We start from the raw sequence: 70948 nt of genomic DNA, 5'->3' as shown, positions 1-70948 counted from the left end.
TGAATACCTTAAAAGTCGTAACCGAAGATTCTCGGAAAAAGTACGGATGATATGCACGAATAGCCGAACATCCAAATACTGGATCGGACGTTCTAACCACAGAACCACCAGGGCTCTAGCGTTGGTGGAGTCGGAATTCTGCTATACCAGCAGAGTGTACTACACTTCTTTACTGGGAGCTGAAAGAAAGAGAAAGGCTCGAGAAAGGCTGCGTCCATTTCATAGTAATGGGGGTGCAGAAAATATATCAGGGGGGTACAGTTTCATGCATAATGACTGAGATGTTAGTAAGATGTTGGAAACGAGCAAAGCGGCGAGAACGAATCGCGAAGCTCGCTGGTATATAAGTGCTCGTTCTTTCTCACGCGGAGAAAAATCAAGAACAACCTCTGGAACTAGAGTAGCTAGGTGTAAATTACAGCGAGCTTTATATTCCCTCCCCCTCCCCCCCCCCCCCCCAACCCCACTGCAAGAAGAGGATTCTTTCCGGCATAGATTTTATCGACTATATTGACTTCCAAAATTATTTATGATTGACTTCCAGAATTCTAAATTTGTAAGACTTCTGAAGCCGCCTTCACAATTGCGTTTTTCGCTGCCGTCAATCATAATTATGATCACAGGCAACAAACCTTGAAACACAGAAACACACAAAACGGATCGAAATCCACCAATCACAAATCACAAACCTTGACCTTTTGAACCCGATGAAGTAAAGTTTTGTTTCCTAAGAGGTCCGTTAAGATGATTGACGGCAGCGAAAAACGCAATCGTCAGTTGGCTTTTGAACTTCAGAATTCGCATGTTTGTGAAAAGCGCAATAAGAGCATGGTTTCTCCTCAGTTCTTCCAAGTGAAAATGTTCACTGGAAGTGTAAGTGTGCTGCTCACAAGTGCACATTAAAAATAATAATAATAATAATAATAATAATAATAATTTTTTTTCTATTTTTTTATTTAAAAAAAATTCTTCTTGTGTACGAAAGAGAATTGTCGTAAAATGACTATCTAAAAACTACTAATAACAATTATAAAAAGCATCAAAAAGTTAATAAAAAAATAAAACTATCTAAAAAATAATAATAATAATAATAATAATGATAATAAAAGTAAAAAAACAAAATATTTTGTATGTGTAAACAATAACAACTTATATAAAAACCATGATTAAAATTTTCATTGTGTCAATAATTATTATGCTTTATGAGTATGGTCTTAAAAAGTCCGTCAGTACTTTGCAGAAGCGTAACTATGCGCCTAAAAAAATAAAAACCCTTGCCTCTTTGGAGATTTAACAATGGTTATAGGTAAGGGCTCAAATCTGCGGTCTGGACAGGTCGAGTGGTTTTGGTGGATGTAGACTTCAACATCCACCAAAACCACCAACAGTGTTCGGGGCTAGATGTGTGTCACGTAGCCCCATGAAATATCTGAAACATGTTTTAAAACTTCATGTACAATATTTGCCAAAATACAGTTATATTCGTTATATTCATTCTTTGTTGGCGAGAACGCGATCTCCCAAATATAATAAAGCTCAAAGCAAAAGAAAGGCGAATCCCGAGAGGCGAATACATCAAAGCATCGTAGGCAACTTTCGTTGGTTTAACATGTCACAAGGTGTTCAAAATTCAATCTCAGTCCCTCTCGATCGATGTGGTTTTGGTGGGTAGAATATAATGCCAACCCTGAGGCACGATGGATTCAAGATTCCTGGTCAGCGGAGTCACCCATAGTGACGCAATGACGTTGTGTAAAACACCAGGGAGGCACACAATCACAACTTTTTTGCTCCAAGGGGGCTTCTAAGCAACGACGTTTTTTGAGCGACGCACGTCAACCGGAAGTGAACTTATTCTCTTTTAATATGCCTTGTCGCTTCCAAATTTGTATTGCTAAGAGTCTTTCCTCTTATAGAGACGATTTGCCCAAAAATTTGTTAAAAATCATTGCTCAAGAGTGCAAAAAGTCCACTTCCGGTTGACGCGCGTCCCTCAAAATGGTCGCTGCTTTTTAGACATCATCAATCAACAATCGTTGTTCCAAAAAAATGGGAAATACTGTGCAATGCACCATCCACGGAGAACCCTTGGAAGCTGTTTATCACCACATATTCCTTGGAGTTGTGCTATTCAGTGATCTAAATTGCTAGGATTATGGCAAAAATCCAACAGATCCCTTGGCGTTATAAGAGGAAACTTAAGTAAATGTCCAGAAAACATAAAAGAGCAAGCCTATCTTACTTTAGTTAGACCACAACTTGAATACGTGGATGTTGCGCATGGGATCCGTACATTCAAAAACAGATAAAGGACATTGAGAGTGCGCAGAGACGATCGGCACGTTTTTTAAAAAATGAATATAGCACAACTCCTGGAACTATTACGAAAATTTTGAATGAATTGAAATGGCCAATACTCGGGAAGTTTCTTAAGGTTTATAGTAGTAAGGGATGCCACTACAGTTCTGATCGCAATCCGTTACGCTAAAAAAAGGAACAAATATGTAAATCATTATACTTCACAGGTGTTTTCAATACATTAGATTCTCATCATTTTTTTACGAGAACCAAAATAGAATAATGAGTCATCTATATTCACCCATGCGCAAATAACCCCAAAATGATTTTTAAAATTTCCTAACGGTATCGTAGTTTCGAGCTAGTCTCTCCTGAACGATCATGGATCGCTTGTGTTTAACGATATCTGATGAAAGTTACTGCCGTGCCGAAATGCAAGGTGCATGGTATAACATTAGAACTGTATTAACAACACAGTGAAGACATTCAACTCGCGAATCAAAATGGAAATGATTTGAAAGTGTAAGTGCTACAGCTATTACTATATCTCTTGCCTTTCTCTTGTCTGAACGAATTGTCAAAGAGCTGCCAAGTACACGCACTATTTAGACTGTGAACTTCTTTCTCAACTGAAACCTTTCAGAGTGTTTTATTTTAATTGACAGTTGTATGTTCTTCCTTTTTATTTTCCCTCAGTTTTGAGAAGTAACATTCAGTGCATGGTTGACTGATGAGGAACGTAACGAAGAGAGTTATCAGTTTATGGTAGAAAAACAGCAAGAGATTGTAGAGGTAACTATCCAAGTAAAAAGTCACCTTAACCATGACAATCGTAAACTGACAGAAGCAAAAAAATGGTTTTAATATGGTAATAGAAAACTTGCCAGTTTTTTTGTAGGATACCTGAGGTCACTATAACTTAGTTATGTTAGACCCGGTAACGAGTTGAAGTATGATTGATTTTCTCCGGACAATCATTGCTCCTGAGCGATTTTACATTTGGCAATATACTAATTAGTTTTACTCAGGGCATTATCCCTATGAGCAAATAGAGTGCTTTATAAAGTTGTTATTACCTATATATTTACTTCAATGTTTTTTGAAAGTTAAACACATAAGAGCAAAATGGGGCATGGGCGTTAGAGAATAAAGAGCAGAAATTATATTGTGACAAGTTCTCTTCGTAGTCTGCAACCATTTGCTGAAATGAAAATCATTTCCTTTTCGTTGGAGAGTCGTCCAAATTTGTATTTACCTTTGTACTGTTTGGTTCAGTATCATCCCTTCAAATCAATTCTTTCGGCCAATTCAAAGTGCATGTCTAGGACAAATGAAGCATTTAGAGGGCACTCAGGCCCGAGGACAGAATTTTTAAGATACTTGGATTCTCTCCCGGGGAATCAAGATTCCCTTAAATACACTGTAAGCCACACAGGTATGTGCCACCCCAAAGGATGTGGTTTTTGGACTTTTTCGGTCTAAAAACGGGGATACACTTTGCTCATTTTGGTTTGGAATTGGGTATGGTTTTCGAGCGAAAAAACACCGTATAAGAACGTATTTGTCGTTTCAATTCCAAATTAATGAATAAGAAAGAAAAAGAAATATTTGCTTATTCTTTAACGTAATTTCTGCCTACAGGCCAGGACTAAAAAAGGGCGTGGAAAATGTCATTTTTTGGTCTGAAATAAGGCCTGCTGTAACAACACCTCCGGCTCCGGCCCTTAGCTTACCACCATCTAAAGTTCTCTTTCCTTGCAATTCTTACAACTTACTTCAATGAATTTACTACTTTATATCTTTCTCAGTCCAACACATAAGACAAAAACAAATTTCCTCGCTTTGAGTTAGATAATCAATAAAGGGTTAGGAATTATGTGCTAGCTAAGGAAACACGGCTGGTGTTAGGCAATCATTGATTTCAAAAACCTATTACGATAAAATTTTCACTGCCAGATAAACATGATAAAGAGTATTTCTAACAAATCGTACCCAACTTCTTCTTTAAAGAGTTCTTTGTTATGCTTTAGCTATTGTTTTTGTCTTGTTAACTCATATAGGCGAACAATTTAACAGAAGTACACAGTCATTAATTGTTAAGTGCGGACCAAACTAAATCAGACGATTTTTAAAACGGTAAGTAACAACTCCGATCCCGATCTTTTGTTAGTGACTTTGTGAACTGACGACTCAAAAGGTCAGACTACAGACTTTGCAAAATGGCTCATTTGGTAACTCTTTTCGTCTTTACTTTTTACGCAGTCATCCAGGCGAACTCAAAGTCAGTCAAAATTGCTGAAAATACCTTTTTGAAGGCAAAAAGACAACAATATACATTAAAGGTAGTACACTGTTTATTTAACATTAATCTATACACGTAGTTGGCGATATATTGCTACTGTAGCTTACAGTAAAGATGAATTCGAAGCAAACTCATTTACCAAAAAGCAGATTGTGTGGGTAGCCTGTGGTATAAACCACGAAGGACTCCTCGTCCCAGGATCTACTGGTGTCCCGGCCAATATGGCGGCGTGGATCTTGACCATCGCCAGGTTGTTACGTGCTATTGTTTTCGTGCGCCAATAAAAACTTTCCTTTTTTGACGCCTGTCAAAATCGCGCGTCCTTCTCTTGTTTCCGGTCCCCCAAAAAGGAAGAAACCATATAATAAACATCTTATTAGCCTTGTTTTTTTGGTCCGTACTTTGCAGTACGGACCGAAAACTCGGCTAATAAGAGGTATGGTTTTCGCCCATTTTCCCAAACTAGAATTTAAGCGTTAAATTCATCCGTGTTAATGTAAACTACTGGAAACCTGAAGACTTTTTAGCTAAAATTTCACAACTGCCTTAATCAGTCCGCCGTAAACATTTGATTACATGCACTAAGTGTGTAGAACTGTGAATCCACGTTACTACATAACCCTACCATTCAATCAGATCAAAATCAATAACTAATAACATCGATAATAGTCAATAGAAATCAATAGCAATTAATTTATTGATATTGAAAATCAGTAAAAATCAAAGCCGCATTCTTGAGTGATTTTCAATTTATGCTGTCGCTGTGACTATATGGCCGGTAACCGGTCATGATCAAGAGTTGGCCAAGCTGGCCTCTTCCAATGAAAACTTTGAATTTGAATACGTTACCGCGTTCTGCCGTCTTCTTGGAAACGGAAAATACTTCCCCCTCCTTTACTTTAATAAACTAGAAAAACGTTATTCGCAAAAACCTCCCGAAGCTGTAGAGGGTCAACAGTAAAAATAAAGGGTAACTTGGGCAAAAGGAAAAAAGCCAAAGCAGAAAAAATGTATAAGAAAGAAAAACAATTGTTTCAACGCGACCCACACCCCGAGATTCGATTTCCGGGGATGGGGGGGTGGGAACTCCCTATGATGGCCTATGCGCTGCGGGGGGCTCCACCCGAAAGGGGTACGTATCTTTTTGGAGCCTGCCCTCAGGTATATGAAAGGGTAGGGATTTCACTAGTTGAAGTATTATAAAAGGGTACGGAAATCTGTCATTTGGGTCTGTGAAAGGGCTAACAGATGAATTTTCTGGCTTTATGAAGTCTGTTGATTCCTGTTTAGAATACAGTGCATTTAAACAAGGTATGTGAAAGAGGTACCATTTGTCAATATAACATACTCTAAAGGGGTACCTTTCTTGGAAAAATGGTATTTAAAGGGGTAAGGGGTTGGACTTCAGGGCCCGGGGAGGGGGGTACTCTCCTGTAAAATTATCGGGGTGCTCGTCGTACCTTTTAGGGGTTTAAATTTTTAGATTGGTAGCGCTTAGGGTGCTAAAACCTAAACTGACTGCTGACAGAGCTGTCTCTGTACATTTTAGGGCCCTGCAGTAACGTTACGCCCAGCCTTTTTTCTTAGGGCACCCAACCAAAACCGCCATGCTACGCAGGCTATATCGATCTGAAAAATGTTTTTGTGCCAGTTATATAATTTGTTGATGTTGAATTGGTACCTCTTAGGGGCGGAAATGAATTTGGGACACACCCATAAAACAAGATTCTGGTACCTTCTAGGGGTGTTCTCAAAATTTTGCGATGAGCATACCCCCATCACTTTTATAAAGGAATACCTCCCAGGCCTCGGGGCAGAGCCTCCCCTTTTAAACATTTGTTGAGTTCCCCCCTCTCCATAGGATTTAGCCTGCATGGCAGGCGTGAGAAAGGGAAGGGGAAGGGAATTGAGTGCGCGAGACCACGCGAGGGAGGAGGGGAGGAAGGGAACCTTCCTTTCCTTTCCTTTCTCCTTCATGCACTCTCGCACGCCCAAATTCCCCCTTCCCTTTCTCCTTTTAACGCCTGCCATGCAGGCAACATAGGACTCAAATCTTCATTATGACCACCAACTGCTCCTGATGTCTGAGGCAATTGACAATTTCTTTCTTTGGCTGGAAAATTCCAACTGAGTATTACAACAACAACAACAACAACTTTATTAATTTCTAAACCCTAGCTACAAATTAGACAAATATGCACATGACCCACAAGTAGCTTAGAAGGCTAATCAAGGTGGGTTGAATAAAAATAATTAATTACATTATTATATCACTCTTTGCTTTAGCTTTTCCATCATCTAATAACTATTACTTTAATATCATTTATTACTGCCAAACTCTACAGTTACCAGTCCAAGTATAATGAGTTCTTTCACAAAGTGACTTAACAATGGCAAGCAATGAGAAAAACTTGTGTGAAACTTTTAGCACTGGTCTAATCTCAGTAAGAATTATTTCACTATTTGTTTGACCTATCTTTTTGTCCTTTGCATGTTGCTAGTGCTGGTGTTAGTAAATCGCGCTTTGCTGGTTGTTAATGGTTTCTTTTTCTTTAGCTATAGCACTTTCTTTTTTATTTGCATTATTTTTAGCATTTACCACACGTGTTCTTTTTTTTCTTTTAATAAATTATTGCATAAAAATATTTATTTCTGTGTGTTGGATATTCTTGTAGTAAATCTGAAATATTTTAATATTTAATATTTCACATTTCTTTGTGGGAGGAAAACAAAATAAATATGGAAAAATTATCTGATTTTCACCCAATTAATATCAAGACAAAAATCTGGTGACTGTTTCAAAAACAGGACTTGCCCTTTGATCCTCTATTTTTGTTTTGTTTTTGTTTTTGTTTCTTTTTTTTCCATAATTAAAAAATGCCACCAAGCACTTCTGGTGAATTTTTTTTTAGTTTTTTTCTTTTAATCCGACCGACCGACCCAATATCAGGAAACGCATTCGACTCTAAACGAAAAAAAAAGGGGGATGGCCTAATAGACTTTGGTATACTTGGAGTACATAAATACACAACAACCCTCCTGGGGGCTTGCTGGGTCTTTATTGCCTAGACCACCGAGCGATACCCCCAGGGAGGGACGGATGGGACAAGAAAAAGCTTACAATCGTTTTAGCGCGTCAGCTGGCTTGAATCGCATAGTGACACACACCTGCCTGTAGCTTCCATATATACATGCATGGGCTTAGCACTGAACTTCCGTCAATTGTATTTAATCCTGATAAACAGCTTTATCACGCACAACAAAATTCATCTTGCAAATCATTAAATGATTCGTGCAACCCATACCCTGTTGACAGAGTCAAGCAAATATACACCCTGTTTAGGACAGAGACTGTACCCTGTAAAGCAGCACGTCCCGTACCCCCCCCCCCAACCCCCCCTCCCCTGGGCACCCAGTTCTCTAGCCAGTTTAATTTTTCCTGGTTAATTCACGCTTTTCTGATGAAAATGATTGAAAGTAACCAGCAGAGAGAGGCAAATAAAGTTTTTCCCTGAACGCGCTAACGCTCTCGAGAAGGTTGTGCCCGGGGGAGATGGAGATACTCTCTTATATGACCCATATAGGTATGTGCCGCCCCAAAGGGTATGTTTTTTCCGCCGTTTTGGTCTGACAACGGGTATAGACTTTTCCCATTTTGGTCCGGAATCGGGTATGGTTTTCGAGGAAGAGTATGAACGTATTTGACGTTTCAGAATGAATAAGAAAGAGAGAGTAATGGGCAAATTCGAAAAGTATTTAAAGAAATCTTTTTGTTGGCGTCCTAATCTAAGTAATAATGACTTAAACGTGGGAATTTGGAGAACTGGGCAGTACACCCCCACCAAGAAATCTCGGGGTGGGGGGGGGGGGGGGAGGGGGTACTTGGGTTAATTTTTGCTGGGTGTGTGCCGCTGGCCTCTTGGAGCCCCTACTTCATTATAGTCTGTACTTCCGTGGCCAATATTATATAGACTCCATATTAGTCACTTCCAGGCAAATATGTAATTTTCGCGATCCCAACTACTAAAGTCACTTTCTATTTATGTATCAACGTTATCAATCCTTTTAATAGATCATCCTAAAATGAAGTGACCCATTTTTTTAAATTGAATAAAGAACACTTTACTTTCCACCTACAGTACAAACATTCTGGTATGTTTGCTAACCGTAAATATAAAGAACTGTCTTACCCAAAAAATCAGAAAATGTGCGACCCCATTCTAGTAACTCTATTGGAAATCCAACCCCCATTATAGTCAATGCGACTCCATCCAGCAGCACATCCCCATTAGCTTCTTATAAGGAAGTACCCCGCCGGGCAAGAAATCCTAGGAGTATCCCCCTGGAGGCAGTGATGATGCCTTTTTCAAGTGAGGGCAGCCATGGGAGGACTTCCTTATTTGGTTCTGACGGGTATGTGCCACCTAATAGGGTATAGTTTTCAGTCACAATGTAGTGTCTTGAACAGGTGGCTGTCAATAGAACCAGGAATCTAGAATATAACTGAACAATTCTTGAAAGGACCACTTGGGCAAACTGCAGCAAGAGACAGCTGGACTTTGGTAACAGGATCAGCAATATAGTATAATACTCTAAATTGAAGGCAAGCTATGGATGTGTAATTATTTATGCACCTATCAATGTAAACCCCGTAGGGGGGGGGGGGGGGTTTGCGGGCAAGGGGTGGGGATTTGACAAATTTTAAAATTTTTTGATCAAATTCCCCAGGGTGGAAAACGAAAGGTCAATCAAAAGTGTCAAAAAAGCCCCCACCCCAAGGGAAGAAATCTAAAAAAATAATGCTATAATACTTTAAAAACGAATAAAAGAACATTTCAAAAGTACGTTCTTACTACTTTTATTTATAAGCTCCGTTAAATTACTCGCTGTAATTAAGTATTTTCTCTCTCCACTAGCATCTCTTATTTTGAACAACAAAATCCCTCCAGGAAGACTGACCATGCTATTATAATGTTAATGAAACGTACAATGCTATATAACATCTGCTCCATGTCGGAACAGGTCGGATCAGTTACCCGTAAAAAATCCTCTGAATTTTATGGTGGCCGGGAATTCAATTTCAATCGAGTTTTACAATCAGATGGGCACTTAAAGATAAAAACTTTCTCAAAACAGACATTATCTGTTTAGATGACAGTCGGATCATGGTGATTAAAATAAATGAAAACTTCACACCTTTCTCCAACAGCGTAACTTTCAGAAAGCCTCGAGGGACAGACTTGGTAACCACTTCTGAATTGGTACCAGGTTTCTGTCGGTCAAAATCAAATGTCCCGACCCCGGGGTCGCTTCACACGATCAAACGCCCGACAGGGGGGATAGTCTCAGGCATCAAATCCCCGCCCCTTGCCCGCACTCCCCCCTCACAGGATTTACATTGATAGGTGCATTATTTGCCCAATACTTTAGTTAGACAAAACTAGCTTTCATCAGGGCTAGCTACTGATGAGGTCTAGTTGGGCTATCTAGTTTTTTTCTCATGTAACCGTAACAATTAAAAGACAACAATGAAAAAGTGAGCATGGTCACCATTTTGGTTTCATTACAAATAGACTACAAAGGGACAATTTGGGTGTGAAATGATAATTTTGTGGCAAGGAATGGGGCAAGGTTCAACAGCAACACCTTGAAGAGTTATCACAATCACTATGAACTCACTTGGACTACAAAAAGGGCCTTTTATAACAAGGTGAACAGTGAAAATCACTGCCACTTTTCTCATCACAGTGTTATGTGCAGTAGGTGATACACAATGCAAAACAAGGGAATTGCATTGTGTAAGGATACTGGAATATCAGTAGGCTGCCAAGCACCAAACACCAGGTCCCAGTGGTTCACAGGGTGGATAACATTACAATAATAATTTCTATCCAATACATGCACATAACAGAATTACCAGTTTCCCTAATACATATAAACTGGGATGTGCTGGATGGCACAAGCAATCTTTTGAAAAACTGGGTCTATGCTTATAAATGCCATCTTAAGCACTTAGAAATAGTCATGGCATTTTACAATAAAGTTTCCATGCTTATCACCCCAGCTACATGACTGTACACATGTACACTGTTCCTGGAGACTACATTTCTTACATCAACACTTAATTTAAGTCAGTGACTTGAATGTTCCTGTCAAGATGGATCTACATTCACTACCTGCTTCAGATCAAAACATCAACAAGTAGCAAACCAACAAAAATTAAAGTAGAAGCTGAAGATTAAACCAAGACGTAGGAGAGTCTGGTTATCACTTAGTCCAGTGGCTTATGTCTGTTTATCACTTTTTTGCTGAGACTTGCACAACAAGCTTTAAATCTCTTCCCTTTCTTCATCTCTTCTTGACTTTCAAATCTTTCGACTGGTATTTGTGATATCTCTTTCCACTCATTCCTCTCTGAATCAAACAATTCAACTGTTAAGGCTCTTGTGTAAGAACCACCATCAGTGACTGAGGTTCCACCCAGCACATACAGTCTCCCTTGAAAATGCACCATGCTTGCACTGCATCGAGGTACCTTGAGACTTGGCATCAGCTGCCACTCGTTGGTAGCTGTGTAGTATAACTCACAGGAACATTCTATGCTGCTCAACAAAGTATTGTTATGTCCTCCTGCAATGTAAATGTTGCCATTCATAGCAGCACCAAAAGCATTAAATCTTCCCTTATTGACACAGGCAAGTTCTTCCCACTTCTTGTCCTGTGAATCATATCTTGATGTTCTACTGGTTTCCCTCCCACTTATTATGTACATGAACTGTTCATCAGTAACAATGCAAGCTTCTCGCTGTCCAAAAGCCAAAGATTCCATTCTATCCCAATCATTAGTTTCTGCATCATATCTGTAGATGTCTGTCTTGTGGTATTGTAAATATAATGCATATAAGTCACCATTTAAAACAGTGTAATGAGTAATGCCAAAAGTAGCTGCAGCCCCTTGAGCTGCTGCCCAGGTGTTGTTGTCTTCTAAGTATTCCATCACCTTTGCTGTAGATTCATCCACCTTATGCGATCCTGCATCAAAAATGTAAATTTTGTGCATGAACTCTGCAGGAGTGAAAGTGGAATGGTCATGTTCAAACAGTGTGTCTGCCATCCTGTACCATATATTTTTCTGTGGAAAGTAGCACAGTGTCTTTCTTCCTCCACAGAGAAAAATGCCCTGGATGTGTATCAAAAGGCATTTTCGGGGTTTTTGAATAGCCTTTTCATCAGTTTCCGACAGCTTTCTTCTCATGGCATCCAACACAAAATTCAAGCCAATTTTAGAATTACTAATGACAAGCTCTTCTTTTGGTAATTGATTAAGTAGAAAGTCCTGTGAAACAGATATCATGCGAACCTGAGACAATAATTCTAGAAAATAATCTTCTCTCTCACTCTTGTTGCGAGACACCCACGTGACAATTCCTCGGAAAATGTCTTCCTCAGCATTTACAATAACATCATCATTAGACACCCACTCCGTAACTTGCTTCAAATCGAGATTCACAAAATCCTCTGTTTCCATAACAACACTGAAATTCGAGTTGATTACTTCACGGCATTTTTCCCTCAGCTCCACACACTCATACTTTTCAGCAAAGTAATAATTAAAAAGACAGTTCTCAGTTGACACAGACTCTTTCAGGACATTCCCCGCCATTGTCTTGAGGCTTGGCAAAAGAAGAAAATTTGCCGTTGCAATCAAATTGTGAGCTTTCTCCTCAACGACCGTGACATTTCCAGTGTAAAGGTACTTTAGCGCGTCTTCCATGACAGTTTCAGTGGCTTCTTCTAGCTCTACTTTGATCATTTGTTCGTTGCTTTCTTTCATGTTGCTTGTCAGAAGAGTTAGAAAGAACGGACTGGCCGCCGCTAAAACAGCTCTGTGAGCTTTGAACTCTTTGTCCTTTACTGCGATCGTCACGTCACAAAAGCTATCGTTGTTTCTCAAGATATCCAGACGCTCGAGAAGTTCTTGACGATGCTTGGAAGGATCTGCAGACAACGATTCAGCCAGACACTCCATTTTGCAGGATGATGCGGAAGTGAACTCCCCTACCCATCACACATTGCGAGGAAAACCCTAACCGAGAAAGCACTGGGGAAATGTTTGTTACCAGATCTCACTCTGACACTCTTCACAATATGGCGGATAACTGCGAGTATGTCGCCCATTTTCCTAAACTTGAGGATTTATGCGTTCAGTTCATCCGTGTTAATGTGAAATACTGGAAACCTGAAGAATTTTTAGGTAAAATTCCATGATTGCTTTAACCAATCCGCGGTAAAATAGCAATTTTTATGATGTGCCGAACAGTGAAACCACTATTCTTTTTCCAGATCATGTGTTTATATCCAAATTTCAAATTTTCCAATATGATTTCTCGTAGTTCTTGTCGCAATATTATATAGAAGCTTTCAATTTTCAAAATGGCTTCCGCACAGCTTGTTTATTAGTTTAAGATTGAACTTGTCTCAAGCTTCTTTTGAACTGCGTTAATGCTATTCCTTTTTTTTTCAAGGAATTCCAGGACATCTTCTCCTACCAATTTTGGAAAACCTTGATCCTCTAGAGATTGAGAAACTTGAAGACTCCAGTATTTTCAAAGCAATGAGTATGTTGGAAAAAAGTATCTTGTTAATAGAACTTAATACATTTAAAGCTTTATGTGGTATGTTTTTGAATACAATAAATTTTCTTGTCACAGACCAACATCATGAGTCTGTACTCTGGTGCATCAATCTTTTTAACATTTTTTTATGTATTTCTTTCCAAAAAATAATTGAAAGGAATTGACACTAATCCACTCTGGAGAAACATTTACACTGCAAAGTGGCCAAGAAAGAGTAAGTGGCCTGAGGTGTACTTTAAAACAAAGGGAATCACACAAGAACAAGAACTTTGGAAGATTTATTACCTTCAAAGACTACTACAAGAGGCTCTTAATGGATGTAACGTCAGTGGTTTAAAAATTTGTTCGTCATCTGCAGGTATGAAATATGATAACTAAACTATTGTTAGTAATACCCAAAGGTTACGGAGCGCAAGCAACAATGATCGAAGGTCAAAACGCTTTTCCTCCAATGATGTGCTTTGGGTAAGTTTCACGTGACAGATAGTCACAACATGCATGATCAGGTTACGAGTGATATAAGCTCTGAATGCATGTGATCAAATTGCATTTTAGGTTCATTCCATTCATTCTTAGTGGAAGTCCAAACGAATGCTGGCTACATATGTGCGACGCATGCGTAAATACAACCTGGAGATTAGGATTGGGGGCTCCTTTTGTCCCCCACAATAATAAATCAGTGATTGAAAGATAATGCCATTTAAATAACATGTTCACTTCTTTTTCATTCCAGAAAGTGATGACTACAGATTGCAAAACATAATTTCAGCTTGTGCAAGATATGCAGCATATCTTAGGATTTATAATCCATCAATTATTTATCTGGCAAAGAACTGGGATATTGTTGAGCAACTTGCTGAGTGTGTTGAATTTCTAGAAATTTTCATGCTTAGAAACAATGGAGTTGAGCCACTGTGTCATCTCCTTCAAGTATTTATATCAAAGAGACTGAAATCTATTGGATTCTGTTTTTGCAAAGTAAACAGTGTTGAATTGTGGAGTAAAATATTTTGTTCCTTGTTACCATTACAAGAAAATGGTTGCAACATTGCTGACATAGAAAAGGAGGAAAGTGTTCCTTTTGAAGACAATGATAATCCTCATCAATCCCTACCATGGAAATTAATTAATGAAATGGGAAATTGCACATCTCCTCCAAGTGTCTTAGATGATGTCAACATTTATGAGTTTACTGATGATGACTTGTCAGTTTTTCCAAAGAGATGTAGAAAATTCTCTGAATCATCCTGGAGTAGTTGCACTGGATGTTTACCTCAGTTAGGCACAAGTGAAGCCTCTTCAAGTTCTAGTCCAGATCTCTTTGATGCAGTGTTTAGCTGCTGTAACCATGGACGGGATTGCAAAGAAGTCCCAAGAGAGCTTTTGCAAGTAAATGACAGTCAACAAGACACAGATAAAACCTCAGACCACTGTCAAGTTATCCCAAAAGCTACTAAACCTACAAAGCCGCTTTCACTGTTTCACAGTTTATCAAATGTTGGCTGCTCTTTAGTTCATTTTGAGCTGACTGCCTTCTGGCTGCATCAAGATCTCCTTGAACTGTTTGTTAATAGTTTAAAATGTTGGACAAACTTAAAGTCACTGACACTTGAAGACAATGGTCTAAGCTTCCAGCCTCTGAGCTTATCACAGAAGTTAATGGATACACTTTATCTCCTCTGCACACAAGGAGAACTGCATTGCCTGAAAATCACAAATAACCTAGTGAGTGATAGCATCACAAAGTTTCTTGTGGAAAGATTAATTGGTTCATTTTGCTGGAAGTGTAACCAAGAGTCCAAGTCTTTGACAAAGTTCAAACTTTCTTCCTTTCAAGTTTCTGAAGCCTTCTGTGCACATTTAAGAACAGCAATAAAAGATGTTTGTTTTTGTTCACTAAAGAATTTAGAGGCATCTTCTACACATAAATCCAAGACAACAGATAGTGAAGATTCTATCGAACCAGAGTGCATGGATCTGGGTATTTCCTTGGGAAGTAAAAGAAAAACAAAATTTCAGGTTCCAGTCAAAAATGAGAGATTCACATTGCATAATGGTTCCTGTGTAAACAATGAAGTTGACAACTGTCAAGAAGAATATTCGATTAGGGAGACATGTTCATGCCATGAAAGTTTCAATGAGCCTGGCAATGGTGACTTGAACTTCATTAACAGGAATGACAACTGTACAAAAACAGCTTTTGAGCAGAATTATCCAGGATCTTTTGAAGCAGCATCAAACATGGCTAATTTCACAGAAATTCCAGCTTTAGATTCCAGTAAAATCATCCAGTTTAATGGCTGCAATTCCAAAGAGTTTGTTGGCATCCAAGAACTGCGATTGACTTGTCCAGTTGGGGATAGAGGAGCAAGCTTGATCTCTGATGGACTGCAAAGTAATAGCTCACTTCTTTCTCTGAGTTTGGTCAATTGTAATATCTCAACTGCAGGGCTAGGAGACATCTTTAATGCCATAACAGGTATGACTATTTACACATTACATAGTAACAACACTGACTATAATCCTGTTTACAGATTTTTTTCAAAATATTTTTAACAAGAGAGTGAATGGATGAATGCAGAAAAAGGAAAAGATGTACCCTCCCTGACCCCTTGCACTCTCCATCAATTATTGTCTCTTGGTTTTTATTTATAGATCAGCTTAATTAAGAAGAGAAAATTAATAGAAGGTACAACAGGCTATGATTGTATAATTATTTAATTTAACATGCAATATTGGACATAACCCTTCAGCCTTAAGCCTTTTCTGAGACTCCACAATTATATTTATCTAACAGAGTTTACCGGGCTTCTAAAATTACATTAATTACGTTTTCACTGTTGATCTCAATATTCTTTCATGGTGTAATGTTGCTCTTTGATCAGGTCACAGATCTCTGAAACACCTGTCTGTCAAAGGCAACAGATATGATCCCAGTAGAAATAACAAGCTGACAGAGATGCTAACAATAAACAAAACACTCACAGATTTGAATCTCAGCAGCTGTGGACTCGGAGGTAAAGCTAAGAAAGTACTTCAGTGTTGACAATTTGCCATTTTTCTGTTTAATATGTGTATTATTTTATGTTAGTTCTGCTTGGTACAAATGTATTAAATTTTTCTCTGAGTTGTGACGTGGTTTATCCTCTTTTTAAAAACCAACATTCTTAAATTCCTATTTTTGTTATTAGAGCTGGAAAATGGCAATCAAAGATTTGATTAGAACCTCTGATCTTCAGGTTCCAGAACCAGCATTGTTGTTGTATGGTTGTTCAGCGTGCAAAGAAAGTACTGTCCGATAGCCCAGTGCTAGTGGATTTTGCTATCGGGCTGGTGAATTCTGTTTTTAACTTGCCCGACGGGCAAGTGATGTTTTATGAGGAATTTGAATAACAGAAGAACAAAAAGTTTTTGGGGCTAGTTGAAATGACGTCTGGGCTAGTAAAATGCTAGCTTCAGCTTGCCCGAATGGCAAGCTGTAGAAATGATTTTCTTTGCACCCTATTGTTGTTGTTGTTGTTCATGTTTTTTTTTGTATAATTGTTTCAATTCTAAGGCATGCAACATTGGGACTCCCACTTGCTTTCACTCACTGAAAAGTGGAAAAACCTGTTCTGCATGCTCCCAATCATCTGTGAATGCACTTCCATAAGAATTATAATCATTTATTCATATGGTTATCAAAGTTATATGCACATGTCAACACATTGTAATGGTTGACAATGTAAGTCATTATAACATAAGCTTCGTTTTCTTCATTCTTTATTCCATCTCAGTTTCAGATTCAGAGTTCTTTGGTGACATAATTCATGCCTTGTGCATCAACAGCACCTTAACAAGCTTAAAGCTGGGAGAAAACATTTTAGGTGAGCTTTTTCAAGTCCGTGCATGTAGTCAAACCTCAATTAAATCATCAACACATTGCAGTATGCTGACTCAACCAGGGCTGTCGGCCTTCCTGGGGGCAGGGGTGCTTCCCTGGCTAATTTCATTAAAGGAAAAGAATAGAAGAAAAATAGAACCAAACGAAATCCCACACTGCAAGCTGTTTAATTCCCCATCTACCTGTTGTGCATTAATAAAAAAATTTTCATAAATTAACACAGAAATTTGAAAAGTAACTTAGTGACAGCCTTGCACAACACTATTTGTACATGTAAATGAAACATGTTCACTTTCTTCAAATACATGTAGATCATAATCACAGATGGTTTTAGTTAAGAAATGAATGCTTATAATATACAGGGTAGTTGCTCACATTTGTTCACCAATACACATTGGCAACCGCTGGCATGCTCAGGCTTTTAAATGACCACCCCATAAATGTTATTGCCAACCCTAGAAAAAAAGTGTCGTTTCTTCTTTCTTACACCATGCTTACTTTGTTGTGTGGTGTTGTTTTTGTTGTGCAGGTGATGCTCACATTGCTGCTTTATCACAAGTTTTCACTCATCCAAGCAAAACTTCAGGAATAAACAAATTAGAATTAAGGTATGTTAATGTAATAGTTATTATTTTCATCTACATGTATTAATGGCAGACTTACCGTCAAATTCCGAAAATGAGCCCCAGGGCTTATATTTTTCAAAGGCCCTTTTTGAGGGGCTTATTTTTGGAGGGGCTAAGGTGTACGAAGGGAAATTTGCCTTTCAAAAGGGATGGGCTAGCTTGTAGTGGGGAGGAAATTTACCATTTTTGCTTTGTTTTTAGTTTGTATTCGAGGGCAAATTCCAAGTACAAGCCCCCCGGGTGCGCATACATTTGGAGGGGTGATTTAACAGGGGGTTTTTTGTGTTACGATTTTGGGGGTGGGGGGGGGGGGGGCTTATAATTATTTGGAGGGGCTTGTACATGGAGGGGCTTGATTATTTTCGGAATTTATGGTATGTTTATAAATTAACTTGGTTGTGTAAACCTCTAATCGCTAGTTTGTTTTATTATGAAAGATACTTTTTAATAAATAGGACATTAGCAAGTTGCTTCAAGCCTCAGTCTTAAGGTGGCTGAATACAGTTTTGGCAGTTTGTGAGTGTATGTCATTTGCCAAATCATGGCAAGAGAAAGGTTGCAGCTCACAAGCTGAAACTTGACAAGTGAAAAATATACTGATGAAAGATTTTGATTGTTTCCATGGCAACAGGAACAATTGAATACAACCTTAAAATTTCACTTTTGCTCAGTTTACATGAAATTCGCTCTTGAGATTTTCCTATAAAACTTATTTGACCAAATTTTAACTGATGGGTTTAGATGATCAATTATTGTACTGTATTAATTGTTAAATGTGTCACTAAATTTGTCTGTTCAACTTCCATTTGAAAGTTCTCATTATTTAAAATACAATACAAGTATAAATTCTGCCAAATGTTACAAAATTTTAATGAGTAGATTTGTAGAAATTGTCTTCTGTGTACCATTGCTTTTTTTGCCACCATGTTTGTGTCCCATTTAAAACACGCGCCATCATGCAAGTTACCATTGACCGCCTGCAAAACTGTGTTTAGCCACCTTAAAGCAAGGCTAGTGCAAATTAAGTCATTGATATGAAAACGATTTTTTATTCTCATGCTCATAAAACTCATTTTCAGTGAAGAAAGATTTTGCACTTAGCCTCATTTTAAAAGACTGTGGAGGCATGTGTGGCATTAAGCAGTTAACACCTCCACCTCTGAATCTGGATGTCCGGGGTTCAAGCCCTGCCCATCACATTGTTTCTTTATAGACAAGGAACTTTACTCCACTTTGTCTCTCTTCACGTAGGTGTATAAATTAATGGGTACTGGCGACATGGTGCTGAGGGGTAACCCTGCGATGGACCAGCATCCCATCCAGGGGAGAGTAGCAATATTCTTAGGCATGCTTCATACTATAAAGAAACCAGGATAAGCTCCGGCCATTTGGTCCTTTAACTTGTGGGCGTCTTTGCCTTTGTAACTATCTTTTTTTTGAAAGTGAGAGTTTTTGGAACTTGGTAATGGCCTCTTGAGAGGAACTCTGTGAACTGAACCTGTGAATTTCAAGGTGCCCTGTTTAATGACATTTATGGGAAATTAAGATTTCCTAGTCACCCAATGCAAGAGCAAAAGCAAGCTACCAACGGAAACAGGCCAGGGGGCTGCTTGCACAGAACTGCAACTGTAGCATACCTAATTATGATCCAAAATTATAATCTTCCTTTTTTATTTTTTTTCCTCCTCATAGCAACAACCCAATATCACTGGAAGGTTTGTCAGTTTTAGCCTCATCTCTGGAGTGCATTAAACCAAGAAAACTGGATGAACTCAAACTGACGGCAGCAAATATTCTGGGCTCAAAACCACATCAGGTCTTGTCAAATCTCCAATGTGTGGTGCACACTTTGATAGTAGAACACTTGGACAAGGCAACCTTATTTGCAGATTTTTTGAGTCAAATGTGAATGCGCTGATGCCCGAACTTCATGCAGAACTTATGAGCACCTTCATCCATACACCAGCTCTAGATGATTTATTGTTGAAAAACATTTCCCAGTAATTTTAGGGGTGGGAAATAATAATTCCTTAAAATAATGTTACAGGGATTGGGGAAAAAAAATGTGATCTGATGATCATGAAATCTCAAAAGCATTATGTGTCTTGTCTTTGTGTGTTTCTCTGTTCTTCAACTTTTGCTATAAAGGTTTTGAACAAGGATTTTTAACCACGATTTTAAATAGCGTTCTTCATCCCATTTTTCTACCTTTTTTTGGCAAATAAACAACACAGTAAAAGTCATGCTACAGTGAGAGAAGGAAGAAAATGTACTCGTCTCGTGAAAACATACAGTTTGTACTTATTTTGTGTAGTCATGCATAAGAGTCAGTATTCACAGGTCAGTTGATTTGCAGGTTAATAAAATGCACTTTGCCAGTAAAATGGCCAGTTGATTACAGCTGTGGTTTAGTTTGATTCTTTACAATCAGCACTTATGCCATGAATGCTTTACTCTCTCTCCTCAGAACTATTGTGATGAGGTAGCTACTAAGGAAAATTGTAACGAAACTTGTTTCGTTTTTAGAAGTGCACCAGGCCATAAAGACAAAACGTTGTTCTTGATTTATTACCAGAAATTCAACAAGCACAAATATGGTGTGTAGTAATTTCCCATCTGTTGCGCTACTGCTGCACTGCACCATCACCACTGGACAATAGCACTACAGATGTGAGCAGGCATACAAACGACAGTAGCTTTTCCCACAACTCTCATGTAACCTCTCAGCCTTAAGAAATCCTTTCTATTGCACATCAATGAAATGCTCAGTGAATGGACAGGTCTACTTGTTGGTGAGCGTGCATTAAGAGAATTCTATAATAGATTTCTTATTGGATGGCACTGTTGAGAATGTCTTCGTAATTAAGTTGACACCCACGCACTAGTTACCATACTTATAAGCACCTAGATATGGGTCCGTTTGATTTCCAGATTTCATAAAAGCCTTGTCCAAATGGAAATTTAGAGGAAGGTGTTTTGGCTTCGATGAAGTGTTCTGGGGAGAGAGGGGTGGGGAGAAAGAAGGTCAGATGAACAGATTCAAAGTTCAACATTGGAAATAAGATTGACGAGAGTGAACATTGACTTAAACTTGCACTTAGTTGCATCAACATTTTTTTATGCCTGAAAGACACCTATGCTGCAAATAAACACTCCCTAATATCAAATGGTTGAAATTAATTTAGGAAGCCGATTTTCCCATTTCTTAATTTTTCTTTAAGCAATTTTTTAAGAATAAAGCATAATGAATTGTATTGCAATGAGGTGTAAACATCACATGTGTATAGCAAGTTATATGAGATATCAGTCATACAGTCAAAAATGCACAATTTTTAGCGGAGCTCCACGCGCGCGAAGCGCGCGCGTGGGCGGAGCCCCATAGCTAAGGGAATCTACCCATCCAAGAAAATTTGGTAATCACGTGACCGTACACCGAACGAACGAACGAACGACCGTCCGTCCGCACCACAGGGTAACCAATGTTTCCTCTCACACTTTCTAGCGAGTTTGGGAGCCCAGGAAAAAACTAATTGCACATCAATGTTGTGATCAATTGACGGCTGTCAAAACAGGGTATCCGCTGACCAGTATCACCTGACCGTACCGCGGGCTCAAGTGTCGACCCATCGAGGTCGAGTTTTTTTTTGCAGTTATCCGTTGACAAATTACCAGCTTCAAATGATCGCTGGCTTAAGTTTATTTTTTCCGGTGATCCATATGAAATTTGTTGTGTTTATGTCATTATGGCCCCGCACTATTAAGATTTTGATTTCAAACTGACCTCGGACGCGAAAATTCAGCCAGTTTTTTTAAAAATACAGGCGGAGAAGACCTTTTCTTACCATGGTCACGCGTTGGTCACGCTCTACGTCCAATTTTTATGCTCTGATTGGTCAAAATTTGACAGGTGAGTTCATGCGGAAAATTTATGCAGCATCTTGAAAGTTGTTTACTTTGACAGCTGAAGCTGACAGAGTTTTGTGTCAACTTGTGATGTTTTTAACTGCCTTTTTAGACCGGATGTACAAAATGAAATACAGCTTCTATCAAGAGTCTTCTGTTATTCATGGCTGGTTTGTTTATTGGGTTTTTGGTTGAGAAATGCGTCGCTTGTCAAAATTCGGTAATCCGATTTCGGATGGCATCGTTTTTGTTTTTTACCTTGCTTAATGCGTAAGAGGGTTTAAAAGTCTCAACCAACTGTGGCCTTCCTTGATAGCTTTCAGGAACTGAATCTCGAATGGTAAGCCTGAGTAATTATTGTATTTGATGTTTGTTTTTGTTATATTTAATTTCATGAAGTCGAGCACAGTTTATGCGGCAAGTTTATGCACGTTTGTAAGATTTGAGTCAATGATCTGACATAGCGTCAGGTTTGATATAAGCTTACAGGACTTTAAAAGGCCTTCACAATATCTTTTCTCACCGCAAATAGAAAGAAAACGATCCGAAGAATATTTAGTTTTAAATGTGGCTGTAGAAAGAAAACTTTGAGCGATTTTCTTGCTTCGAGGAGTTCACCTTCGAAAACAGTAAACACCGCACCGGGAAGCCGGCTTAAGCTTTACGCTTAAAGACTCAGGATTTTTAGAGACACTTTAATACTTGTCTTCGTGAATCAAAATTGTTGCCTCTGTAAATGTTTCACCGAATTATATTTCTTTTATTGATTGTTAGTAGTCTCTCTTGCAATTTTAATCGCTTGTACGTGCCGGTTGTTTTCATCGTTCATGAACATCGCTTGCAGGAGTACTAAAAAATGTCGCGCGTATCAAACGCTTTATAAGATTACACATCGTTATAACTGAAACCATTAAATAAAAAAAAATAATAATAATAAATTCGTTATTATGTTGAAGGGTAACTCTATTAAAGTTCATTCAAACTCTCGACCACACTAACAGCTCGCACTAGAAATGAGAACCGGCTGGCAGTATGGGTGATTTTGGAATTTTTTTGAACGGTTTCGCTAAAAGCCAACGATTGATCGTCCCGAATATTGACTAAGTGTAATTTGTCTTGAAAAATTGTGAAATGCCGCATTCTGTCCGAGGTTCGTATGATAAATAGAATTGTTTCACCTCAGATGTGATGTATATTAAAAGAGTATGAAAGGTTGGTTTTCACACCCCTAGATTTGTTGGCAAGAATTTGTAAAGTAAACCTGTCGAACGCAAAAAAAATTCGGCCTGATTTGTTTTCCAAGAATTTGTTTTTGAGGCCTAATCTACTGTGATCAAGAGCCATTATGGCTCTTGAATGTGATCGAACATGTTTGCTATTTTTTGGGTGTACATATAAGGCTATCAACTCGATGTAAGATGTTTCACTCTAAAATAACTTCGCCTTTCCCTCAAAAGTCACATGAATGTGCCCTTAAGTTAACCGATTTGTGGATTACAAGTTTATTGTTTGATTTAAATTATAAATTTATTAATGGGAGCTTCGCTTTTAGCCCTGGCTAAATCTATATATTATCTGTATCATATCTGTAGGGCTTTTGGAAAGGTCTGTGATGTAATTTTGCTTTATTGCAGTAGTCCATATTGACAAACCCAAAAGTAGAGCATTTTTAGGAGGATTGTTTTCAGCAACTAAATATTAAATATTATGGCCCGTTTAAATGTATCTGGAAAACTTTTGCTTGTGGTATCTGGAATCTGGGAAACTTTTGCTTGAAAATCCAGAATCCTGGGCTTTGGAATCCGCAATACAGCTCAAGGAATCCAGAATCCAAGTTCCCAGCAGTGGAATCCAGACCCTGTAATCCGGAATCCAAGTCTTGGACTTCCTTACATTGGGACAATAAATAGCAGTAATTATAAAATAACAAAGATAGTACGTGCGCTCTGATTGGCCGAGAGGAGTGTTTGCATGAGAGTATATTCACCGTTCACCGGCGAAAAATGTCTGCGCATGCTCTACTAAAAATGACACGTGATCTATTTCGCGCAATGTCATTGGCTCTGAGGCAAAAATGCCGGTTGAGATGAAAAAAATAATGGCTGTTTTTTTGACAATGATAGCGTTGTGGTTTTCTTGCCATAGTAAGAGATCAAAAAACATTTTGGTGAAAGTTTTGAGTGGAATGTTTTCTCTAGAAAATGTAGCGCCCTGGAAACGGCGGACAAACCCAGTGGTGGGTATTTGTCGGAGATATTGGCTTTGCGATCGCCGGCATGGGTGCGAAAGGCATGCCAAAAAGGTGGGTAATTTTGACTTTCTATGCTTACTGTTAGTTTCGTGCACATCGGTACAACAGGAAATTGTAAAGAAGTGAAAGAAAAATTATTGAGCTTTGTTATGTATATAAATTAGCTTGTACCGCTGTGCACGGAAGCGGCAGTTGTGTTAAACGTGTGGACCGCTTTCGTACCAAATATCGACTTGCATCTTTGAAGTTCAGGGACCCTCTGGAGGTCTAGTTCAGTGTATCCTCAAACATTCGAATTTTCATTTATTAAGCTTCGCTGGCATTTTATGCTCAGGTTAAAGTTTCTCGCCCCACAGTCCAACACAAGAGAAAATTGAAAGGTACAGCTGGTGGAGGGCCGTTTGAGCAACAGAATAATAATCATTATAATTATAATTAATAGGAAGACCGCTAAATCTAAATCAGCGCGTTTTCTCTTTAGAATGTGTGTCAAATGGGAGACGATTTTGATCGATCGAAAGTGAAAAAAATAGTATTTTCCCTAGAGACCGTACATGCATTATGCGTGCACAAAGTTGTTTTTTTAACTGAGAACAAAAATGGCCCTATCATGTTTGGCACCTTATATTACAATTTAAACTATTTCCTGAACGTTTGCTGGAAGTTATTCTGTACTTGTACTTAGACATCTTTTTTAATCAGCCATGGAATTAATGTTTTCAGGTGGATTGTTCCATAATAATTTGCCCCTCTGTATTTCACTGAGAATTCTTTGGCTGTTCATCTATGTATACGTGTATGTTGTGCACAGTTAATTTTGTATCTCAGCATAAATATTATTCTTTCTTTTATTTTTAGCATACATTGCCATACACAAAAAGAACAGAAAATTATAAATTAACTACAATAAAAAATTGACTACAATGTTAGAATAAAATTTTATATTACATGCTGATCAGGTATATTTGTGATAATTATGTGAAGTCTTTTTTTGTGAAATAATCTTGAAAAATAGCAGGTAATGTTCCAAAGAAGGATAAAAGTGTAATGAGATCTACATGTAATGATTGAATAAAAATGTTTTGGCTTTTCATAAACTGAGAATTGTCTAAAATAAAAAGGCAGAGCTGTCATTAGGGGCCGTAACCCATAACACCTGTTACAGCTTAGCTCACTTGATGTTACAGGCGATCAAAGTGGAAAGCTGAAGGTGGTAATTTAAATTTTTGGGACCTGTATTGGGTGAATCTTCATTTGCTATGGCTGTTTCAAAACGTAATGACAGCCCTGAAAAGGGATGGTTATATCTCTGTAGAGCAATCCTTGGAGTTATTTTTTTTTTTTTTACACCAGCATACTTGCCCTCTTTGGGTCACAGAAGATTGCTAGCATTGGGGGTTTACCTGTACTGTGTATTTATTAATTGTGATTGAGTACTTTTAAGTTTTATAATATGTATACGCATAATCAGTTCTTGTTTTGCCAAAAAATGCTTTCCAAAATATGGGTTTTCTTATTTACGACGTCAGCTAGAGCCAAAAATTGGCACATCATGCTTGTTAGTTTCAGCCAGTGAGAAATTTGGTACATCAAGTACAAACTTGTCCAGTTTTCAATTCCAAACCTTAGTCAAATTCATGGTTGCATGATTGATGCATGCACAGCAAAACATTAATTTTTGACATTGTTTCATTTTCTTCAACAAAAGACCAATTTACATAACTTAAAAAAAGGGTAAGAAAATACATGTAACTTAAAAATAATATACATTTCCTTTCTTTAAGTTCCATCATGAGGTCACATAGTATTACATCTTTCTGATTGTTGAGTGTTGGATTTTCTTTTGTACATGTATCAAATTCATCCATGAATTGGCTCACAGGAGGCAATGACTATGATCGATAAGAGTGCAGTCAGACCCTTCAAAGTATTATTGTACACTGTAGCATCCCATCAACACTGTAGCCAGTTTCAAATAGTAAGTTGTTCGTAATTAAATTTTTATACCATCTGGAATATTAAGATAAAAAGAACTGCTGGTAAATGAAATTATAAGCACCACTTTATGGACAGGTCATTATTACAGACAGTTTTCTTTGTCCACAGAGAACCCAAACAGTGTATTAGCTAAGAAATAATAATTTAGATGTGCATGTAGTAACACTGTATTAGCTTATAAGATAGTTATCTTGAGGTGTAACTGTCGCATCCAACTCAACTGACAAGCAAGCATTTGACACTGGCAATGATAACGATCTCTGATTCAAATCCCTTGTAAAACGAATCATAAAGAAACAGGAACACAGGTTCTTACACTGTAGCTGTAAGCAAAGTACCAAGCTTTTTGAGAAAAATCCACTTTTCAGCATAAAACAACCAAATCTGGCTATTTAATGCAAAATCAGGTGAAAAGTCAGCAAAAGGCGATTTGTAGGTTTTTTGATTAAGGGATAGGTAGCATGATGGTCATGGACCGCTTGCATGTGTATATCCAACAGTGTTTATTTACTGTGCAATATCAGGGCTGTCAAAAAGTTTTTAAGTAGCAGGCTCATAATAAAATAATAGTAGGCGGCTTTGGAACTCGCACCAAAGGATTTTGTTAGAGTCCCAGACCTTCCACGACATTGCACCGTTCTAATGTTTCACAGATCTAATTACTGTTTAAATATGCATTCAATGTGATTCAAACCTGGGAAGAACCTTACAGGAGTTTAAAGTTTGGAGTAAACTTTTAGTCTTCATGAAATTTTAGTTGGATCATGTTGATGAATGCAGTTGTGTAGGATATGCAGTTTCCTATTTTGATCTTCTGTCAGAATTATGAGAGAACTCTCAAATACAGATCTCATTCAAACATTATAGTTTCATTGTAATTATCATTTGTTTCTTTTCCTATAAACTTCTCATCAGGTCTACATTTTGCATGAATTTAATGTGATACATATTTGAAGCGGTTGTTGGTTTACAGTGAAGTATTTTTCACTTTGTTTTTTTTTTATATGAAGTTGTGTTTCTTCTTAGTTGTTGGCTAGGGCAGTGTTGAAGTAGTGACATGCTAACATACTTTATTGTTCATTTCTCTTCAGAAAAGATTGATTGATCCTGAATCAAACAAAGTGCAGCTTCACAAACAAGATTTTTGAAGAACAAATGTGTATTCAAGCAAAGTATATGTCCCTGACAGTGTCAATAAAATTTATTAATGGAAAGATCTGGGTTTTTACTCCTTTGTAGCACTTTTGACTACTCATCACTTTTCTAACCTATATAGTAAAAAGATCATATAGTATAATCAGTATTTTTTCCAACTAACATATTTGCAATCAAAGTTCTCTTCTTTTATATATAGTATTGCCCTAATTTTAAAAATTTCATTATCTTATTCAGATCAAGCACAGTAACCATTGAAAAGAAAAAAAGAAAAAAAAAACCTGCTCGGTCATAGACGGCTTTAAAGTTTTGATATTAAAATTGCAATGAAAAGAACATGAATGCAGACACTACAGTTCATTTAGCTCATGTTCAAGCTTTTTTTATAAATTAGAAAGTCTTGCTGGAGAAGACATAATTTTGCTTTATCTTTTCGGTACAAAAAGTAATAAAATAACTTCCAGGTGTCTAAGCAATTTCAAAGGACCCACAGTGTCTTATTTCTCCGCTGCATAGAGCTGTGAACAAAGGCCGTTCTTTCTAGTGACCCGGCTTTCATGAAAAATATTGTTGTCCTTTGTGATCGTGAAGAGTGCAAAGTTGAATCCGGTAAACCGGCCAAAACGCGAGCATCGCAGGGAACGAATCCCATAGGAATAGGTGAAAAAGGATAATAAAAAGTCTAGGCTATTCTAAAAATATCCGTATATGCATTTGCAACTCATATTAAGCCGCAATTTCACTTCTTTCCACTGGAATAAACAAACGATGGATGTATTGCCGCCATGTTGAATTTGGCAATGTCACGTGGTCGCGCGTCGACCAATCAGACAATTTTCGCCGGTGAAAACTCCCCACTTGGTACCCCATTTCAAGATGTTACATTCATAATTTCAAATGACATCCCATCATAAAAACAGGTGAACTTTCAATATCCCATTTTCGATACTAGTTATTTTACTCCTGATATTACTGCTGATATTGTAAAACTTCCATGTTCTCGCAATATAATGAAAAATTAAAATTGATTTTAGAAAACAAGATCTCAACCAGGCTCTTAATTTTAATCAAAATACAAACACCTCCTAGGCAAATTATGCTTAAGAAATACTTAATTTGTATTTTCTCTGATCACTTTGCTTTTTCGAGACCTTTTTTTGGCTTCCTAAGCTTGCATCATTTGAATAAGAAAATTTTTGTAGTGACTGTTAACTCAAAAAGTTGTTACCTAAAGGTAGTTCTAAGATGCTTCTAAAAATGGGCATAATACAATACCTAAAAGTGTTTCATGATTTTTTTTAGTTTGAACACCTAGTTGACCTTACTTGGGTCTTGGATTCAGTGGCTCAAGTTTGTTTATCACTCTTTTGCAGATTCTTGCAACACATGCCTGAAATGCCTTATTTTGCTTCTTTTCATCTTCACTTTCAAACCTTCCCACTGGTATGGCTGATTTCTCTGTCCACTGATATCTCTCAGAATCAAACATTTCAACTCCTAATGCTCTCATGGAAGCACCCCTCTGGGTGATTCTGGTCCCACCCAGTACATACAACTGTCCTGCAAAACACACCATGCTAGCATTGTATCGAGGTACCTTGAGGCTCGGCATCAGTTGCCACTCATTTGTAGGAGGGTTGTATACCTCACAGGAAGTGAGTCCTTTATAATTAGAACTGCTTTGTCCTCCGGCTATGTAAATCTTGTCATTCATAGCAGCACCAAAAGCGTTGAATCTTTCCTCATTTACAGCTGCAAGTTTCTTCCAATTGTTCTGCCCAGAGTCAAATCTCACTGTTATGTTACTCTCGCTTCCACTTATTACATACAGGAATTGCTGATCATTTACAACACAAGGCCACTGCTGTAAACTACGTAAGGATTTCATTTCATCCCAATCATTGGTTTCTGTATTGTGTTTGTAGATTTCTATAACGTCTCGTGTGAAGCAAAAAGAGATTGCATATAACTCTCCATTTAACACTGTGACAGTGTCACTACCACTACTCAAAAAGAATATTTTTGTAGCTGCTTGAATTGTTCCCAATGCATTGTTATCTTCGTAGTACTCCACTACCTCACTCTTACCCACCTTGTGTACCTTTGAATCAAAAATATAAACTTTACTTTTGTGTTGGACAAGACAGGGATTGTCATGCTCAAACAGTGTGTCCACAAGCTTATACCAATCATCTTCCAATGGAAAGTAGCATAATGCCTTTTTTCCTCCACAAATAAATATTCCAGCAGTGTGTTTTTCCTGGCATTTTCTTGGCTGCTGAGAAGATTCCCCATCTGTGGTACTCAGCACTGATTTCATAGCATTTATCACAAAATTTGAGCAAAATTCAGGGTTTTCAGTAATCAGCTCCTCATTAACCAGTTCATTAAGTAGAAAGTCATGAGACACAAATGGCAGGTGAACCTGATGCAATAATTCCGGAAAAAGTTTTTCTCTCTCACTCTTGTTGTGAGACACCCACATCACAATTCCCTTGAAAATGTCTTCCTCGGCATTTACAATGACGTCATCACTAGACACCCACTCCAAAACTTGCTTCACATCCAGATTCAGAAAATCTCCTGTTTCCATGACAACACTGAAATCTGAGTTGATCACTTCACAGCATTTTGCCTTCAACTCCACACACTCATACTTGTCGGCAAAATAATAATTGAAAACACAGTTCTGTGTTGTCACTCTTTCCTCTAAAAAATCGCTCACCATTGTTTTTAGGCCTGGCAAAAGAAGATAATTGGCCGATGCAAGTAAATTGTGGGCCCTTTCCTCAATGATCGTCACATTTCCTGTGTACAGGTACTTTAGCGCATCTTCCATGACAGATTCAGTGGCCTCCTCAAGATCTACTTTGATCAGCTGTTCGTTTCTTTCTTTCATGTCGCTTGTTAGAAGTGCCAGAAAGAACGGGCTGGCTGCTGCTAAAACAGCTCTGTGAGCTTTGAACTCTTTGTCCTTTACAGCGATCGTCACGTCACAAAAGCTATCGTTGTTTCTCAGGATGTCCAGACGCTCGACAAGTTCTCGAAGATGTTCCAAAGGATCTGCAGACATCGGTTCAGCAAGACACTCCATTTTGCAGAATGATCGTGAAAGTCCCTAACCATTACACTTTGCGAGGATAACCTCCTCCCTTCCTCGTCCCCAGGGCCCAGGTAGAGAAAATTGTTATGTCCATGTGGGCGGGGGATCGGGACTCCCTTACTACTTCAGCGTAACGCGAAGTTAAGGATTCGCACAGCTCAGGAATGTTCCAAAATTGCATTCTGATGACCCGAAGTTGCTTCCGAATGTCCCACATTTGCTTCGGAAATAGTTCGAGTTATCTTCGAGTTCTTTGATTTATTATTTCAGAGGAAAGAAATAATTATGACAAAGTATTACTTCTCAAGAAGAAACAAAGAATAAATAATTTTTATTTATTTTATTTTATTTTATTTTATTAGCTTCGCCTGTTACTGAACAAAGAATAACAAAAAAATGTTTAATAGGCAGGGTTGCCGCGACAGCGGTGAGCCAATTACAGTGGTCCCAGAGCTTAAAAGATATGTAAGAAACAGTAAAACGACGGACACGTTACGTGAAACGTTACATGACGGATAGATTTTTTTTTCCAGGATCATGGGTTCTCTGGGTCGTAGTGACGTTGTAAGGCATCCACGTAGTACTTGTACATGATGAGTGTAGCTAAATGTCGTGGGTCGTGGGTGGTGGGTAGAGGTCGTGGGTCGTGGGTGTGGGTGTGGGTAAATGTCGTGGGTAAAAAAAGTCTAGAAAAAAAAAGAGATGAAGTAAAGTAATTGAAAAAAAGAAACAAAGAGAAAAAAAAATATTTGTGAAACGAAAACCTCCAACTCCTTGATTGTCTTTTTCGTGTTTGCTTTTTCTTCGTCCTCCCACTTCCCGTGGGACTTTGCTCCCCTTTCACAACAACACTGTATAAAAGACGTTTTGCCGATGAAGATTTATCCATACCAGAGCTATCGCCGCGAAATATACGAAACAGACGTAAATTATACTGCAATTTGCAGAAAGTATGGGACAGCTCTGACTCGCTGAATGGAGATAGCTGCTCGCTATTTATCGAGGGTGGTAAAGAGGGGGTCTAGATCGTCTCCTGGGTCCCTCAATGTAGGCGCGCCTTCTCTTCCCTCTTTCTTTGAAAATTCAGGTTGTTCTACTCTTTCAACTGGTGAAAACTCTAGCCGTTCTCCCCGGTGGACAGCAGTCTGATACATGTTCAGACGAAGACTACCAGCCTTATACTTAGTGGTTTCTTGTCGGACGGCGCGTTGTATAACGCACTTACCGTGTGTGTTTGCCCAGTTTCTCATCAGATCTTGGTCGGCTGAACTCATGACAGGCAGGTTTTGTTGCGTTATCCTTGGAAAATCTTGAAGGTGAATTTGTGTCGAGGGTACAGGATAATACGATGTTGAGTGTGTGAAGTAAAAAGCGGACCACTGCGTTATTCTTTTTGCTGATTCCTGGGCTGTAGTCCCAAAATCCCTGGCGTGGTGCAACTGCATACATGTTGGATGTTTGAATTGGGAAACTGCGTTGAAGGTTCTCAACTTTGACGGTGAGGAGAGCTTCAGGGTTAACTGTAAGTTCTGGACTTCTGTAACCTTGCCAGTCCCTGATTTATCATGCTAACAGACCTGATTGTCTTGCTTGCATGAGTTCCTTCAGGTCCATTGGTCTCCTTGCTGTTGCCCAGTAATGTCTGCACTGATTGAACAGTGCCTTAGAGGTACCCAGAAAAGGATTTCATCATCTCTCCAGGTTGTCGAAAATAACAAAGACATAATGAAAATCACGGTTCACGGCGAATTAAACATTTATTTCTCGTTTCAAGGAAAATAATTTTTCAAAATCACGCTTCACGGCTACTATGGAAATTACGAATCACGAGGAAAAAATTAGCCATTTCACATTTCACGGGGAAAAAAAAGGGCCGATCACGAGTCACGAAATTACCCTTTACCACCCTCTTTATCTATATTCGATCTAGAATTCCGATGATCAGTGGAGACTTTTTAACAGTGGAATGCGATCACCGTGAGAAAGGGGAGGGAAAAAGGACAATTTTTAGGTATTTCATATTTTTGAATAGAAGTTTTAGGTCTCAATTACCTTACGAAGGAATCACCTTCATTTCCAATCTTTCAAGTTACTGTCGAGACTGTATGTAAATTTTATTGCCGTGTACAAAATCTTTGCTGTAACGATTCGGAATATCACTCCTTAAACTGAAAGGACGTTTCAGTCATGAATGTTGACATCTTTGATCATGAGAAAAAGCAGTTTAGCCTCCAGTTTTTCTATAGCCTGCTTCAGGTTTACATATATATAGTGCACAGTTTCTTTTATTTTTCACCTAGGTGTCTTTTTAGTGTCCGTTTGTACTAGAGGATTCGCTTATTTGCTTTGCTGACCACGGGGAAGGGGAATAGGGCTGGTATGTACGCGGAGATTTTCGTTTCATGAATTTTACAACTTTTTGCTATTTAGTTTTTTAATTTTAATCTTTTTTGGGGGGAGACTTTTTTTTTACCCACGACATTTACCCACTCCCACACCCACGACCTCTACCCGCTACCCACGATCCACGACATTTAGCTGCACTCGTAAACATACAGTTTACGTTCGTACTTATTGTGAGTAGTCATGCCTAACAGTCAGTCTTCACAAAGCAGCTGTTTTGCAGGTTAATAAAATGTACTTTGCCAGTAAAATGGCCAATTGATTATAGTTATAGTTATACATTGTGGTTTATTTTGATTTTTTACAATCAGCACTTATGCCATGTATGCTTTACTCTGTCTCTTCAGAACTATCGTGATGAGGTAGCTGCTAAAGTGTGTAATGAAACTTGTTTCGTTTTTAGAAGGGAACAAGGCCATGAACTGCCTCTAAACAAAAACTTTGTTCCCGATTTACTACCAGAAATTCAACGAGCAAAAATGCGGTGTGTAATTATTTCCCATCTGTTGTGTAACCACCATAAATGCTACCTTCACTGCACCACTGCCACTGGACATTATAGAACAACAGATAGGAACAGGTATGAAACGACAGTAGCTTTTCCTTCATCCCTCATGCAACAACCTCGTGACTTCAAGAAATAATTTCTATTATACATCAAGGAAATGCCAAGAGAATGGACAGGTCTACCAGTCGGTGAGCGTGCATTCAGGGAGAATTCTATAAAAGATTTCTAATTGGGTGGGATAGTCGAGGTTGCCGGCCCTTGTAATTAAGTTAACACATACGCACTTGGCATTTCCGATTGATTTCCAGTCCAGATGTCATATACAGCCTTGGCCAAATGGAAATTTACAGGAAGGTGTTTTGGTACCCTGGTCCCAGAGGTTTTTCTTGATTTTTCTTCGCGAAAGAGATCAACAGCAAGCCGCAAAGCGGCGACAACGAGTCGCAAAAGCGACGAGGAGAGAGAGAAAAACCTCTGGTTACCTTGGCCTCGAATCTCACTTTCATGCAGACGACAGCTGTCAAACGCGTCAAATTGCTAATAAAAGGAGTGACCAATGGCACCTTAGCAAACACGTGCTTATCAGCCGCTATTTTTTTAAGTGGGGGTAGACCTGGGGAAATTATGTTATGAACAAACCATCTCCACTTGGGTGGTAAAGAGTGATTTGTTAATCGGGGTCAAGCTAAAGCATGTGTTAACGATGGGCGACAAGAGTCCAGGAATAAGAAGACCACTTTATAAAGAAACCGACATTGTTCCAAACGACTGCTGCAGAATTTATGTAAAAGTAAGTGGCCGATCTAAAATCAATTTTTTTGGGTATAATAACAAGGGTTTTTCACAAACATTGTAATCTGTTCTGTTGGCAGTGTGCCAGCGGGAAGTTGTAAAGTTTGCAAGAGTCTATCAATCGCGCTTATTGCATTGTTTACTTCTGCGGGGCGCGACGTTCGCGTCGATTCGCGGGCATTCCCTTCAAAATTGTACCATGGCTCGCATTTGGTTTTGGCGGCTCCATTTCCTTTTTTTGTGGAACAACGACGCTAGGAAGAGTCATACAGCACAACAAACCCTTAATGTTCGGAATGTACTTTCAGAGGTTTTTGTTGACCCAGTAGCCCTATTCGGCTAACTCAATGCTGTACCCAATTCAAGCCCTTAGGGAATAAAACGTTTTGTTTCAGGAATTTCCATATCATTTAAATGTGAATGCCATATTATAATGCAAATGCAATACACAAAGAATCTTATCCCCGGGAGATTTGAATTGGGTACAACATTGAGTTAGCCGAATAGGTCTATCCCAAAAATAACGTTGGTTAGATCTATTTGGGCGTCGCAGTAGCCTTCGTAGCTGGCGGTATTGTGTAGTAGTCGAGTGAGATTTGGCGGCGGAGCCGTCACGAGCGGCGAAGCCGCGAGAAATACCGCCTGCCAGAGAACCATGATTTTTCGAATGCCGCCCACTTTTGTCACGTTAGCTGATCCCAATTAAATCAGCCAATCAAAGAGAAATTAGTTTAGAAATAAGCGTTGACAGGCTAAACACGACTCCTAAGCTCGTGACAATGTGAAACGTGACCTTGTGAGTTTGCTTGAACAGAGGTTTTTTTTTATTTTCTCGGCTCTCGCTCGAAGGTTACTAGCACTACACAGTGCATGTATCATTCTAAACTTTGACTGAGTAAATCTTTTTTTGCAACACTAGGCTTAACATTAAAAGGCCATGAAGCTGGTTTGTTACATGCATACTGAGTAACCATTTCCGGTGGTTTATTCTTCTGTAGGTGTTCCTGATAGGATTTGATCTCAGATGCAGTTGTAAAGTGTTTTAATTTTCTTTGACCTTTGTTTCTTACGGCTAAATTAAGACAATTCCAGCGCTGTGAAGTTTAAAGACGCCATTTCGGCAATTTGGTCATCATTTATGCTCTTTCTAAAGCGGAAATCACAATCACTTTACATGTACGTCTTCTCCAGTTTGCCATCTGCTCCCTAAATTGGGAAATATACGCGAAGGCTCATCTAACATGATTGAGATATGTATGGCCCTCGACCAATCCGTTTCCCCGCACACTGGTGTGCGGACCATTCAAAATACCGGGGTTTTCTGGCAGGCGGTATTTCAACCGCCTCGTCCCTACTCCTTTTTTTGGAACACGGCTCCGCCGCCAAAACTTTAATCTCGCACCCACACAATACCGCCAGCTACGCAGGCTAGCGTCGCAGGAAAATCAAGCTGCACCGAAAATGATACGTACTTGTACAAAGTTGTATGTTTTTTTTCCTACAAGGAAACTTTCATTCCGTATTCGGAGATTTTTTATTTTGCTGCCTTAAACAAATTAGTTTATTTAATGGAATGACAGTATTGTAACAGAAAATATACTTTCCATGTCCGGTTGATAAAATGGTGAACACATCCTTTCGACTCAACGCAGCGAACAAATCTTTCTTTTGTTGTTCAGTGAGACTCAGGAAAGCGCTCGTTAAGTACCGAGGTCAAAATTTCTTCGAATATTCTTTCAGGAACAACATCCATGTCAAAATCTCGAAATATGGCGTGCCTTTACGTGCTTTGGTCCCGTGCAAATGTTATTGCGAGTGCAGCATACAAAAAATTTTCTTCCCTAGTAGAGAGAGGCAAAATGAGGTGAAAATCCTCAACGTCCCCTCGGTAGTTACAATTAAACGAGCCAATCAAATTGGTTTGCGTGTTTGAAAAACTATCAACCAATCAACGCCCGAGGGTCAGATCCTGACCCTGTCGTCTGCATGAAAGTTAACCTGAGATCAGGCGTTATTTTTTTTGCTTCGTTGCTTCCTTGGCTCGAGAGGGAAAAAAAACAGATTACAGAGATAGAGGGAGAGGGCATGATCGCAGGCTACATGAAAGTGAGATTCGAGGCCAAGGTAACCAGAGGTTTTTCTCTCTCTCCTCGTCGCTTTCGCGACTTGTTGTCGCCGCTTTGCGGCTTCCTCTTGATCTCTTTTGCGAAGAAAAATCAAGAAAAACCTCTGGGACCGGGGTAGTGTTTTGGCTTCGATGAAGTGTTCTGCGGAAGGGGAATGGGGTCGGGGGTGGGGGAGGTTGGATGAACAGATTCAAAGTTCAACATTGGAAATAAGAACAACTAGAGTGAACATTGACTTAACCTTGCACGTAGCCGCATTAACATTGTTTTATGCCTAAAAGACACCTTTGCTGCAATTAAATGCACCCTATAGTGGTTTATTAGTAAGCCTAGTTAATTCCTAATAAATTTTCCCACTTCTTAACTTTTCTCTCAGCAATTTTCTAAAGCAAATGTTATTGCAATAAGATGTAAACATCAGAGAAGTAAAGCAAGCTATGCGAGATATCAGTCAGGCATATAACAGTCACAATGCACAATTTTTATCAGTATCATACCTGTAGGGCTTTTTGAAAGGTCTGTGATGTAATTTTGCTCTATTGCAGTAGTCCGTATCGACAAATCCAAAAGTAGAGCATTTTTTATAAAGAGTGCAAACTCAGAAAAGTTTTTCCCTCATAAATATCACCCATGTAAGGGAATCCAGATAATATTTGCTTGTGGTATACAGAATCCAGGGCTTTGGAATGCCGAATACAGCAGGGGCACCCAACGGCAATTTTCGGGAAAATATCCGTTCGGAAGACGATTTGAGATCTAGAATTTTCGGAGCATTTGTTGTAAAATTTCTTGCTTGCCTGCCTCTCCTAGGATTTTCGAACATCTACAAAATGGTATAATTACCCATTTTAAACGGATTTTGACCCTAAAAAAGGCCACCTAGAATTTTCGGGAACCTTTTCCTGGCTGAAATTTTCGACAAGGTAAGTTTTTATCCCTATAATTTTCGGATCACTAGACTTTCAGCTAGGAAATCCGAACAGATGAAAAGTTTTTAGGGGATAAAGATATGCCTATATCTACCGTTTGAATACTAAAATACGTTCAACAATGCTATGTTAAGTGGTTTTGAACTATATCCTCGTTGGGTGCCCCTGATACAGCTCAAGGAATCCAGGCGGGGGGCACTAACGATTGGAATCCGGAATACAAGTTCCCCTGACAAAGACTGGAATCTAGAATCCAAGACTGTCTTGGGTTTCCTTACATTGGGCAAATAAATGGCAGTAATTAGAAGTCAAGTCCAAGCCAATTAAATCAGGACCTTTGTGTTGACCAAAGCTGTGTTGTATTTTAGCAATATTTTATGTGATGACCTCAGTCTTACTGTCATTGAAAGTTTACAATACTTGTAATATACATATTTAATCAGCAATCCAATTACCTGGAGTCATTCATCAAATTGTAAAAATGATTGATACATATAATTTGTGAAACATCAGTCTAGCCCATGGATAAGAATGTTTGTGGATTAAAAAACATTAAGCTGTTATTACACATGTATAATGTGGTTGTTTACCTTCATTGATTGAAGGACAAAATTGAATGTTTATTAACTGGAATTTCCAGATGAGGGGCTCTAACTATCAACCACTCAGGGAAGTGCAAAGATGTGTTCTGGAAAAACACAAACAACCCTCTACCCTGTAGTGCAGGCATATTTTGTACTTTTTTTGGGGGGGGGGGGGGAGGGGAGGGTGGGGCAAAAGCTGCTTGTTTATGTTAATGTTATTGTAGCCGCCATCTTTGATTTTATGACAGAGGAAGATTGGGAGAGCAACCCTTAGAGTAGGTGCTAGGGTGAGAGGAGGAGAGGGGGAAGGGAGGGAAAAAAATACTCTCAACTCTCCCTCCTCTCCCCATCCTACTTCCTCTGACTCGCCCCATTTCATCCTCCCTTTTGGAGTTCAACATGGCAATTTCACGAGAAAAACATTTGTGCGCCCAAAGAAAACACTTGCTTTGGAGGCTAACAGCCTTCACAACAATAAGATTTTCCCTGGAATGTAGCAATGGTGTTTAAATCCTCAAGTGCTATAATGCTATGTTCGACAAAAAGTCCTCTTTGTCCTCTGGTAGTTCATGAACAAAAACGCTCCTGTCCTGCTTGTTAGGGTTGAATTTATCCCTCACACTTATTTCCAGTTTTTTATCATCCTCACTCATTTCTTCACCCTTTTTCATAGCATAGAAAAAGTAATGAAAGGAGTCACCAAAAGTCTGCATAGAAATTGACCAACCATAGCATGACTTGGCCAGGAAAGGCTTCCTGAAATGGGGCTGTGAAAATGTCACTGAAATAAAGCGTCCTCCATATCTTAAAAATTGGGAAATCTGTTAAAAGGAATAAAGAAAAGTGGCTGATAAAAATAACACTGTATGACTATAATCAACACCTGAGAAAAATGTACTTCTTTCAGCGTACACCTCCCTGAAAATTGCAGTTTAAATTTTCATACTGTTGTGGGCTCAAAATAACAGCTGGAGAAGGGACAATGTCTGGCCAAGATGACCATTTGTATCATCCGTATCACGGAAGAAAGAACAGATAAAAATTGCAGTAGCGATTACGTCAAATACCCGACCCACAAAATATCTTATTCAATCCCCCAGTCCCACAGCCATGGTCCATTATGCTAGGCCCGCAGTGGCACAGTTCAGTAGTCAATGAATACTAAAATGTAAGTGAGTAAAACGCTTCTGCAGTGCCGCACTCCCACAGTCCCTGAGAAGTTAATATTAAGAGGGTATACAACTAGTGCTTCCCCAGTCTACATTCCTGCAGTCAATGTCAAGTAACTAGTGTGCTTATAGGACAAGGTATACTAGTGCCCCTGCAGTTCCCCACTCCCGCAGGCGATGTCAGAATTTTTTTTTGCAAATCAGACAACTGGGGACTGCGGGAACAGATTTGTTAAAATTAGATATTGAGTGAGTCGGGTATTCTACCCATCCAGACTAATAATTAGTCTTAATAATTATTCTTATTGGGATTTTCAAAAAAATCGGATTTTAAAAGTTAATTTAAACGTTTCCTCTTCCACTCCTCCGTTACTCCAATGACAAATTATCCTTCCTTTCGTGTCAAGTTTTTCTAGTCCAGTCCAATACAAAATTAAATTTAAGCTTAAATTTTCAAAAGCTGTTCAGGATTTATAACTTCTCACCTGAGACAAAACACAATCCATAGTATTCCTGGTGCCTTCCGATGGATTCCAAACATCCTTTTCCTCCACCAGAAGAGCATCAAGTGTTGCCTTCTCAACAACAACATCAAATGAACATGGAGCAAAGGACATGTTTGTGATGTCCATTATAATCCACTCCATGTCAACCAAGCCTTGGCATTTCCTCTTCATATTATTTATAACTATTGACGAAAAGTCGATATTGACAATATTCCTATATCCATCATTATACATATCTTCAGTGAGCATACTGTTACCACATCCTAACATCAATATGCGATCGCTTTTTCCCACGTGCTTGCATAGCAAATCTTTAAAATCACCATAGCTTTTGCACCACTCAAATGTTTCTTCTTTTGAAAAACGCGTGTCCCAGTACTCTTTTAGCTTGTAGCTTGTATTTTCCTTTGGTAAATCCATCATATTAAAAGCGTAAAGGATTAAAGGATTCAAATAAAGTTTTTGAACAAAACTTTCCGACTGGCCGCCATTTTTAATTTCTGCCTTTTCGGGAATTACCGCTGGCTACGCCAACTGCTCACTTCGAACACAAAAACAACGCCGAAAGGCGTCCACTGGGCTCAAATAGAAATACGTTTCTTCGCAAACCCTCGCGACACTAAGGTCGTTTACCATTTACAAGCAGTTTCCAGAAAATCTGGTTGGGGAGTAAATGTAACATGTAACATGAATTCTAAGATAAATTCGCAATTAGAACTCTTAGATTAACTCAAATTATTTGGAAAGAGAATTTGAGTTCAATGTGTTATTACTTAATACTGAAGCTCTTCGGAACGGTTTTTACGTCTGCTTATTTTGATTTTCATCAGACTTTTCAGGTGCCGTTTTCGTTCTACCCAGGTTACTCTTTCCGCTTTCCCCTTAACAAACCATCAGGCACGTAATGATCAGATCAATCACTGTCGATTATATTTTACTGTTTATTGATTAATTCAACGCTCATGCAGGCAAATAACAATACTCTAGACTACTTAGGCGGGGCTTTGATAACGTGCGCCTTTACTGGCGGACCTAGCTCTTTTCGCTTCATTTTGCTTCAAAACCACTGGAATTAACCTGTTGACAAGGAAATACTATTGGAGACAAAGATGGGTAACAAAATAACTTCTATACCGCAATCTGCGTTTGACCAAGTAAGGTAAAGATATAATAGCGCTTCAAAGGACAGCAAGTCTCTAAATTGTGGTGGCCATGGCCAATTCATCATCTATACTAGGTTCATAATGTTACAGACACACCATCCTCTGTTTCTGTTGTTGAAAACGTTTGACCGGTCTCAAACTCTGAGCAACAAGAAGCAACAACATGCAACAACTACCCAACTCTTGAGGAAAAAAAGAGTTGCATGATATGGAACCTGACGACGGTCGACCATCGCTCCAAAGATGTATTGTTGCTCAGTCGGAGTAATAGTTGCATTGTATAATGGGTGTACTTGGACTCAGTGAAAACAGGAATAGAGAAGATCGAAACGAGGGACTTCAGAACTGTCGAGATGTGCTAGAACGTGTTTTTTTTTAGATACTGGACCCTGAATGCGGACGCCGTAGGGAACAACATTTCCGGGAAGGTATAACCTAAAAATAGCCCAAATTGTAAATACGATGTTGCCCTAATCAGCGGGAGTTGGAAGCTCCTACATAATAGGCTCCTGGCCGGTTGATGTAATAACAATGAATTCATATTGTACGATGTGAAGAATTATGCAGATCTCAGAGGATGTTATCCACCACGATCGGCACAATTCTTTACATCCTACTCAGCCTCATTCAATAATTGTTAGGAGGCTGAAAATAAACAGCCAAGCTGTCGCGCCTGGAAAAGAGGTTGATCGATGGCATATTTTTCTGAAAACGAGGCTGCTTGGACAACATACCATAGAATCGCGTCTAACAAATATGGTAAGCGCCAGTTGGTTATGAAGAATTAGCCGAGGAATTGGATCCATTAAGAAAAGGGGAAATATTTTGAGTGAATAATAATTTGGATAATAACATGGTTGACAAATTACTTGTTAATTTAGGAGCGAAATTTAAGCTTTAATTTATGATTTCATGTGAAATTACAAACTGAAATTGCTATCAACGTTCCGTATGTCTCAGTGCCAAGATGGCGTCAAGGTTTTAAAATGTTATGAATGAAGATGCCAAGGCATTAAAACACACGAAAAAGAACGTCAAGAAAGATTGTAACAGGTATTCTGAAGAAAATTTCAGAAAACTGGGAATTTAAGCCAAGAATTATACCCTAAACGTTTCAGTGTGTGTCGAGTTCTCGATACGATAAACCAATCAAAATCAAAAGTCATCTATGATAAAAGGTAAACTTGCGAAATTAGGGAATAATTTAAATTGCCTTTTGTCAAAATTCTACTAATAATTTTATTTTTAAATTCTTTTTCCTTATTCTTAGTGTAAGCACCCATCCTCCTTCTCCCCTTTAACACAAGAGGTGTACAATGGTCAAAAACAGCTGATTAAAACTGTATATTTATTGGTAAATTTAACACTGATAAATTATACTGACAGCAGCACTTAATAATGAGGACTTTGGTAAGCAGCCAGGGCCTAGGCACCTACTTCTCTTCAGTTTTATTCTGTGAAAACCTCTGGAATCAACCTGCACATAAGAAAAAAACAATTATGGACAATGTTGTGTAGACAGTACTTGTATATAAAATCCAAGCCTGCTCGCCATTAGAGTTCCAGTAGCTCAGTGGTTAGAGCGTCCGAACTAGTACCGGGAGGGTCGGGAGTTCGATTCTCACCTAGAGCCCGGAAAATTTTTGAAAAAAGCCTGGTGTACCTGTATTTGTAATTTCCGACACTGCTCGCCATTAGAGTAGCAGTTGCTCAGTGGGTAGAGCGTCCGAACTAGAACTCGAATGGTCATGAGTTAAACTATTTATCCCAATTCGTTGTGACTAGGGCTAGTCCTTCAAAACTTCTCATTCGAGTCTCTTTTCAGGGCAAATCCATCGTTTAAGATAATTTTCTAAGATGACTATACGAGTGTTCGAGAGGATCATATGAATACTTCTCGTACAATGCAAAGCGATCCTACAGACTAAGGTTGCATTTAAAGTCGCGTAATTTTTGCGTGCATGAATAAAATAGAACAGATGTATGAGACGCCGCGAGTAGAGTTAAAAGTTGCGCGAGGTTCAAATGTAACGTTTACAAGACCTTCCATACATTTCTCCTATATTATTATTCCACTATTATGTCATTTTACCATATAAGTTCAACATAACTCGCAAAATCAAGGCCGTAATACGCTGCAGCGTCCTGGTTTAACCGATTTACACAGGGCGAATACCAACGGATTCAAAGGAGTAACTACGGCTGAACTGGACGAACCGGCGGACGAACCTAATTTTGACTTGTTTGGGTCTTTTGGACTTGACTTTTTTAGCAACCAATAACTGACCTCTCATTCAATGGTTTGGCATATAATACGAGCGAACATTTTCCTCATTGTTAACGTCATTCTCACAGACGGAATCAGGATGTTTCTGGATACTCTTACTAAAAAATGAAGCCAATTGCAAAATAACAATTTTTTTGGTAGTGGAGTAATAAACCTCTTATTCGATGGCTTAGCATATAATACGAGCCGACATTTTGCTTATTACTCGTATTAGTATAGGTAATAGCATGATTAGTGGTGATATTTGGCATAAATACCACTAGTGATATTTCAAAATTGTTATACGTAATTTCACGAGCCGTTAGGCGAGTGAAATTTGAGACAACTTTGAAATATCACGAGTGGTATTTATGCCAAATATCACGTACAAATCATGCTATTATTTGTTTATACTACTACCCGCAAAAGGTTTGTAATTTTCACATGTAGGTATTTCAAATTAAGCTGAAATACTACTGCTCTAAGCCAATCAGATTGCAGTAATTTCTCATGTAGTAGTATAATACGCTAAACCATCGAATAAGGTGTATTTATTTACGTGCGTAATATTTACATGCGTACGCTCGTAAAAATCACGCGACAGAGGAAATCCCGCCCTAAGAGAATCGAAACTGCTTGAATAGAACGGAAATATTTTGTTTAGGCCGGGTGTCAATATAATCGTCGGCCTTCTATTGAAGTTTCTAATACTGCCTCAAAAAGCCAAGGCGATTCTTTTAATATGGCAAACTAGGCTCTAACATTTACCTTTGACTCCTAGAGAAACAGACATGTCATTCTTCAAGCATAAATGGGGGGAATTCTGGCAGAAAAAAGGCGGAACAAACGGTGACATTAAAAACTGGTAGAAGTTGTTCTTGATGGTGTCCTGGACGTTTGGCGCATCTCCATCAAAGTAGAAAAATGGCAGGTTGAAGAGCTTTATCTGGGAAGGATTCACACCAACTGCAACAAGGTTTTAGAAAAAGGCAAAGGTAAGGAAAAATCTCCATGAATAGAACGTTATCATTTATATTAGCGATTAATAAGCGGGTTGCATCGGGGATTGGTAATTGCGCATTGCGAACCGATTGTTTGGCAGTCATTCAAGCAAATCATTGCAAACCGTTGCAGTGATCGTTCCGTATACCGAAATGCCCAATTACTAAAGACCACGTCAAAGAAACCTTTATTGAATTACGTATAAGAGGAGATGTATGAAAGGTAGGGAGCTTATGGTTATATTCACACTATACCATAGCTTTTTCGCCGGTACGAAATCCATATACCGCCATGGTTAGGGCGTCTGTTTACACCTGGGCGGATAAAGGTTGGGCGGTGAAACGAGCGCTCTGCTCTCATGTAATGTGTTTTGCGGAGTAGGACTGGTACAGGTGCTCTTTCCGCGATTCTGGTGCGCTTGAAGGATGGTGATTTCGGCGCGATTTCTGTAACTGATCGAAGCTGCAAAGCGCCGATCTCTAAAGTGAAGAATATCATATCGGATAGGTGTTGCCGGATAATTTTTCGTGTCGGTACGAAAAGCTATCTGAGTATAGATGGTTTTCACTGTAACGTCATCAAATTATAAAGTCAAAATAGCGAGGTTTTACGAATTCTTATTTACACTAGGTTGAAGATAAACAAAAAGTAAATCTTTGTACAAGCTTCCATTTCCGTAGCATGTTTCATTTCGAAAATACAGCAATTTGAACTTCCGAGTTTTCACAGTGCGTGACACCAAAATAGCAATGCTGTCTCGTTGAAAAAAGTCTCTCCTCTTGATTTTCAGCAGTATAGCCACTTCAAATATTACAGGATATGTTTATGCGTACGTATGCTAGTCCTTGAGTGAAAAGAACGAGCTTTTACAGAAAAAGTGAACTCCAAATGTTTTTGTTGATTTCCGGCGGCCATATTGGCGCACCAATATGGCGTCTCCATACAAAGCTCTACAAAGGTGCGTGAAACGTTTCGGCAAATAACTCAGAAAGTGTGGGCCACAAAGACTTGAGACTTGGAAAAATTGTTTATATATTAGTCTTTTATAACATTTCATTTTCTTGGCTTCTTCCACTGGACGGTTTCCAATTTAATATTTTGTTGCGTCGTAGCGAAAACGATCTATAGTCTGAACATAACCTAAGGTCCGAGGACGGCGGCGAAGGCGTCATATAAAAAGCGCTGTCTCGTTATTTCAATCTTCATATCGTGGTTATTCTAACTCACTTACTTTGTTGAATGTAGGCGTACTGCCCTGGAGCTGAATTCATACGAACAAAATGAAAGTTCACAAGAAAAAAAAAATGCGTCCTCGCGCGCGTCCTCCATAGAAGGTAAAACCAGGCATTTTTACATCGTAGTCGTGCAGCGACGGCAAAAAAATGCACAAAATTAAAAAGCGTAATGCACGTGCAGAGTTGTTGTTTCGCTTTTAAACCTGTTGCCTTATTGACGTTCTCGTTGCCGTCGCCGTCGTCGCATGTTAACGTCCCAATCTGATTTATTGTTTTAGAGAACGGTAACCTTGTAGTTTGACCCATTTATACGGGCAAACCGATGTGGTTCACCATTTGGGTAAATCCCAGTGTAAGCAAAAGTCAGGACTGATATATTTCGTCCCGGAATGGGTGTTTACCATTTGCAAAAATCACTTCAATCTGCCAAAAACAGCCCCGAAAGGCTGATACTGGTATCAAAGATGGCATCAAAGGAATGGATAATGAATTTCTCTTTGGAGCATTGTGAAAAGGAACACTTGACTACCTTTTAAGAAATTCTGAAACGACCCGAAAGTCGTTTTAATTTACATTCCAATCGGATTTTCTGGAAACTTTTTGTAAGTGGTAAACAACTGATATTCTTAAGTCAACTGGTTATTTTAGATTACATCCGGTTTTCTACTTACATTGTATACAGTGTATTATGTAACTTTGGTGAACAAGTAGAAGTGTTTTATACACATTATTAAAAATTGGCGACAATACTACTTTTCTTTAATAGTTATGTTAATTAGTCCTTTTTGCTTCGATTGCATCTACAGCATTCAAAACTTTTATTTACCTTTAAACAAGGGTTCAATCATATGGAGAAAATAAAAACAAAATTTAACGCCATTTTAGAATAAGGTGAATAAGTTTAATTTTGTTAAATTTTCGTAATTTTTTTAGGGTTTAAAATCAGAGTGTCTTGACAAGTTATGAAACTAACCAGACGTATTATGCACTGTTTTACTGTTGAGCATAAATGACAGTGGCGGGTCCAGACCGTCAGATAAGGGGAGTGGGGGGGGGGGGGGGGGGCGGTCATCCAGACCCTGAGATAAGGGGGGACGGCCCGTTTGGTCTAAAAATAAGGGGGGCGGGCCCCTTCCCTGCATCCTCCACTGCATATGCAGCTGACCAAAACGGGACATTCTGATTGGCTTTATAAATAGCCTGGTAAATAATAAATGGGCTTTAAAGGCTCTTTGCTATCTTTTTAAAAAGCCATGCAAGAAGTGTCTTCACATGAATTTAACTCCAAAAATAATGGTCCAATTTTGTTATTTAAGACTATATTCAGCATTTGAACCTTTTCCTGTCGTCTGTTGTAACAGACGGTAAGGATGGGCATAAATTGAAACTTAAAAAACCTTGACCTAAAAATCACCAAAACTTTGGTTTGTGTTCCCTCATGAAGTTCGTTTCATATCGTCTCCATAACTCTAAAGGAGTATTTTTTGTATGGTTGAACGGTACCAAGCAATGACCTCACCGCGAAATTGGCCTAATATTTAACAATTATTCTTTGAAATCGAGGTGAACAGTGGCAAAATATTTACCGAGCCATGAAGTGGCGAGGTAAATATTCCTAAAGCCACTATTCACCGAGATTGAAAAGAATAATTGTTTTAGTATATACACACGAAGTGATCTCAACAAAATCAGAGAGGAAACCATTAAAAAGTACGATTTGATTGACAGATCAGGTCAGCTAGATACGCGACAGTTTAAAAATAGATCTTTGTAGAATTTTAAAACGTGGCAATTCACAAGCTAATCACTTCGCAAACAACAGCGTATTGACTTCAATGGAACCGCTAAAAGTTTGAATTGTTTCCTTACCTGAGAAAAAAAGAAGAGCTTTGTTGTTTTCTGTTGACTCGCCAAGTTTATAGCCGAAAAAGGTTTGTTTCGCATGAAGTGCTGACAAAAATGGCGATTCGGTTCCTCGAGGTAAGACGTCGTCTTCATGTAGCATTCTTTCTCGTGTTTACTTGAAACGTAGAATTTCTGCAAACATTTGCTTTCAAATTTGTTTGTCATAAATAAACTTCGTTGTAGGGCCAAATTGTTCTTGTTAGGAAACGCTGAGTTCACAAAACGGCCTCTTCTAGGCGAATAAACGGGAGTTGTAAACAATCCATCGACCACAAAACTCAACAACAGTAAGTGAAAAAATGCCGTTTTGAATCCTTGGAAGTCTTTTTTTGGCTGAAAAAAAGTCAACCCTAGGATTTTGTCGACTTTTAAAAGATCTTTCTCTAAGAAAATGGGGAAAAAAGGAGCTCACACATTATCAACTCGCTAGGAGGTGAAAATTGTTGAATAGTCCGAGATAGCGAACCAATCAGATTGCTTAAATCACCAAGATCACTGAGTGTGTATATACTAAAACAACACTATCCTCCTGACATTGTCCCTTTATTTAATGGAAAAACAAACAAATATATAACGGACATTTAGAGACTTACCAGCACAGTTTGGCCCGGGAGTACCTGTTTTAAAATGATAAAACGCAAAAAACTGCCACACTCCACTCGAACAGAAATACAGTAACGGTGGATTAGATTCAAAATCGGTACCAGTTCGACACATGACTGCGCAAGGTGTACCTTTCGTTGCACACACCAGGGCACCGTTACGAGGAGGAGTAAAAGGAGTACACTGTTTTTCATCTGTAAAGGCAAGAGGCACAACAAAACTTCTATCCCTCTGAACCTTTAACACTATGGTTTGCAAAAAAATGGATTTCAGGTACATATACGAATAATTGTATAAACTTATGCCCTGGTCACTGATGTTGAAACAACTGACCTGGCTTAATTATTTTGCCCTTTTACATTAAGAAAATCGTAGAAAAATTCTTTCAGATTCTTTGGAAATGTTGCAGTCTACAATAATAAGGACTCGTCAATTTCATCATTTCTGAACAATATTGGTATTTAAAAGAATAAATTCTGCAGGTTTCAAAGTCTCAGATTTTCGTCTCGTAGCTTTCGACCGTATTGCACAATCTTCATTAGCAATAAAAGCTCAGTGTTGTCTCGTGAATTAATCACGAGACAACAAATGATTAAAATATCGCAGGAATTTCTTAGCCCCCATCTCTGTTTAGGGCTGGGCGCTACCGTCTGATATCGATGACCTCCTTAATTTTTCTTTTACTGTCCACCGTCTCTTGGTCAAGAAACTTGACCCCCCATCCCCTCCTGTCCTCCTCCCCTCATGTTTGGCTTTGGACTGATGTTCCAACACTGCAGATGTTGTTTGGTTTGGTGTTCGCCCAGTCTATCTCCCAGAGCCCAAGCTGCCTGCCCTATGCTGATGAAGACTGTGCGATACAGTCGAAAGCTACAAGACTAAAATCTGAGACTTTGAGACTAGAGTTTATTTTTTCAAGCTTGATTACCATAAAAGAACGAGCATTCATTGAATTAATATGGGCATACCTTGTTCTTTTTGTTTGTTTCCATTATAATACCTCTCATAATGCAATTAATTGTTTCATTATTATGAATACTCAAGGGACTGCAGGCCTGGGTCAAAGGTGTGTTCGGAGCATATGATTGCTAGCAATATTTCTCGCTCGGATACCCAGAACAATTTTTTCCCCAAAAGTAAATCTTGAGGTATTCTTATGCTTTAATATTTAATTGTGGTCGCTTGGCATGTCATGCGATCTAAAATTTATAATGAAGGAAATTAGCGAGTTGGTGGCGAATGTACTTTGTTGGGGTAAATAAATTGGCTTTTCTAATAGAGGATATACATAGACGAAGCCTAACAAAACACGTCATGTTAACATACATTTTTCAAAATTATCCCTCTGTTGAAATAGGGGGAAGCTTGCACAGACCGAAGCAAGAAATGACCACACCGGTTAAAAGCTTTCAATCAAGTATTTGTAATTGATGAAATGTTTTTCAATTGATAGTAACTTACTTTTCAATGTTATTTTGAAAGTGCAGTTTTTGTTCACGTTGTTAGATCCATCCGATGCGGTATATACAACGTCATAGACACCAGGAACAGCAAAGCTAGCTCCACTTTGTCTGTTTGAATCAACAGCGACAATTTGGCCCGAATTGTCGGAGAACACTGGCTCCACCCAGCTCACTGCGGTATGAATGTTTCCCTCTTCACGCATAATGTCCCCCGGGCATTGGCTAAACGTTGGTGGTTCAGTATCTATGGTGAAATACAATTGCAAAACAAATTATAACAGAACAGTAAGGGTCTCGAATAGGCTTTTTGGGACCCGCGATTTCCCTCAGTTTGAAACTCGGGATTCGGCATTTGAAAGTAAAATCGGGGCGGGATTCGGGATTGAAAGTATACACAGGGGGTAGGATGACAAAAATAACTCTCGGGATTACGGGATTGAAGAACCCTATGGGGACCCGCAGAAATGACTTTTTAACTGGGCTGCCTGTGGTGCAGCCCAGTTTATAAAATAAGTTCCATTTTTTTCTCGGAGGGGTATTTCTGGGAAGTCGTAGTGGGGGTGCACCGTCCGGCTCTCCTAATCTTTACACTATTTCAGAGCAATATCTATAAAGTTAAGGTAAGAGAGTGCCCCCCTCCCTCCCCGAGGATTTATGTCGTGAAAACGGACAACTCACAACTCTATGATGGCTTGACATGAAGTACTTACCCATGTTAAGCGAAGGCAGCCATTAAATGAAGATGTATTTGAGGCTAGCGTACTGCGCTTTTTTATCTTCTCCTTCAAAAGATTCTACGATGAGTACCTTTTGGGGCTTTTCTTCACTATTTCTTGAAGTTGAAACCTTTGATGATTTTTTCCCTTCCAAAACGTGATCGCAAGTCTCTTTGTGTTTGTGGCTAGAGTGAGTGTGTGACCGACACATTCACCGCCGTACACAAAGAAGGAATCGACGATTTTCACGAACACCTTAACAGACAGAACGCGGACATACAGTTCACCAAGGAGATCGAAGAAAATGTTAAGATACCTTTTCTAGACTGCTTGGTCACTCGCGACAACAACAAACTAAAAACGACTATTTACAGGAAACCGACACATACCGACCGATTATTAGACCAGTCTTCGCACACCCCGACCTCTCACAAGGCTACTACTATCCGGACTCTGACGAGACGAGCGCAACTAGTTTACGACTCACCCGACAGCCTACAAGACGATACTGATTATCGTAACAAAGATTTTAGCCGAGTACAATTACAACACGGACTTTGTTAGACGGAACACTCACAGTAACACTGATTCCAACACTCAGACCAACTCTGGCCCTGTTACGACAGCGACTATACCGTACATCAGAAGCACCTCTGAAACTATTGCACGTATATTACAACCTTACAATATACGTGTTGCACACAAACCGATAACAACTTTACGGCGACTGCTTACTAATGTCAAGGACGAAGACAAACCGGAGGACAGACAGGGAGCAGTATACAAGATCAAATGCTGCGACTGCCAGGCTTCTTACATTGCTGAAACCGGCTGAAACCTAAGCACGCGACTGACCGAACACAAACAAGCGACGAGAAATGGTGACGTAGACATTCACATTGCTGAGCACCATTTAAAGACGAAACAGCAAATTGACTGGGACTCTGCGACATGTAGAAGGTATTCTACAGACTACTATCGTCTTACTTTAGAAAGCTGGTTTACTAACTTAGAACAAACGCCACTGAATCGTAGCCAACAGTTACCAGCGCCGTACAAACGACTTATTGACGAGATCAAGCAAAACTAACTACGAAAGAACTACTGGAGAACTGACAATTTGACTAACAATAGACGACTGTTTAACTGTGACAATAGACGGATCAAAATGCACCAATTACTGATTACGAGTCTTCATAGGCAATAACATCACGGCTTAACTGACAGACGACCAGTGACATCGCGACGTAATTGACCAATCAGATCAATAACCAGAGTATAATACCATCAACTGACGTGATACAACTCACTTTGACTCTGAAGATCTGGAAGATGACTACCGCACAGGTTGTCGAAACGTCAGTCGCTGTCAACAACAACAGTCCTATTCAGGACTACGTTCACCTGGACGATCAAACTCAACCTACTTTTGAAATGACTCCTAGGTTCAAACCTTTCACAGAAGATATAAAATTGCTAAGGTTTAATATTGATAACGAATCCGAACCTATACCTTTTTCCAAGATGGTGGCAAATTTAGTTTTCTTTTGTGTTCTTATAAGACCATTTTACATTGTGTGCTTAGTTGCCAAGGCCTTTAAATAGAAGCGAGGCTGGGCCCGGTTCCACGATGGTCAGAAATGGGTGTTTTTCTTCCCACATGGCTCAGTAGAGACACATAGATGATTATGAAATATTCCGAATGAGACGAAACTTGGCAGGAACATAGTAAAAGAAAGTCCACATGTATTGATGGTAGGTTTATACTTTTGATTGACAGCATGACGTCATAAGTGACGTTGAAACATGGCGCTAAATTTGGAATTAATTATTTGACGTAAATAACTTCATAAATAAAATCTATAAAAAAAACAGAGCTTTCTGGTGAAAACCCCACTTAAATCCGTTAAATTGTTGCAAAGTTAGAGCTAATTAAAGAAATTCAAATTTCCCGCCAAATGTATGGAATTAACCATATATGGTCAAACTTTAGGGGTATTTAAACTCCAGCTTATTAAACGAAACAGTAAGGAAACTAAGCGAACCATGCATGAAAGCAAATTTGTAGTTTTTTAAATTTGGGACATGGGGTGTCAGGTTGCATGTTGACGTCATATTTACGTGTTGATGACGTCACAAGTGACAATACCTATAGAGTCCCAAATTCAAAAAACTACAAATTTTCTCCATTGTGTTATCCGATATTTTTCTTTTAACTTCCATTTATTGTCTTGAACTGGAAACCTCCCTAAAGTTTAACCATAAAAGGTAAGAAAACAATTAAATTCTTTAAATTCCTTCTTTTATTGTCAGTCACAAAATAGCTTGTAACTCTGTCCCGTTTTAATGGATTTTAACGGGGTTTTCACTGGAAAGCTTCACTCTGATCACAGAACACCTCCATGTGGTTTTTCTGACGATTTTCTTCATTCTAAATTTTGGCACCAAATTTGGAAACTATTTGTGACGTCACAATGTCAATCAAGACTGTCAAACTGCCACCAAAAAATGTAGAATCTCTCGAGCAACAATCCTGCCAAGTTTCATGCCATTTGGGAAATTCTTCACGTCTCTGTGACCTATGTTGGAGGAAAAACAGCTATTTCTGACCATCGTGTTCCTGGAACGATGGTTAAGTTTAAGCCAGGATTACGCCAAATATTATTATGCAAGGTTTTCTAGTCTCAGAACATGTAACTCGAGCTTAAAAATACTGTTCAGCCTTTACTCGGAGATTTAGTAATGAAACCACAAAATGTGACTCACAAGGCAGTACATATATAGGCAGGCAAATACCAAACTCATAAGATCTTAAAAGATCTTATGACGATGATTACTTATTGATTTGATTGTGGACATTGTGTTAAAAAAAAAAAAGAAAAAAAAACTAAGACCTAGAAGCCAGGTTATCACAGTAACCTGGCTTTGGCTTAAATGAAATTTTAAAAAAATTGAGTTTGATAGATTGTCAGCAGAGAGAAACAAAACCAAAAGTTTTCATATATCCCAGGCTTCATTCGCATTTGGAATTCAAGATTTTTCCTTCATAGCCCACGTTCGATGTTTTAAAATCCTAACATGACTCCGAGGCTTTCTTTGTTTTGGTTTTCTTTATGTTCAAGTCTCTTCTGGGAATGGCGAGACAATAGAGTCGTGAAAAATTTGCAATTTTGACCCTAAAGCCTCGGAGTCGTGTTAGAATTTTTCTATATCAAACCTGGTCTATTTAATACTTAATATTGTACCCTGAAGTAAATATAATATAGGTATCTTTATATAAAAATACTAACCTCTAATGTCCACGCGAAAACTGCAAGATGCAACATTGCCGGCGCTATCATTAGCAGTAACAACAACTGTAGTCACACCAATAGGAAATTCTTGTGAAGGTTGATGACTTGAGGTCACATTGATCTTTGCATTGGGATTTACAATAACAGAGTTGTCTGTCACATGGATTTTCCATGACACCTTTCCAGTCGCCTTCCCTTTGATTGTTTCTGCTCTTAAGACAGCTGAAGGACACGTCAATGTTGGGGGCCGACGATCTATAGATTAAAAATACAGTCAAACCCGGCCAGTTAATACGGAAACTGAGGTGGCCATAGGAAGTGTCCGTATAAACAGGGTGTCCACGCTTAACTGATGACGGAATACTGTTTTGAATTTACCGATATGAAGTGTTATGAAGATCGAATCCGACCAACTTCGTTGATTAAATTTGCCTCGTTTCTAGGCGTCAAAGAGGTTTGGTAAAAAAAGCGACTGCGAGCGATCAAGGTGTTAATCGCGCAATGGATCATGGCAAAGTTAAGCGCTGTCGCAAACGACGCTGTGAGGGGATCATCCATTGCGTGGGACCAAAATCGCTCCTAACGCTCTCGATTACGAATTCGCTAGGTCGCGCCTGGTTTTTATTATATTTTATTATATGTTATATGCTTCTGATTTTATGTATTCTAGTAGACTATTTTACAAATATTTGCCGATCTGATCATGATGTTAACAAAAACTTTAAACAAAATGAATGTGTGAAAAAAAGCCTACTTCCCATGGCATCGAGGAACGCCAGCATCCCATGCACCATTGAGCTGACACCTTAAAACTCTAGAGACTACGGGTACAGTAACTTCAGTAAAATAGCCGTCAGGACAGTCAAAACGGCAGAATGAGTAAAACCTCATTGGCTGTGTGACACATTCACGCGGAGACACAGTGGCATACTGGACAGTGGGAAGTTTAGGGCAGCGAGTTTCTGAGAAAGAAAACAAATAAAACATTCAAGACAATTTGCATGTAACTCGATTATTCGAAGGGGATTATTGAGCTTAAATCATTGTTTTAACCCTCGGACGTCAAGAGGGGGGGGGGGGGAGGGGTGGATGCCACCCCCCCCATAAGGTTTTTCTGAGCTTTTTCCCAGAGGATAAAACATCAGCAGCTGACGTTTTCAGTAGCTGTTCGTTCATCCCTCGCGCAGATTTTGAGACAGGTTTAGTGATGGTCAGTTGCTACGGTTACCAGTAGCAGGTGGTCAAGCCAATTTTGGGTGAAAATATGTGTTTTTTCAACTTCTTTCAACAATAAAAGTAAATCTTGTAGGTAAAATCATGCAAAGTGCTTATTTATGTGTTATTTTTCATGTAAAGCACAAAAAATTACCATTTCTCGCGGTTTAAACCGGATTTATAATTCTTGATAAAATCCAAGATGGTGGCCAAGATGGCGACCAATGTTGGTGACGTCACAGGCCTCCAACAGCGCCATCACCCATAAAATATACCTCATCTTGGTAAGAAGATCAAAGGCTTTCCACTAAAGGTAAAATCGTTTCAAAATACTGCAACATATCAAGAACCCCGGGGACCCCCCCCTCCCCCTACTGTACCACGATGGGGGTATGAATTTACGTGTACGTCCGAGGGTTAAGGTTTGAGTTACACACATATTTGAGCTAGTTTGAAATTTTTAGGAAGTTACTTTTAAGATTAAAAATTAACACGACATTGCGTTTTATCACATATCCAGCACTGAAAAGTTGATTGAAATTGCGGTTTGTTATAATATACATTTTCCACGAACTTTGAGCCAGGTTTTTAAGTTTTTCAGAAACACTCTCTCTTGTGAATGATATAGCTACCAAACAAAATGTCATTCAAAATTACAGTTAGGGCGCGCCATATTTACAGTACAGTTTTGTTGCTGTTGTTGTTTTAGTTTTTGTTTGATTTTTTTAGCTGGAATCCAAAGCCGCCGCCTTTACTGTTGTTTGGTTTATCAGATATCAAAAAGGTCACGGTGAGTAATCTTATTTGTGTTTAGGCTATTAGTATGAGCTTAGAAAAAAGCATCTCAGCGTTATTAATTGAAAATCTTCCCATCGTCATACACACTTACGACGTAAGTATGAAAACGAGGCCTTAAGGCCACAGAGCAAATAAATTGCTAAAGCGGCAGAGCGCACGCTACCGTGATTACGGTAAAAAAATAGTTCTCACAAATACCGCGCTGCTGCGCTTTGTAATAATCATTCCGGTAATAAGAAAGACTTGACGTTTCACGTATTAATGTTTTAAGCGATTATTTTTAGGTTTCCGGCATTCTATTTGGTGGAAGTTCCAACTGTTTGAATTTTAATGAATTCGTACCACAGCTCTTTTTATAGCCGTAACGTACATGGTTGGAGGGTTTTTGACAGTTATCGATTTATGGTAGAGTAATGCGTCGTGTACCTTCACAGGTTGTTGAAGTCCCAGACCATGTCTTGTCGAATTGACAAACGCGCACCTCGGAGCCTTTCAGCCGATATCCATTACTGCATTTGAAGGAACAGTAGGAGTGGTAGGGTAATTCAGGGTTTGAGCATATACCAGTAGGTGGATCGGCGTGAGGCACGGAAAGAAAAGGACATCTAATAACTAGAAGTAAAAATGTCATCATTATAATATTTAATGTCATTATTATCATCATCATCATCATCATCATCATCATCATCATCATCGTTATCATCATTTGTTGGCCATGGTTAAATATTCACAATGCAGGTACACATTAAAAACGTAAGTAATTTGTTATATAGCCCAGGAAGAAAAACTTTTTCGTGTACAAATTTATGGAAATAAATCTTGCTAGCAGTCAACACTCGCGGGTTTAACTGTGCACTGTTACCCACTGATGTCATAGATATTGCAAAGTTGCCTGCTCAGGGATTTTGGCGGGAAACACTTCATTGTTACCTGTCATGTGACCTCGAAGTAACCAATGAGAGTGACCAGCTATATAACAATTGAATATGCTGGCTTTGACCTCGAAAGACGAGTAGGCTTATAGAAGCTGTTACCTGGAATCACAACATGTCCATAAACGTTTGTCGTCGCCTGCCTAGCGTTTCTTTGTGGCACGTAGCTTAGCATAAATCTTAGTTTTGTTTCTCACTAAAGTCAAAGCCACTGATGAAAGTTACCTCAGCCAGCCTGATCTCTTAATTCTTTACGGTGTTCAAGAGCACATGACACTTGAATTTCGTCACACCCAAAAACGTTTCCTCCCCAGCTCACGTTAAGATCTAAACTTGTTTTCTTTCGCTTTGACGCCGCGTTTGTTTTTTGTTGTTGTTGTTGTTGTTGAAACAACTTCGACTACTTAGTATAAAAACTTTTACGTCCTATTCTCACTACGCATTGCTTAAAATTTTGGAATTTTTTTTCCCTCGAACCTTTCACGCGAAGAGCTAGATAACATAAAAATGGGCTAGATAACATAAAATTGGGCCTGATACAAGCTCTTTCACGTTTGTGCTCACTGCGGCCAGATTTTGGCCGTAACGCTGATTGGCTGTTGGAAGAATGCCTCAGGATCTGATTGGCTGTTAAAATCAACGGAAGTTGAAAGCGCTTGTTCCTCGCGTGGTTGTTTTCGTGAATGATCCGCCGTCGGCCGAGGTAAAGGTCTTTTTTTGTCTTTTTTTATTATTTTATGGTCTTACGGTAGGAATATATGCCTTAATATGTGCCATGCAAATTCAGAAAATTCATATGGTTGTTCATATCTTCTCAGGATTTGCTTTATTTACGCAACTAATGTGAGTGTATCGCGGAGTTGAATCCCTCTGCTAGTTGTTGACCCCTAACAAGGTGCCTTTTGATTTACCAACAAACGAGTGCAAATCAAAATACTTCCCATCTTAAAAGTGGTTTAATTTGAAACTTTAGCCGGGAATGACTTTTCTGAACAGGGTACGCAATCGGAGGCTCATCGCGAAAGAAACCTCAATCGCCAACTGTGAAGTATTAGACGAAAAACATCGCATCGCTGTTTAAGGAATTTTTTTAGGCATTATTATAAAAGCTGGTGGCGCCAGTGTTAAGGTAACAGACTTGTTGTTTGTCTTCGCTTTTGTAAAAACTAAACCAGGAAAACTCATGTCCTCGCTCGTTGGCTGTTTGCTGTTTGTTAATTTCGATTAATAAATTTAGCGAGCCAAAAAAAAAGACGTGCAGGAAAACAACAACACAACTAACCACAAAGTGTGTTTGTAATATTGTTTTTCGTTTTGTTTATAGGTCAGTTGAGCATGCAGTTTTAGAAGTGTCGTTTCGTTTTTCCAAAGTGGCAGATAATATTTACCTGGATTTACATAAAAATATATTTTTTTAGACTTTAGTTTCTCTAGTAAATTCGCAAATTGCAAGTGTACGCACGGGACTAAATCAGTTATGCACTTGAGAACTCGTTTGGTTTGCTCTGGGAGTCAAGTTAGCGAGTCTGCGTTTTTCCCACGTATGAAAAATTTGCATACAAAAAAAAAACAAGCAACGGAAGCAATTTTGGTTGGCTGATTCAGCAAATGTCAATCAATCAAAAAAGTGGGCGGAAGACGTTTGGTAGAAGGTTTGTATCAGGCTCTCTTTTCGTTTCGCCTTGCCCGCCGGAATGTAATTTTCAAAGGTAAACGATAATGGATCCTGATCTCAGGTTACAAAATTTCAACGAGCATCCCCGCCCCTGTCATATGAGAGTTCCCCAGGGCTCATGCAGAGTACACTGACTAGAACCTTCAAGGCTTCTATACTACTAGAAAAGACCGAATGCCGACACTTACACCAATAATGAAATTGATATACACATTTAGTTCGAAGTCTTTATCTCACCCTGGCATTGGAATGGTTGTCCAGACCAAACCATGATGTTAGGTCCATCGACCACGATGCACTTCCTCTCTGCACTGCCTGATACTTCATAGCCTTCATTGCATTTGATTCGACAAACTGAGTTGTATTTCGAGTTGCAGACACCAACAAAAGCGCCGTTGCTTGGGGGGAGCAACGGTTCACATGATCTAACTATACTCCAAAAAAATTAGAAACCCATTAGCTCAAATCAGTGATCATGAACTCTGAAGCCCCGACCCGCTAACGGATGCAACTTTGATTGCGTCCGTTTACAAGTAGCTTCAGCCTCGGAATTCAGCCAACATTTTGCGACACCACCACTGGTTTCTCCGCGAAATGAAGTCTCGATCAGGAACAAGTGAGTGCCTGAATTCCATACTGATATCGCGTGACTACCAACATCTGGGTAGTTTTCTGACAGATCGTGCCGCGAGATTTTTCATCAAATGTATTACCCAGATCTGGCCTAGTGACACTTACACTTGTATTGATTTCTATCCCGCCTTTTTCCCCAATACATTATCATTCATACAGCTTAGTTTTTAAGTACATGTCCACCGCGCTCAGCTGCAAAAAACATATGTAGGATACTCTAACAACGATGGTGCCACTGTTTATACGGGCCCATCAAACGAACACTGCCAAGAAAATCACACTAAGTAATAAGGTTTTTTTTTTCGAGCCTTTGTGTTATTGGAATCAATCTAAATCAATCAAATATCAGTAACGGTCATGTTAAAACGCAGACCATGCAGACTGTGCAGACTGAGATTTTTTAAAAATGTATCATTTTTATTTATTAATTTTTTTTATCCTAATTTTTCTCGCTTGTGATATTTTAGAAAAAAAGCAAAGAAAAACTAGAATTAGTATATAAAGGCGATGGTTTGGTGAAAAACTTACTCTTACAGGTTTCGGTTTTAAGCTTCCTGGTTTAGTCAGTACTAGTGTCGTTTAACAGGAAAGGTGACCAGTGTACTATGATATCTATTTTCTCCCAACCCTTAGTAGTACTTCTCCAAGAGTTGCACGGGGCTCTAGAGACGAGAATCTATGTTGTTACTTGCTCCAGCTCACCTCACCCCAGCTTAACTGTAGACTGTGTGGGAACACAATAAGCATAAATAATTTTACTAAACATCAAATTTGTCATACTGCAATACACATTATTTACAATGTATAATAAATAAAGATAAAAACAATCAGTGACGAGGAAATCTAAATACAAAACGGTGGGTCACAACGGAAATTAAAATCATCGGAAATTCTTTGAAATATTTTTGATAAAAATCTTACCATCACTACTGATCTCCACATGATGAGCCATGCTTAAAAGGACGCAACTAAAAAGGAGCCAAAACTGCTTTCTACGTATCGATTAACATGAGCCCGCTATTTTCACAATGGTGCAACCGGAAAAATCGCCGGAAGCCAGCTTAAAAGTAAAAAGACTCTATTTAATGCCAAGAGAATAAAATAAGGTAAAAAAATTGTGATAAAAAAATTAATAAATAAAAATGATACATTTCAAAAAATTCTCAGTCTGCACAGTCCGCACGTTCTTCAGTCTGCAGTCCGCTTGACCGAATCATTAGGGATATATTTTAACATTTGCTTATGCCTCACTAATAAACTTAAGTAAAGTTAACTTTATCTTTAAATAAACAGTTCTTAATCAAATAGCATTAATTTTAAACATGCGATTTATTCTTATCACGTTCAAATCCAGACCAAAAAAACATGAATTTTTTTTTAAACGGAGAGTTTTTTCTCTGTCTGCAATAAGAAAAAACGCCCCAAACGTAGACTATATAACTGAATCTATTTCGCCCGTCCATACAGTGAAAGCGCCCAAATTATGGATTTACGATAGCATTCCTTAAAGAGGAAGCGTAATCCTAGATTTTTTTTTTAATTTTTTTTTTATAATATATGATGTATATGGCATCATCGTACTTAAAAACCTCTGTTTTTGTCACTCCAAAATTAAAAAGAATGGAGAGAAGTCGGCGTTTTCAAACATCTCCACTCTGGGATCATACTTAAAACCTGCGTTCTGGTGCCCAAAAAAAAGCCGTCTACGTGTGGGCGGAAGGCTAGAGCGGAGAAAATCTCCGTTTTAAAAAAAGTAAAATGTAGCCTTCTGGGGTGTCTTTTTTGAGAACACGCGCAAAAACTTTAAGTTAAATATCCTACTCGTTTTTCGTCCTCAAATCTAAAAATATCTTGTAATAGGGGCGAAAAAACGGTTTTTGCTTACCTGTACAGGGATTACCACTTTCAGGACGGCCTCTATATCCCTTGAAACACTTACAGTCAAATACAGTCCTGCTTTCAGTGCGACTATGGCCTGAGTTTGTTGGGCAGGGTTTACAGGAACTTGTAGAGCCATCGTTGTATGTGTTATAAGGACATGCTGCAGTTTCACAGAGAAGGAATGCAAATAACAAAACTTGATAGGAGACATCTCAAGCCCTAAGAACGTCTGCGTGGGATGCTAGCTTTAGAGTTTGGGCACCCTTAGTCTCTTCTTTTCTTGACCTTTAAATTAAAACCCGTTGACTCACAAAAAAGGCCTAAAATATCTCTGTCAGTTATGCTACTCAGGTTTTTTCCAGACGTGTTTTCTATCCATTTTACTATTTCGGCGGAGCGCGTAGTAAAGGATTCGCGACGCTCAAGAAAGTCCCCAAGTTGCCTTTTTGGGGACAAGATTGGGCGCGCAAAGTCTGTAGGCGTTCGGTTTTATTCGGCTATTTGACGAAGACAGAATCGAATTAGTTCGAGATATCTCGAGATCACTTCGATTTCTTCGATATATTCTTTAACTTATTCGAGGAAGAAAGAATTATTATCTTGGCTTGCCCGGGATTTGAATCGACTCACCTGTGCGGCCTGTCAGATCGACATAGGAGACTCTAAGTTGAGGGAATAGCTGATTGCGCCACTGCGACCAGAGGTAGTTTGGAAAATAAAAAAATAGCTATGAAATTATGCACTAGTTTCGGGACAAGATTGGGCACGAAAAATCGTGACTTTTCGGCTTGTTACTTCGGCGGAGTGCGAAGTAAAGGATTCCCACGCTCAGGAATGTTTGAAAGTTGATTTGGAATGTCCAGAAGTTGCTTCGGAACAAGTTCGAAATATTTTCCAGTTCTTTGATTTACTCTTATTCTTATTTATTATTCTAGCTAGAAATACTGACTACAAAAGTGTTTTGCAGAAAACATTGAAGCAATTTGGTCTAGTAGCTTCAAAATACGAGCGAAAATCGACAAACAACAGCAATTTTCAGTGCAAACGAGTTTGCTTATGTTCTGTTATATGTCACGCGATACGTTTCTCCAAAGTGCGTTTCAGTTTGGCTTTTTACCGACGAAACCCTGTTGCTAAAGTAAAGAGCTGGATGAACTTCCCCAATTTAAGCTGTTTTGTTTGTATTTTTGTTTCTTCAACACTCACTCAGCGGAGTAAGAGTTTCTTCTTTTGAAAAATCTGACCTATCGCCCCGTATTAGGGCCTGTTTACATGGATGTGGGGGACCCCAAGTAGTCGGGGTAACCCGTTCAGTAACCCGCCTGTCCATATAATCTCTCGTTTTAATTTGATCACGTTTACATGATAGGTGGGGTGACCATATAAGAGATTATAAGGACAGGCGGGTTACCTCACCTGCCTGGAGTCCCCCACCTCTATGTATTGAGGCTCTTAGTTTAATAGTAACTGTTGCTTTTAGACTTACCGTTACATTGTCCGAGTGTTCCTGACCCTCCATATCCTCTTGGGCACAAGCACTTGTAAGTCGCGTACACTAAATCACAAACACATCTTGCCAGTTGGTCGCAATTGCGGTTGCATATGTTGGCGTCTACGTTTTGCGACTTTGTACCAGACGGGTCTAAAAGAAATAAATTAAAATAACTGCAATTATTGTTATTATTATTATTATTATTATTATTATTATTATTATTATTTTTATTATTATTATTTTCTTTCTACAACCAAATACGCAGAAAAGTACGTAAAAATGTAGACTTAGGTTGACTTACCTTTTCTGAGGAAAAGCGACAGTTCATGAAACTCCTGAAAGTTTCTGAGGTAAAATGCTTGTTTGTCTGCATTATTAACCATCTTCTGCAAGTTGTGCTCGAGAAAGCTGCTTCGGACACCAATCACAAATACCTCAATATTAGCCCGTTGTAGGTCCTTGGCAATGGAAACAGGGCTTTGGCCATACCAAGGTCCAGCCGTGAGGAGAATAACGACCGTTCTCACTAGAGACAAGGGACCCCTTTTAAATGCGCTAAATTTTCCAGTGCAGACATCATAGGCAAGTTTAAAGGCACCATAAGTATTTCCCCCGTTGCCATTGATGCCCTTCGGCAAAGACTTGAACTTTTCAACCAGATGGCATTTGTGCTTGTCCAAGGAGGGAACAGAGACTCCGTCTACGTATCGGCTCGCTGAATAGGCAAAAGATATCACCTCTATACGAGTATCTTCCATGCTAACAGTTATAGTGTTCAAAAAGTTTATGACGAACCCCTTTTCAATTTCAAACTCACTGGATGACAAACCATAACGAGAGGAGTAGAGCAGGAACACAATATCGCTCTTCTTGTAATTGTTAGCACCGGCTACCTCATCTCGTAGCCTTTTGAGTTCTCTTTTTGCGCGTTCTAGGTTACTTTGCGCAAATGTAAAGAGGCCCATTACCAGAATGAATACCACAACTGCAAAAACACCTTTCATCTTCGACGTGATTTGGGGCACGAATTAGACAGAGACAGTGACCGAGTGAGTTGTTAAAAGTATAAATGAAATTTGAACTGTTTCGATTCGCTGATGACCAGGAGATATTGATAGATTTTGAGCATGCAGCTGAATAAATGACAAGAAATGTTCAGGTATGCGGTGATTGAAAGCCGTATGACAGCAAGAACTAATTACAAGTACGGTAGTTATACATGTTGTAAGGAGGGAGGCCATTATCTGTTATTTTTGTGGCTCCTTAAAACGACAGAATACTTACCCACAGAGATAGGCTCTATTAGAGTTGATTCCCACAGTCACGTAATTTTTCCATGCGAACACACGTAACATTTACGCGCGTAAATAAAATAGAGACAATGTATGAAAGCCACGCGTAAACGTGAAAGTTGAGCGAGGTTGAACTTTTACGTTTACGCTGGACCTTCCATACATTGTCTCTATTTCATTTACGCGCGTAAAATTTTCGTACATTCGCACGGAAAATTACGTGACAGTGGAAATCCACCTTTACACTGTAAGCAAATCCTAGATGAAATAGAGGAAAGATAACTTTTCCGATCCGAATTAATCAGGTGTACAAATAATTAAGGCAAAAATTAATTAAAACAAGTCATTAGAACAGCCATTAAAACATGCAGTAACCGTTCCCAGAGTTTATTAGGTGTGCAAAACAAATAAGGCAAAAACTAATTAAAACCCAGTCATTTGAACTCTATTAATTATTAATTAGCACGCTAAATGCCACTCAGTTTTTATACAATAAATTTACAATTTCTTCTCCAAGAGTGGATTTCCACTTACCAGAGACCTTTCATAAATTAGAGAGATTTAGAGTCCCTTTTACGACAAACGGTAAACGTCAGATCCAAGTTTAATTATTTATTATTTTATTTAATTATTTTGCAACACAATAAATTACAGGAAGTAGAATAAAAAACATAACAAATAGATAAATAACATTAAATTAAAATTAATAAACGGCTAGGAAGAAGTGACTGCGGCGGAAAAATCTGCGAGTGCCAACGAGCTTATTAAAAATAGAGATTTCCCCCAAAATGAGAATTTCTAAAAACTAGAAAGTGAGCAAATAAAAGCTATCTAAAACAATTACTATTAGCAAAACGTGCCTGAAACTACTAATATTTGAGTAGAAGTCATGAACAGTAAACGACAAGTAAAGGAAAACATGGTCACCTGATGCAAATTCTCTTTTGCTGTTTGCCGTAAAAGTGACTCTAAATCTAAGGGTGGATGTCAACTGTCGCGTAATTTTTATGTGAGTTAACGTGCGTAAAATTTACGTGCATAAATAGATTAGAGACAATTGATACAAAGTTGTGCGTGAACATAAAAGTTAAAACTCGCTCAACTTGTCATTTACGCGCGACCTTTCTTACATACTAGCCTGTATTTTATTTACGTGTGTAAAATTAACGCGTATACGCACGTGAAAATTCAATGGAAACCAACCTTGATGCCTCTGTTTTTTTTTACACGCGTAAAAATTACGTGCCAACGCACGTTAAAATAACGCGAGAGTGGTGGGAAATAACAACGAAAACTAATTGTTCGCTTTAAAACAATCGAATAATTAAATTCGAAGATTCCTACCTACACTGACAGAAATATATTAAACGTCAGACGTGAAATCTTGTTAATACAATCTTGTTAATACAGCCTTCTTTTCACAACCGTTTTTTGACATGAGGTTTTGTCACATGAAAATTGAGCAATCTGTGAAAATTCCCTTCAATTAGGCCGGTTTATAAAAAATAAATCATGCTTGATTCTCATTTTTGGACTATTTTCGAGGGGTTCCTTACATGTATGTTCGGCTGTTTTTAGACTAAAATTATCACGACGTTTTGTACAAGTCTTGAGGTGGATTTCTACTGTCGCGTAACATTTTCGTCCGTACCCACATACATTATTCGAGCGTGAACAAAATAGAAGCAATGTATGCCGCAGTGTCTCGCGTAAACGTGAAAGTTGAGCGAGGTTTCTCTTTTACTTTCACCGCAACCTTTCAAAGATTGCCCCTATTTGATTTATGCAGACACGTAAATTTTACGCGCATTCGCGTATAAAATCTATGCAACAGTGGAAATCCACCCTCACATGATATAGCCTGTTAAAGCCGTTCAGATTGTTGGGACCGCCAAAAAAGAGATGTGGGCAGGAGAAACGGCGACAGGGGTGCGCCTCACTTCACACAGGAATTCAAGCTATGGAATCGTAAGTGATGATTCATGTGATGATGTAATAGTCCTGTATACATCATAACAAATCATAATGATATTTCACAAGTACCCAAAACATCATAATATAATTCCAATGGTACCTTAATCATCAATATGATTTCTATAGGACTATTACATTATCTCTGAAATCATAACTATGATTAGCAGTGCTGTTAATCATAGCTATTAATTGAAGCATACGGACCGTTGCGATTCCTACGGATCGTACGAAAGGTAACAAGCTGTGCCCTGATGTAATAATGAGATTCACGCTCCGTATGTACTCTGAATACAAATTGTTAGCAATGCTGACGGTTTGTACGGACCGTACGATCCGTCAACTGCTCTTAACGGTCCGTAAAAGTGCAGGAGTATTGGACATGACTAAGTCATTGCCTAATCCTGGATACTAATTTGGCCTTCCTACATACTACTCAAGTGCCTAGTCAGTTTCTAGCTAGCTAGGTAAAATTGCGTTCCTCCATACTGATTAGTGGGTTCCTCCATATGTAATGAGCATCTTTCTCATACAATAGGAGCAATAGGCCTGCCTTGACTTGCCCGGTAAGAAAATTTAGCCTGGTTTGTGCGGGGCGGCCTTTGGAATAAGAGGAGCGATCACCTAGCAACGCGAGAAACTGATATGTCTTCTATTTAGCACTAAAAATCGGATATATAAACAAAACTCATACACACATACACAATGTGCACCTGAAAACTCTTTATTCAATTTTGTCTCCCTATTACAAAACCGTTTTCTCCGTTTTATCTCAACGCTTGGTCAGCTTATGGTTTTCAAGGGCCGTTAGTCACACAGGCAGTTAATTATGCGAGTTAACAAGCCCACAGTTGCATACAAATCGGCTCCACAGTAAAATCCCCACGGGAGAACATTGACTTATTATTATAAAAACACAAAAAAACAATTATTACTTATAGGTCATGTTCCCTTTATTAGGCTTCTTTACTTGCGGAGATGCTTTTGCCTTCTTGTCTGGAGGCGAACTAATTTTTGATCCCTGCGCTGTTCTTTTTGTACCTTTCCGACCAGCTCCTGACCGCGCTTACTGCGACTTCTGGGATGTCATATTACCTACAGCTTGTTCAGCCTGTTTGCTGACTGCCGTTTTAAGATTATCTCCATCAACATCTTGGGCAACATTGACACCCGTTTTTAAAGCTTTTTTTCCAATCACCTTAGCACCCTGTTTCAGGTGAGGCATAGCCCAGCGGAACAGACCTTTAAAGTTCGAACATAAGCCATAACCTCGCTGCAATTGTGCACCGTGAAATGCTGGTAAAACTGCCACCTTTTTGCTTGGCTTGATCAACATGGTACTGATCGTAGAACTTATGAGTGGGGGCGTGGAGTTTTTTTTATTTTTAAAAGTACTGAGGTTGACTCTATAGCGTAAACAACACTCTTCCAAACTCAAATGGCACAGATTTTCCTGTATCTCGCTTTATATTGACTTTGATGGTTTCAAATAGCTTTCTTTGCTGACAGGTACATATTGTGGGCGATTTACTGACTTACTGGCCGACCTCTCCTTCTACAGGAAGAATTCGAAGCAGAGGGACCAGTGCATCGCCAACATATTGTTACTGAATAAGATCATAGTAAACGAAAAGATCTTGAAAGCCGTATTCCAAATCCACTTGTCTTTAAGCGGTAGAGGTATCAGAAATGACTTTTTCTGGTGAGAATCCCAGTACGTATCCAATGTTACGAAAGGAAAGTTCTAAGTCATTTTGTAAGTGAACAGTGACCTTTTCACTTTAAGTATCGCAGGAAAATGTAACATCGCTATTGAAACTCTTTGCATTCTCATTCACTCCCTTTCATCTTTGATAAGATATCTTCAATGGAAGAATAATCACCCGGTGGAATAATTAGTGCCTCCCATACTCCGGATAATTCTTGCTTCCGAAGGTACATCGATTGCTAAAATTTCCTTGGATATTATTCCAACTGTGCGGATAATGGATTTCTGTAAAGCCACTTCCCAATCCCCCGCAAGCTCACCGTTGGAGGTAAGCCAACACGGTACTCCGTTAATGTGTTATTAGGAAACTTATCGAGGCTCCTATTGCTAGAGAGATGCAGATAAAACTGTGTTGACTCCATGGCATGTGACGTTTAAATGAACCTTTTTGGGGGGTATTCTTAATTTAAAAGAAACCACGCACCATCCATTTTATTATTTCTTTCTTTCTTTCTCTCTCTCTCTCTATTTTTTTGGTTAAAATTTCTAAGAAGAGGGTTGGGGGTAAGTGGTTCTGCAGAACCATCTATACTTATTTCAACGTCCATGCAATTGGCAATTCTGTCCGATTGATAATTATGGTCTTGTATCCCTCTGCTACTCCAAAGCAGGTCAAAAACTACCCCTTCAGAAGATTTTGGAAGGGAATTTTATGCTAACACAGTTTTGCAAAGAAATGGACCACGTATAAGCTAGGGCAATCACAGGTGTAACAGCAATGGCATTCACAGCATCTTGTTGTTTTCCATGAAATTTGAAATATCCAAACACAATTATTTTTCTTAAAGAAGTGTCTAGGGCAACATCTCCTGTCTGCCTAAGTGGTAGTTACAATGGTATCTCATTAACGACATCAGCCTCCTCCATCGGGGTAACAAAATTGTCTAAAAAAAAGTTCTCAATAATTTAAAAAGGATGTGTTATATGAGAGTATGGAAAAACCAAATTGATCAACTATGTAATATCACAAAAAGAAATAAAAAACAATACACACAATAGGGCCATTTATACGAGGAAAAATAAGACGCGTCTTACATAAGACGCGAACTGTACCATTTATACGAGCATGTCTTATCTAATAAGGCGCGTCTTAGCTAAGCCGCGTCTTATTTTAGACGAAATGTGCCGTTTATACGGAAAGTTTGCGTCTTATGTAAGACGCGTGTTATTTTTCCTCGTATAAGTGGCCCTTATAAGTGTTTGCACATTCGACACACCTTCATCATAAAATGAGGTATAATGAGAAGTAGCTACAAGTAAAAATTATTTACACCGAGCTGTGCATTCAGTGATAGGGCTGGTATCCAGTGAGGTAATCGAACGATCAAAAAATACAATTGAAAAAGCTAATGCTATAGTTTTGTGGCTGTTTTCCTTTACATAAGCTTACATTGTCGAGCAAATGATACACAATACCCTGAGCCAAACATCTAAAAGTTATTTTATTATCTGTTTAATAACATAACTTAGAGGTCTTGAGACTGGACTGGAGGTCGAGACTGCTATGATAACCGGTTTGTTGCCTTTTCCAGTACTCAAGATATAGCGTGCAGCAAGTAGTATTTTTTAGTATTGTTAGTTCACCTAACATTAAAGGAAATTTGGATCGGCTTTTTAACTTCCGAATGCCCCTTGCTTAATTATCTTATACTTATAGGGAAAAGATATTTATGGAGTTGCAGAAGGAATGAAGCACTCCCAGCCATAAACAGTTTTATAGTTAGAGTAAACGATAAATGTGAAATAGAAAAATATATTTGCACTAAGATTAAGAGTTTACAAAAATTAATGGACAAATTGACTTTGTAATCTAGTTAATTTTCTTCTTTTACTAAAATGATTAGCTTCTTCTTTTTTGAATAGCACTTGTAAATAACAGTAGGCATCACCTTGTGTGTGATTGTGGAATTGCATGCGTGCTTAGGTGTGTAGTCCGTTTGTGCATGTATGCTTTGTGATAATAATTGTAATTTTTGTACTTTGGAATAACAAATGAAATAAAAAAGAGTAGTATTTTAAAGCTTACAAACATCTGCCTTCATTTGACTGTTGCAACAACTCTCAGCTTGTCATTTTTCATTTCCACTGAAATGATCGTTTTATCACTGGGGGCCTTAACAGAAACGATTTTGCTCATAAATGTATAAATACTAACTTTACTGACCGGCGGTTACCTTGGATTGCAACAGTTTCATTAAATTAAAGGCAGTCCCATCCGCGGCTAGTTCTTCGATAATTCTTCGGTAGTAAATATTTTGAGTCTGTTATGATGCTTGAGTCCGGTTTGTAGGGTGAAAACAGCTTCCCCTTCATACACACGATGTGGATAGGCAATGATTTGCTCTTAGTTCGCAAAATGAACAGCTCTGAACTTATTTTAAAAATTGCATATTCGTCCGCCATTAATCTTGCCGCCATCTTGAAAACAAGCCAGACGTCTCGCTCGTTTTCTCCTTCCTGCCTTCCTTTGCGCGCAAATTTTAATCGGGATAGAGACGTCTGGGTACGAGGTAGGTGCGGTCGTTTGTTTTTGTTTTGAGATCGCCCTTTTGTAAATAGCGTGCTCTGATTAGTCAACACTCTTGTACATTTACTGACATTTTACCCTCGGTAACTCGAACCCTCGATAACTCGAACCACCCGCTAACGCGAAGTAATTTTTTTTCCCCTCAGATCATTTTCATATAATTTTACCCTCGATAACTCGAACCATGTTTTGAGCGCTTAAAACGTCGGAGAAAAATGCAGTGGAATGTCTAACCAAACGTTGATTTTAAATTTCTCATTGGCGTGTTGTCGCTGGGTATATAGTTTACTAGTGGAGGCTGATCAGTTGTTTGTCACAAATCAGAAGCAGGGGTTATATGCTTCTGCACAAATCTTACGTGAAACAGCTTTACTACTCAAGGCAGTAAAAGACATGCTCTATTTAGGCTATCTTTTTTACGTTACATTCTGATTTATAATCGAGAAGTATCTTTCAATTTTCACTTAACATTTCTACAATTAAAATGTTCACTGGACAGTAAAAACTGGTTTTCCCCTTTCTTCCGACTATTTGCTTCGGGCTCCCGATCACTCGACTTTTTTCCAATTTTCCTTGAAGGTTCGAGTTATCGGGAGTCGACCGTATTATTTCTCTGCCATTTCAGGTTTACCTGAAAGAAAACTGTACGGCTCCGTCATTGCCGATAGACTATGAAAGGAGGAGCGCGACTCTGAAGATGCCGAGCGAGTGACAAAATATTCGTTGTAGTTAATCCTTTATCTCAGTTAATTTTGATTTTTCTATTGTTTTTGGGTATGGTAATGTATGCTAATGAGTTTAAAACAAAAGAAAAAAAATAAATAACTGAAATAAACCCCAACAACACGCAACAACTACGTAACTCTTGTGGAAAAGAGAGCTGCATGATATGGAACAAAAGCTCCTGACGACGGTCGACCATCGCTCCAATGATGTATTGTTGCTCAGTCGGAGTAATAGTTGCATTGTATCATGGGTGTACTTGTACTCAGTAAAAACAGGAATAGAGAAGATCGAAACGAAGGACTTCAGAACTGTGGAGTTGTGCTAGAACGTGTTTAACGCCTCCTTTCCACCATTTGTTTTAGATCAGTACTGGACCCTGAATGCGGACACAGGAGGGAACAACATTTCGCGGGAAGGTATAACCTAAAAATAGCCCAAATTGTAAATACGATGTTGCCCTAATCAATGGGAGTTGGAGGCTCTAAGGTTATAGGCTCCTGGCTAGTTGATGTAATAACAATTGCATCATATCAATGCAAGGCTTTGTTGGGGTTATTTTCTTTAAACAGCAAAAAAAACTTTTTGTTATCCAGCTCAGTTAGGAAACTGGGGATTGATGGTTTTATTTTTTCAGCTCTAAAGGACTCAGATAATCACTGGTCACCTCGACGCTACTCACTGAAGCTCATATATCGTTCGTATCTATGTATGTATGGTCATGTTCCTCTGCTGATGAGTACTTAGAACAGCTATTCAGGCTATTAAAAGGTCGGGCGAAGATTGTATGTTAAAGAACGTTTTCGTTCAGATAAGCTAACCTTATCTTATAAAAAAAATAACACTGAAATGCGCCTGACAAAATATGGAGGCTTTCCATGCTTGAAGTAATGCGTAAAAATATGAAGTCAGAATTGAATACAAATCCAAAAAAAAATTAAGTATCGTGTTAAAAGGCCGTTATATCTAGGTCAGAACATCATCATTTGTGTTCTATGATGGGTACTAGGTTTTTAAAGAAAAACTTCATTTCACCTTTGTTTTGCTAAACGAGGGTGTTTGTTGTGCTAATCAGGGGCCTTTTTAAAGCAATTGTGAGGTACGAGTCTGAGTATTTATTTACAGCGAAACTGATTACATGCGAGAACTGAAAGCTCTATTATAGAAGAGTTCATGGTCAAATTCATTTGGCAGCACAACTTACCAATGGGGTTTCATGGCAC

At 38.8% G+C, this 70948-nt stretch overlaps 7 protein-coding genes across 7 annotated transcripts; 1 reads left to right on the top strand and 6 right to left on the bottom strand.

Moving 5' to 3' along the window:
* Positions 1-10871: 10871 nt before the first annotated feature.
* On the bottom strand, positions 10872-12637 carry LOC140927926 (kelch-like protein 25). The gene has a single exon (XM_073377633.1). The coding sequence runs from the start codon at positions 12627-12629 to the stop codon at positions 10872-10874; it is 1758 nt and encodes a 585-aa protein (XP_073233734.1). The 5' UTR covers positions 12630-12637.
* Positions 12638-12674: 37 nt separating this feature from the next.
* On the top strand, positions 12675-19745 carry LOC140927916 (uncharacterized). Its single transcript, XM_073377620.1, has 8 exons — positions 12675-12854; positions 13126-13218; positions 13394-13609; positions 13952-15715; positions 16122-16253; positions 17013-17102; positions 17649-17727; positions 19438-19745. The coding sequence occupies exons 1-8, from the start codon at positions 12710-12712 to the stop codon at positions 19652-19654; spliced, it is 2736 nt and encodes a 911-aa protein (XP_073233721.1). The 5' UTR covers positions 12675-12709; the 3' UTR covers positions 19655-19745.
* Positions 19746-28212: 8467 nt separating this feature from the next.
* On the bottom strand, positions 28213-30146 carry LOC140937027 (kelch-like protein 7). Its single transcript, XM_073386554.1, has one exon. It carries the CDS (start codon positions 30144-30146, stop codon positions 28374-28376), a length of 1773 nt encoding a protein of 590 aa, XP_073242655.1. The 3' UTR covers positions 28213-28373.
* A 7763-nt stretch (positions 30147-37909) lies between these two features.
* On the bottom strand, positions 37910-39670 carry LOC140937017 (EEF1A lysine methyltransferase 4-like). Its single transcript, XM_073386542.1, has 2 exons — positions 39152-39670; positions 37910-38318 (listed from the first exon to the last, which is right to left on the bottom strand). Exons 1-2 carry the CDS (start codon positions 39593-39595, stop codon positions 38019-38021), a joined length of 744 nt encoding a protein of 247 aa, XP_073242643.1. The 5' UTR covers positions 39596-39670; the 3' UTR covers positions 37910-38018.
* A 2006-nt stretch (positions 39671-41676) lies between these two features.
* LOC140927906 (sushi, von Willebrand factor type A, EGF and pentraxin domain-containing protein 1-like) lies at positions 41677-53612 on the bottom strand. The gene is made up of 6 exons (XM_073377613.1): positions 53573-53612; positions 52816-53073; positions 48808-49053; positions 47337-47540; positions 43370-43567; positions 41677-41812 (listed from the first exon to the last, which is right to left on the bottom strand). Exons 1-6 carry the CDS (start codon positions 53610-53612, stop codon positions 41808-41810), a joined length of 951 nt encoding a protein of 316 aa, XP_073233714.1. The 3' UTR covers positions 41677-41807.
* A 1649-nt stretch (positions 53613-55261) lies between these two features.
* Positions 55262-60107, bottom strand: LOC140948242 (uncharacterized). Its single transcript, XM_073397466.1, has 3 exons — positions 59957-60107; positions 57676-57867; positions 55262-55443 (listed from the first exon to the last, which is right to left on the bottom strand). The coding sequence occupies exons 1-3, from the start codon at positions 60086-60088 to the stop codon at positions 55324-55326; spliced, it is 444 nt and encodes a 147-aa protein (XP_073253567.1). The 5' UTR covers positions 60089-60107; the 3' UTR covers positions 55262-55323.
* Positions 60108-61409: 1302 nt separating this feature from the next.
* On the bottom strand, positions 61410-62470 carry LOC140927898 (uncharacterized). Its single transcript, XM_073377602.1, has 2 exons — positions 61746-62470; positions 61410-61594 (listed from the first exon to the last, which is right to left on the bottom strand). The coding sequence occupies exons 1-2, from the start codon at positions 62446-62448 to the stop codon at positions 61410-61412; spliced, it is 888 nt and encodes a 295-aa protein (XP_073233703.1). The 5' UTR covers positions 62449-62470.
* Between the last annotated feature and the right edge of the window lie 8478 nt (positions 62471-70948).

The sequence above is a fragment of the Porites lutea genome, chromosome 1, assembly GCF_958299795.1.
Source record: "Porites lutea chromosome 1, jaPorLute2.1, whole genome shotgun sequence".
Taxonomy (NCBI): Eukaryota; Metazoa; Cnidaria; class Anthozoa; order Scleractinia; family Poritidae; genus Porites; species Porites lutea.
This window is presented reverse-complemented; position numbering and strand designations above follow the sequence as displayed.

Coding starts and splice junctions, on each gene's coding strand:
- LOC140927906 (XM_073377613.1), bottom strand. CDS start 53,612: ATGGTGCATGGGATGCTGGCGTTCCTCGATGCCATGGGAA. Junction 49,054..52,815: donor TTTTCGCGTGGACATTAGAG/GTTAGTATTTTT, acceptor ATTTCACCATAG/ATACTGAACCACCAACGTTT. Junction 43,568..47,336: donor TCCCGGGCCAAACTGTGCTG/GTAAGTCTCTAA, acceptor ACCTTGTTGCAG/TTGGTGTGAATCCTTCCCAG.
- LOC140937017 (XM_073386542.1), bottom strand. CDS start 39,595: ATGATGGATTTACCAAAGGAAAATACAAGCTACAAGCTAAAAGAGTAC. Junction 38,319..39,151: donor TGGATTGTGTTTTGTCTCAG/GTGAGAAGTTAT, acceptor TCCTTTTAACAG/ATTTCCCAATTTTTAAGATA.
- LOC140927916 (XM_073377620.1), top strand. CDS start 12,710: ATGTTTGTTACCAGATCTCACTCTGACACTCTTCACAATATGGCGGAT. Junction 13,610..13,951: donor TGCAGGTATGAAATATGATA/ACTAAACTATTG, acceptor AATAACATGTTC/ACTTCTTTTTCATTCCAGAA. Junction 17,103..17,648: donor GCTGGGAGAAAACATTTTAG/GTGAGCTTTTTC, acceptor TTTGTTGTGCAG/GTGATGCTCACATTGCTGCT.
- LOC140937027 (XM_073386554.1), bottom strand. CDS start 30,146: ATGGAGTGTCTTGCTGAACCGATGTCTGCAGATCCTTTGGAACATCTT.
- LOC140927898 (XM_073377602.1), bottom strand. CDS start 62,448: ATGAAAGGTGTTTTTGCAGTTGTGGTATTCATTCTGGTAATGGGCCTC. Junction 61,595..61,745: donor GTCGCTTTTCCTCAGAAAAG/GTAAGTCAACCT, acceptor TATTTCTTTTAG/ACCCGTCTGGTACAAAGTCG.
- LOC140927926 (XM_073377633.1), bottom strand. CDS start 12,629: ATGGAGTGTCTGGCTGAATCGTTGTCTGCAGATCCTTCCAAGCATCGT.
- LOC140948242 (XM_073397466.1), bottom strand. CDS start 60,088: ATGGCTCTACAAGTTCCTGTAAACCCTGCCCAACAAACTCAGGCCATA. Junction 57,868..59,956: donor AAGTGGTAATCCCTGTACAG/GTAAGCAAAAAC, acceptor TTTGGAGTATAG/TTAGATCATGTGAACCGTTG. Junction 55,444..57,675: donor ACAACCATTCCAATGCCAGG/GTGAGATAAAGA, acceptor TTTTACTTCTAG/TTATTAGATGTCCTTTTCTT.